Genomic DNA, 66,348 nt, shown 5'->3' with positions numbered 1-66,348 from the left:
CGCCATAGAAGCCGGGGAGGAGTCCACCCATGACTTCTCCGTCTGGTCCGAGGACGACAAGTCCTCGACGGACGGGGAGAGCGACCTCCGCTTCCTTGCCGACGGGGAATCAGAGGAGGAGAGTGATGACGACCGCTTCTCCTGGGACGACTTCACCTCCTCCGAGGAGGCGAAGGAGGAGGAGGACGACGACAGCCCCTCCGACGAGCCGCCGGCCAAGCGCTTCTGCCCCTGGCCGGGGAACCTCAGCGACTTCGACAGCGACGACGACGACGCTGACGAGGAGGACGAGGACAACGAGGGTCCTGCCGGCGGTCGCTACAGCAGCGATGACGAGCCCGCCGGGAGTAGCGCCGACAGCGGCGACGACAGCGACGACGAGGGCAGCGACGGCCCGTAGATAGGACCCTTAGCATAGGATCAGTAGTAGTAGACGGGGCAATGTATCCCCTTAGTACTTCCTTTTGAGAGCAATCAGCTCTTTTATGTAAGAAATCTTGTTCATCAATGAGAAGTTCCCCAACTTGATTTTGCCGATTTCCTTTATGCCAATTTAGCCGATTTCCCTCATACCGATTTTGCCGATCGTCACTTAGCCAATGCTCAATGAACCGATGGCCACGCATCGGTCCCCCATAATCCGCTCTTCATCTCTTTGACGTCGGAGTGATCGTGAATTTGGTCAATGCTCAATATGCCGATGTCAACGTATCAATCCCTCACGATCTATCCTCCATCTTTTCGACCGATGACTTTGAGCTCTGGTGGACAATGAGGCAGACTAACGCCTTCAAGAGAGTCCTAGAACCGCTGCTGAAACAACTTGTCGTTGAAGCCGAGACTTCTGCAGAACAGATATCACCTGCTCTGTTCCTTTACGGCAACCGGATAGCCCGAGCCAACTCTCTATCGGTGATGATGGATCCCTCTTTTGCAAGAACTCGCCGCCTTTGAGAGGAATTGCGTTGCGGGACCAGCTCGATGACTCTCCAATCGGCTTCTAAAAACAGAGCATCTACCGAGCCAGCTGCCCCCGAGCCTCAGTCGAGGTGAAAACAGTGGTGAGGACACGTAACTCAGACAAATAGACCTGAGCTCGATCATGTCTGAGAGAGCTACCATGCAGAGCCAGCCAGAGCCGATCACTTTTCTTCCGTTGAAAGCCGATGTTGCAGATAATCACCAACGGCTTAATGAGCAAAAGGCTGCCTTGTACGCCAAAACTCCTCTGACAGCATTGCCTTGTCGGAGGTCCTTGAAGAAAAGGGTTGGAAGGCCATTCGTGCCTTGAACACGCAGCGGGTAGATCCTGTGTAATTGTGCTAGAGTCGATGGCCGTGCATCGGCTTTGTTCCTTATGATTTTTTTTTTTTACGGGCCGATTTTTCTATCGGCCCCCAATGTTTCACTGCACATGTATCGCACATGTTCATCCGATTAGGTCCCCCGAGCCGATTCTGCCGTGGAACCGCTGAAATCGGCTCGTGGTTAGCCAAGGCGCTATATGTGAACGTCGGCTCGTTAGGACCAGTGTGGATTTCTTCCGACGCATCGGCCGACGCAAACCCATTGCCCATTAGATCGACGTTGAATCCGGCAGAATGAATGGTGAAGATAATTTTGGCCGATTGCTGGAATCGGCCTCCATGTTGCTTGCTCGATGAAGGTTTTGCAATGTTCCTCCCTAGATCCTTGGGGCCGATCACATGGATCGGCATCGCCATGTTTGTCCATCGATGTTGCTTTTGTTACACGGTCAGGCCGGTGGATAAAACCAACCTAACCCCGTCCTTTGTCACGTCGATGCTTTCTCGTGGCTTCTCAAAGATGACCGGCCGTGGGCCGCAGTCACAGCCGTGCCACGAGTGTTTCGTCTACTCCTGGAGCACTAAACTCCGTTGGAAGGATGAACACCATGTTTGTGCCAGCCGATGTCTCATCATCGGCTTTCTTTTGTCCGGGGCGCCACTCCTTCCTTTGTGGCCGACCTTCTTCGTCCGGGGTTCGCTGAATTTTAGCGGCCGGATCGGGCCGCGCCTTCCTCAACGTGTGCGGTATAACCTTTCAGCCTTCCTCCAACCCACGTAGTCGCTGAACCCTTCGCTTTGGGAACGGCTGAGCCCATCAGGGCACCACCTTGGCCGATGATACTTGTCTTCTTCTTCATCATCGTCCTCTAGTTCCTCGAGATCTTCCACCCGAGCGGACTCAGCATGTTTGTTCCGAGGCGGGAGAGGCCCTAGACGTTTGAACACGGACACGTTAGCTGCATCCTTCTTCTTTTGTTTACATTCTGGGCAGTTGCCGATTGTGGGCAATTGGCTCATTCCTGAATCCCAGCAGTGTCTGAAGAAGGGGCAGTCCCAGTGCCTATCCACGTCGTCTTGCTCTCTCGACTTGTCCTTGGCGTGGCGCTCATATCTCTCCTCGTCACGATCATGCCGACGGCGTCTCCTGTCGTCCCTAGCCAGACGATCTTTTTCATCATCGTCGTTGTACCGCCGGCGCTGGTCATATTGACCCACATACTTGTTGAGGAGGTGATCGGAGAGAGGTCGCCGATATCTTACGTTCCTTACTTCTCCTCTCGTGATGTAGCGCTTGCCATCGTGACGGAGCCGATCACGTGGAGCGGCTTCCTCTGTGTCCTTGCTATGAGAGCAGCTGCCCTCATCTCCGTCCTTACCAGAGTGGTGCCCAGGTCCTACCATGTTGATATTGCACGAGAATCCTGGCTGGCACCCTTCGTGGTAAGTGCACTCCACCATGTTAACGGCGGGGAAGGGGTGTGTGTCGACCTTCATGGCGTACTGGCTGAAAATTAGCCGCCCTTGTTCTATCGCCATTTGGATCTGCCGACGCCACACCCTGCAGCCGTTGGTGGCGTGGGTGAACGTGTTATGCCACTTGCAGTATGGCTTTCCGTTCAGCTCCTGCGCCGTGGGGATCTTGTGGCCTTCGGGTACCTTTAGCTGTTTCTCCTTGAGTAAGAGGTCGAAAATCTGCTCAGCTTTGGTCACGTCGAAGTCGAACCCTTTTGGAGGACCTTGCGGCTTAACCCATTTACAGGACACGGGGCTTGCCCCCCGAGTCCATTCAGCCATCGCTACCTCTTGATCTCCCCGCAGCACCTTCATCTTCATCTGCCTCAACCAGGACCACCGCGCGCTTGAATTTATCCCGGTAAACATCCGGGTGGCGCTGTTCATAGGCCGATAGCTTCGCACCATGTGCGCCGGTGAAGGGTAGTCCGCTTGGGAGGCCACGTCCCTGATCGATGATGAGAGACCCACCACCGCCAACTCGACTCGCTTCTTTTCACTTACATGAACCGAATAGCATCGGTTCCTAACGGTCCCGAAGCGCCGGACGTACTCCGCCACCGTTTCCCGCGCTTCGTCGTACTTGTGCTAGATCGGCAATACCAGCCTCGGAAGCCTCCGAGTGATACTCGTATGTGGAACTGCTCTTCCAACTGCTTCCAAGTCCGGATTGAGTTTGGTGGCAGCGATGTGTACCACCCGAAAGCCGATCCCGTGAGGGATCGTGCGAAGAACCTCACTCGCAGCTCGCTCCGATGCCGAGATCGTGCCCAGCTGCGCCAAATATCGGCTCACATGCTCGATGGAGCTGGAACCATCTGATCCATTAAAGTTGGTGAAATCAGGGAGCCGATATTTGGGTGGTAGTGGGATCAATTCGTACTCGTTGGGGTACGGCTTGGAATAGCCGATTGTCCTCCTTTTCGGCATCATGCCGAACTGGTCTTTCGAATTGTACAAATCTGATCCGCGGTGATGGCTGCCGGCGTCGAACTCCGGAGATTCGCCGGGGTGGCATACTTAGCCAACCATGCTTGCTTTTCCGGCTCTGAGCCAACTGCAGGAGCTGAGCTCTGGAGGTTTGTCGGGGTGGCGTACTTATCCAGCCACGTCTGCTTCTCAAGATCTGTTCCCGAAGCTCCTCCTGCTGTTCCAGAAGTCCCTGCTGTTGCAGCCTGGTTTGAGAGCGCCCAGCTACTGCAGTCCGGCACGTATGCGCACGTGTATCCATGCGGGATCTCCTTAGGCGCCTCATGTAAGAATTGGTAGTCGCTAGGGTCACCACCAATCTTGTAGACGACGTATGCCGATGAATTCGGCACTTCTGGTGCTGCCAACGCGAACGGCAGCGGTGGACGGGACTGGAGTGGTATATCTCCTTGGTAAGTCCCCAGAGCTGGTCCTGACGGAGAATACCGATGGCTCATGATTTCCTGGATCACGCGCAGAGCGACACGCTCCAAAGTGTTCACCAGGCTCTCAGAGTGGCGGTGCAGCGAATGAGCCACCATGAAGTTGATCTCCTGACGCAGCGACCTGGTGCGTTCTTCTGACGGGGCGGACAGGTCCACTCCATCGAGCGCGCCTTCAGGTGAGAACCCTTTCCACCTGATGCCATGTGAGCGGGTTCTGTGAAAAGAGCCGATGAGGTCGGCTTCGAGGACCGCTTTGATCTCGTCATGCTTCTTTTTGAGCTATTCGCTCGGATCCTCGTACTTGACCGGAGTGCCTTCCGCCATCTCGGATGTAGATGGCGATGCGGTTGATGTCGAAGATTGTCCCACCGGGCGTGCCGAATGTGTTGCGGTCGAAACCCACCGGCGGGCAGCGACGGGCAACACCGTAGAGCCGGGAATCTCCCGAGACTGCGGCTGGCCCCGGTCCCTCCGAGCGACGGCCCGCAAAGCCTTCGGCACGCACGTCCGATGCTGATGCAGGGGCGTGCCACCTGACCTATACCTGGTCGTGAAGGTGTTGGATGATGCCTCGCTTAGTTTCCCGCATGGCATACACGTAAACGTTAAATACGAGCCTCGATCGGCTCTCAAGTTGTCTCGTGAATCGGCTCAAAGAGCCGATCCACCCATGATGCGTACGAGGTGTACGATCGGATGGTGGTCCTGCTTGATCAAGATAAAGCTAAAGCGACCTACTACGATTTGGGGTTTTCACCGCATAATCGGAACATCCTACTCGTGATCGAGCCTCGCGGCCACGCACGGTGATCGTAAACCGACCCTAAACAAGGCCTAAAAACCAACACGAAGTTGATCCTCGGAACATCCTGTCTAGGGCTAGCAAACTACACCCTACGCGCCGCTGGATCCTTCGACCCGTTTGTAAGGCCTAACAACGCAGATATTAAACTAATCCTTGAAGAACAAGGAGCAATCATAACGGATCGGATCTACTAGATAATGATCAAGCGGGGTGCCGCCCTTACACCCAAGATATGCGTAAGGGCGGCTAGATGCCTAAGGGTTGCACGACGATAGCATATGATACGAAGAACAATGCTAACCCTAAAACATCTATGATAACTACGTTGCTCGCCATCAAAAAGGCTTCGAACACGAGCAACGCATGGAAGACGAATAAACGTGTGCTGCCTAGATCGCAAGATGCGATCTAGGCAGCATGGTGCTTACCCGGAAGAAACCCTCGAGACGGGGGAGTTGGCGATGCGCCGAGATTGGTTTGTGGTGAACGTTGATTATTGTTTATTTCATAAACCCTAGATACATATTTATAGTCCGGGGGACTTTCTAATTCAGGCATGCACCTAACCGTGCACGGGTAAAACTCTAACTTCTAAATTAAGATGCGATCTACTATAATACGTGATACACGGGCAATTTAGCCCAACTTCTTCGTGTCAGGCCGCTTCAGAGATCCTCCACGCGTATATCCTTCAAGCCCATCTCACTTACGGCCCATCTCCTGATTTGGCCAAAATCTGGTGATAACAGTAGTATGTTAGGGCAATATGCTTGTTGTATTATCAGGGGGCCAAAGGCCACAATATATAGTACATGTACAGGTGCAAATATGCAGGAAGCCCCCTAACATATGAGGAAACTACAATATACAGATATATACATCTAACACCCCCCCTCAAACTCATGGTGGATCCACAACACTGAGTTTGGAGAGTAAGAAATCATGTCTGCGCTCGAGTCCGTGCCTTCGTAAAGAAATCCGCCAACCGCAAATCTCAAGGCACATAATGAACCGCAACAACCTCATCCCGCACCTGAGCACGTGTATAAAAAGCATCAACACCAATATGCTTGGTCAGCTCATGCTTGACCGGATCACGTGCAATACCGATAGCACTTGTAGTGTCGGACAAAAGTGGAGTGGGTGTCGTAACGAGACCCCAAAATCTGCAAGCAACCACCGTAACCAGGTCACCTCAGCAATCAACAAAGCCATAGCCCGCAACTCAGCCTCAACACTCGAACGAGAAACCGCTACCTGTTTCTTCGTCTTCCAAGCAACAAGCGAACCACCAAGAAACACACAAGTAAGCGGAAAGTGAACGACGATCTGTAGGATCACTCGCCCATGTAGCATCCGAGTAGCACTGGAGCTGGAGAGAGCTAGAACGAGGAAAGAAAAGGCGACGAGTGATCGTGCCACGAAGGTAACGAAGAACACGGAGGAGATGGCTGTAGTGAACAGTGGTAGGAGCTGAGACAACCGACTCGAATATGAACAGGATAAGAAATATCGGGACAAGTGACAAGCAAGATAAACAAGACTCCCAACAAGATGGCGATAACGTGTGGGATCGGGAAGAGGATCACCATCGGTAGGACGAAGCTTAACATTAAGCTCCATAGGAGTATCAACCGTGCGCTCATCCCCAAGAGCAGCACGAGCAAGAAGATCCTGAATGTACTTCTCCCGAGAGATAGAAAAGCCATCGAAGTGGAGGAAACCTCAATCCCAAGAAAATAGCGAAGAGGACCAAGATCAGTCATGAGAAACCGATCACGAAGACGAGCCTTTACAAAGGCAATATACTCAGGATCATCACCAGTAATGATCATATCATCAACATAGAGAAGGAGAAGGGTGCGTCCACGAGGAGAAGTGTGAACGAAAAGTGCTCGGATCATGAAGACTAGGAGAGAAACCAGCAGCGAGTCACCACAGAGGCAAAGCGCTCAAACCAGGCACGAGGAGCCTGTTTGAGACCATAGAGAGAACGTCGAAGACGACAAACCATCCCATCGGGAACGGAATACCCGGGAGGAGGCTGCATGTAAACCTCCTCACTCAACTCGCCATTAAGAAAAGCATTCGAACATCAAGCCGGGAGACGGACCGGCGGCGAACGAAGGCAACAACAAGAAGGGTACGCACGGTAGTCATATGAGCCACGGGGGCAAAAGTCTCATCATAGTCACGGCCGTGCTCCTGCTGAAAACCACGAGCCACAAGACGCGCTTTATAGCGCTCAAGAGATCCATCGAGCGAGTCTTAATTTTATAGACCCACTTACACGTGATGGGACGAACACCGGAAGGGGGAGAAACAAGATCCCAAGTGCCGATGCGCTCAAGCGCAGCGATCTCCTCAGCCATGGCAAGCTGCCATTCAGGATGACGCTCGGCATCCCGATAAGAAGTCGGCTCGGAAATGACAGAGAGACCATACTGACTAGGAGAGTAACGAACTGGAGCACGACGCTGACGAACAGGACGAGAAGAGGGAAGGTCATCTGCAGAAGACAAGTCATCAGAAGAAGAGGAAGAAGGGACATAATCGGAAGGAGCCGAAGCCGGAGAACGAGGAGTACTAGGTGGACTAGACGAACGAGAGGATGGCGTCAAAGGGGGCGTATCAGAAGTAGGAGGGAGGGGAGGAGGGACAGCGGGAGGTGCATCCGGAAAAAGAAGAAAAGAGATATCATCCACCGGGTAAGTACCCGAGGTGGGGCGAGGATAGAAGGGACGCGTCTCATCAAATGTGACGTCACGAGAGATGCGCATCCGACGACCAACGGGGTCCCAACAGCGATAGCCCTTATGCTCATCACTGTATCCGAGAAAAACACACTCAACGATCGAGCTGTCGGTTTGGTGCGTTCGCGAGGAGGCAGAAGGACATAGCAGACGCAACCAAATGAACGGAGAGTCGAGTAGTCTGGAGAAACACCAGAGAGACGCTCGAGAGGAATGCCACCCTGTAGAACAGCGGAAGGCTGAATGTTAATAAGGTGGGCCGATGTAGCGATAGCCTCAGCCCAGAAATGTGGCGGAAGAGAAGAGGCAATCATCATAGCACGGGTGGTCTCAAGAAGATGACGATGCTTACGCTCGGCGACGCCATTTTGAGCATGCGCGCCGGGACAAGAAAACCGAGCGAGGGTGCCCTCCTCGGCAAGGACACCACAAAGGTGCTGAGAGATATACTCACCAGCGGAATCAGCACGGAACACGCGAATGGGTGAGGAATACCGAGTGCGGACCATGGCCGCAAAACGCCGATAAATAGAGAGCACCTCACTCGCGAGAGTGCATGAAAAACACCCGGTGTACCGTGAAAAATCATCAATGAATAAGATATAGTATCGATGGCCCCCTTTCGAAGCGAAGGGAGCCGGACCCCAAACATCCGAATGGACTAAATCGAACGGTCGCCGAGAGACGGACACACTAGTAGGATATGGAAGCTGAATCTGTTTGCCTAACCTACAACCCCGACGCAGTGTAACGACCCATCTCCGGAGACAGCACCCCGAAGGCCACGATGAACCAAAGACGACAGGCGAGAGTCACAAAGGTGACCAAGACGATGATGCCACTCGCTGAAAAGAGCCGGTGACAGAGGCAACAACCGGAGGAGAACCGCGAGATGAAGTGGCAGCGGAAGGAACACGAAGCCGCCTAACTCCCAAACCCCGGAGATCGACGGCTACGAGGGCCAGCTCCAACCAGGGCTCGTGTGCGACGATCCCGAACCGCACAAGACTCGGCGTCAAGAATGACGCGACAACCAGAATCGGTGAGCCGGCTAGCGAGAGAAAAGGTTCATCCGAAGGCGAGGAACATGAGAAACATCAGGGACGAGAGAAAGAGGGAGTAGAAAGGGTGCCTCGTACTAGAAACAGGAATAGAGGTACCATCAGCCGTGACAACACGGACAGGAGAAATAAGAGACCGAAGAGCGAGACAGGATAGAAGACTCAGAAGTCATATGAAAGGAAGCTCCGAATCCGGATACCACGGGGACGTACTCGACCGTGTAGAAAGTGGTGGTCGCGCGAGTGCCGAAGAGCCGACCACGGAACCGAGCGGCGCCGGCGAGGAAGAATGCTGGAGTAGCGAGCAGACCACGAAGACCCCCGAGAATGTCCCGATCGAGAGTGCAAGCTGCAGAAGATCTCGAAGAGCCGACCTGCTGACGATCCTGGAACTGCTGACGTAAACTGGGATCCCGCGTCCAGCAGGTGGAGGAAGTGTGGCCAACCTTGCCACAGTAGGTGCAATGAGGACGAGGGCGGAGACTCGGACCGCGAGGTTGCTGACGTAAACTGGAATCCCAAGCATCAAGCAGGCGGTGAAGCTGCGCTATCTCATGCGCAGAGAGGGGCGCGACTGGAGAGGTCGACGTACAATCAGGTGCCGACGAGGAGTTATCACCCACACGCACAGAGGCCACCAGTAAAGAATTGGAAGGAGAGCCCGAAAAAAAAAATTCTGGTCGCCCGACCATAGAGACCTCTGTGGTCTAGCGCCACAGTAGATTCCCCCAAAAAAAAAAACCTTCCCATAGGTTGCCCTATCAAGTGGTATCAGATTTCAGGTTGCTCGGTGAGATTTACAGTTTTCCTAGTGTAGATTTGTTTTACCTATAACCCAGAAAAAGCCCCACAAAAAGAGGTTAGATTAGATCATCCGTCCCATAGCCCTCGCCAAGCCTTTGCATGATCTTTTCGAGTTTTTGCTTTTTGAGTCTTCGTCCGCAATCGTCGTGTCGCGTGCTGGTCTTAGCGTCTAGAGTCGTTAGAGTTTCGAGTTCTGGTCATAGTAGTCACGTCGCCGCCGCACCATCTCCGCTTGCAGTCCTCGCCATATCATCGCCACCATACACTTCCGCCACATCTGCCATCAACTCCTTGTTGTGCCTCTTTGGTTCCCATCATAGTAGGTTCTTTCTTGATCTTTGTTTCTGAGTTTTTTCGGGTTTTAGATCCGTTTTCTTGGTCAATTTCGCGTTTTCCGTCGGAATCCTGAAAGCAATCTCGCTGCAAAAAAAAAAAAAAAAATCGAAAAAAAAAAAATTTCTGGGCGCCCGACCATAGAGACCTCTATGGTCTAGCGCCAAAGGGGTAGATTCTGCAAAAAAAAAAAAATCGGGAAAAAAAAAGTTTCTGGGCGCCCGACCATAGAGACCTCTATGGTCTAGCGCCAAGAGTAGATTCCGCAAAAAAAAAAAAACCCGAAAAAAAAAATCTGGGGGCCCTACCATAGAGACCTCTAGGGTCAAGCCCCAAGATTGAGTCAAAAAAAAAAATCTGGGCGCCTTACCATAGGTGCCTCTATCCTCCAGTGCCAGTTTCGCTGCCTCTTGTATCTTGTGCCGCGTCGTGACCTCGTTGGTGATTTAGGCTCGCGTCTCTAATACGATCTAGCCTAGGACCAGCCACAGTACCTTCGTTGAGCGTTTACTCAATTTGCATCGCCGATTTGATTATCGTGCCACCATATCACTATACTTTGCCTTCCCGGAGCTCCACGGATATCTCCACGTGCACCTGTGTCGACCCCCGGTAATCGCTTTGGCAATCTTTGGAGAAGCTGATCTTTGCTGGTTGCCATATCGCCTTCCTCCTGTTTGGTAAGAACTTGTAAGAGCTTTGTATTTTGCTTGACGAATTGCGCGTGAACCACCATATTCCGTAGTTTGTCCAAAACAGCGGTGGCTAAAGAGGGGGGCAACAGCAATTTTTAGGCTTAATTGCGAAAACCATGTAAGAGGGGGGCAACAGCAATTTTTAGGCTTAATTGCGAAAACCATGTAAGAGGGGGGCAACAGCAATTTTTAGGCTTAATTGCGAAAACCATGTGAAAGCCAGGATTTGAACTCAAGACCTGGGGCTCTGATACCATGTTAGGTCAATATGCTTGTTGTATTATCAGGGGGCCAAAGGCCACAATATATAGTACATGTACAGGTGCAAATATGCAGGAAGCCCCCTAACATATGGGGAAACTACAATATACAAATATATACTCTAACAAGTTGGTCATCCAAGAAACAAAACTCCACCGCTTTATCCACCGCCGAAGCCGAATACATATCCGTGGCATCTTGTTGCACTCAATTGTTATGGATGAAGCAAACCTTGAAAGACTATGGTGTGTCTCTTGGTACGGTGCCTCTTGTTTGTGACAATGAAAGTGCAATTAAGATCGCCAATAACCCGGTTCAACATTGTCGCACCAACTTCCTACGTGATCATGTTGCCAATAAGGATATTGATCTCACTCATGTGGGGACAACCTACCAATTGGCGGATATTTTCATTAAGCCTTTGGATGAAGCCCGGTTTGTTAACTTGAGAGGAGAACTTGGTATTCTTGATCCTAAAAACTTGGATTGAATAACTTCTTGCACTATATTCTTGCATTTATCTAACTATCTAGCTTAGAGGCATAGCACATATGGGGATAGTCATCTTAGCATGTCTTGGTATGATGCATACCTATGTGTGCAACATAAATAGACCCAATGTCATTATATGGACCCAAGCATGTCTCTTCGAGGTCTCATGACATTTGCGCTTTCACATAGGGGGAGTAATCCCCCGCCCCTCATTGAGCCTCAATTACAACTTGATTTGACTATATAAGGCTAAATGATTTTATTGCAAAAACTATTTCAAAAATGTTTTATGGTTCTTGATATCCTTCGAATCATGCCCATTGTTGCTATTTATATCTTGTTTGGATTTTCTCTCCAATGGGTATGCCTAGAGAACTTTGTGTTTCCAACCCCATGTCTATGCTCATCTCATCATCATCTATCTATCTATATGTACATGTCATCATCTGAGCATTCACACACATTTACACAAAGAATAGGGGCAAAAACGAGGCAAAACGAGACAAAACTGGGCAGTTAGTCCCTGGCCGGTCTCTGGCCCGGTTGGACCGGCCTCTGGGCCGGACCAGCCGGCGCCAGGTCCGGTCGACCGGGCGCCCGACCGGCCGTGCGGCTCGATATGTGTTGGGAGAGGATACCCCTTGGGGTCTTCTTCCTCATTACCCCCAACTCCCAAACCTCCATGGCCGCCGCCTCCACCACCTCCACCACGTTCTAGGACCTTCCCACCACAAGAATTCTCCCAAACTCCACCAAACCATAGATCGGGCCCCTTGGAACAACTCCACCAAAGGATTTGGTCCCTCTCAAGCTATTTTGGGAAATTTTGGAGTTCTTGGGTTTCAAGCCCTACCTAGTGTTCTTCTTGCTCTCTTGATCAAGGAGGACCATGTCTTCGGGTAATATGCTCTCCCTTTCTCCCTATTTTCTAGTCCTCATCACACATTGTAATTTCTTGATAAGATTTGAGGAAATTTTAGGGTTAGGGTTAGGGTTTGTAAGTCCTCATGCCTTTAGAGTGTCTCACAACACAATGCACATACTCCACTCTATTGCTATAGTCTATATTCAAGTTTATGAGTTTTTGCATGATTTTATGGTAGAAAATCTGGGCAATACCTCACAAGTCGACAGATCCGGTCACCAGCCCGGTCAACCGGCCTATCAACCGGTCGGCCCAGCGAGCCGCTCGGTCGACCGGATTGGCAACCGGCACGTCCGGTCTACCGCCCGGTTGGACCGGCCTGTGCGCCGGATCGCCCAGTTTTCGCACAATCTCATCAATACACTTGGATATATGCTATGCTTTTTGGCTTCCCTCTTATTGATGACATGTACACTTACCCCACTGCTATCCTCGCTCTATTTTCTCATTCACAAATAGTTGGAGTGGTGAAGGACGTGGCGCTCCTCCCAAGAGAGGAAGGCCTACGGTGGATTGTCGTCGTGGTGAACAGACAGATGCCATAGGATGGCTTAGATTGGGGCCGAATGGACGCTAGAGGATTCGGGGGAGGGTTTGCGATTAGATGGGAAGAACTTCCGGATGCTTTCCTCAAGAACACAACCAAAGGTCGGTAAACAAGAAGAGAGACAAGAGGAAGAACTCTTTACTAGATCGCTAGCTTCATTGATCTCAACATGGTTACAAGTTCTATTCACTGATCTCCCTGTGGTCTCGCGCCTGTAAGAGGCAGTACCCCCTCTCCTTATATAGGGGAGAGGGTGGCTTACATTGGAAGAAACCCTAATGGCATCTTTGACTGGAGAAATTACTTTACAAAGCTACTTTAATCATAGGTGACGCCGGAGTCCTCTTTAATCAGAAATGCTGACGTCCTCCGGCTTCTTTCAGCGTCACCTCTCTCTTTGGCGCCAGGGCTCTGATTAAAGTCACTTTGCTTAGCTCATCCTTGTCTTATTGCTCTGAGGAGAATCTTTGACCAGTCCTGCCGACAGGCCCTCCCTTTCGGTATCTTCTTTACCGGGCTCCGGCATACCCCTTTGGGGATACCGGCCTAGCCTCACTTATCCTAAGTTCCTATCTTGCTTCCGGTAAGAACTTTAAACCGGTATCTTGACGGCACAAACCATCCGGTTTGGCATGCCTTTGGCATACCGGGGGTTATCCCCCCAACATTAGTCCCCGAAGCTGGTACGGTCCGGGAGGATTCTATCCTACGGACTATGCCAGGTTTCCGAGTTTTTAGGATACCGGTTTAATCCCTTAGGCTTAAGCTTGGTTCCGGCACCTTTTTCTCTTCTTCATTTTCCTCTCTTCACAAGGCACGTTCCGGCACCTTTTTTCTCCGGTACCATTCGCATTTATCTCTTCCTCGGCGAAGTCGAGAATATTTTGGGCCCCGCGCCTGTCAGTGACATGCGCACTGTGACTGTCGCGCCAGTGTCAGTTGTCACTTCGCTTCGACTCCCGCGCGCTCATTTAATGCACCACTGCGGATCCCACTAGCCGCCTTGGATCCCGTGTGCGCCTCTGTGTGGCCTCCTCTTTTCTCGCGTGTACCTCTTTGCCACGTGGCGGCCCGTGGCGCGAACCGTCGCGGCCCGCGAGGCGAACCGTTGCGGCCCGCGAGGCGAACCGCCGCGGCCCAGCGGTTTTCAGCCCATCCTCTCTCTCCTTTATAAGCACAACTGCTCCTTCTTCTTCCTCTTCTTCACATTCCTCATCCTTCGCGCACAGTGCTCCTCGCCTCTGTGCTTCCGCCGCTCTCCGTCCGCCGTCGCTTGCCTCAGCTCCGGCGCCCGGCGAACTCACGCCGTGCTTCCGCCGGACCTCGCTGTGCGGAAATCTCTAGCAGCAGCTCCACCGCGCCCGCTGCATTCTCGCTCCTTCGCGAGCTTCTCCGCCTCGCCGTCGACGGTGCCCGTCGGCGACCGCAGGTCCGCTCCACCACCGGCGAACACCTTCCTCAGCGACTGCGCCGCTCAAGGTTGGTACCAATCTTGCCTTGCTCGCTATTTGCTTGCTTTTCAGATCTTGGGTCTACGGTGTCCTTATTTCCTCTTTTTCTTTGGTTTTCTTCTTACTCGTAGATCTTCACGCGGGGTCCAAGTGTGGGATTTCTGTTTTTTCGCCTTCCCATCCATTGTCTGACGAGGAATCTTCCTCCGCATCTTCTTCTTCCCTTTCTGTTAGACACCGTGATCAATCTCCCGGTGAATCCACCGCTCTAGATCCGATGGAGACCGATTCCGGCAACCAGCAGGGATCCGGTAGCCGTCAAGAATCCGGTGGCCATCTAGAATCCGGTAGCTTTAGCCAAGCTTCCGGTAGCCAAGAAGCGAGTAGCTCTGGCCGAGCCTCTAGCAGCTCTAGCCAATCTTCCGGCGCAGAGCCTTCCCCAATCACCCGCGGAGCCTGGATGGGCTCCAATGTCACTGAGTATGAGATCGATTGGTTGTACCGGTCCCGCAGGATTCCGGCAGGAGTCACTTGCCGGATTCCTGATGACGAAATTGAACCGGACCCCGAGCCCGACGAATATGTTGTTTTTCTTGCTCACTTTGAGCGTGGCTTCGGCCTTCCTGCCTCCCCTTTTTTCTGGGAGTTTCTAGATTTCTACAAACTCCAACCTCACCATCTTCCTGGCAACGCCATCTTCTACCTTTCTTGTTATGCCACCTTCATGTAGGCCTATATCGGCATTCGTCCCACTCGTGAGACTTTTGCCCGCTTCTTTGCTCTTCGGATTAACTCCGTTCAGGGCTTAGATATCCCCAAACCTAAACCTCCCGTGCAATGCGGGTCTTGCATAATCGGCTCCCGGCAAGGGAGCCCCTTTTTTAAGTTTTCCGGCCTCGAATCTTGCCGGTTGTGGCAAGGGACTTTCTTTTACGTGAAGAACAACGGCGCCGCGGATCTTATTGATCTGCCTCTTTTTGATCCGGCGCCGCCCACGAAGGCCAATTGGGGCTACAATCCGAAGGAGTCTCACAACGAGACTAACCGGATTATACGCTTCATGAAGCAGCGGATGAAGGACACCAACATCTGCTCTGACGATATCGTCCGCACCTTCGTTTCTCGCCGGGTGCTTCCTTTGAAACGCCGTGCGCATAGGATGAGCGAGATGTATGGCCCTGGCGATCCTACCAAGATCACAGGCCATCCCCTTAGCAAGAAAGACGTTGTCCTCAAGGCTAAGCAGATTTGCCAAACTGCTGTGATAACCCGATATTTTAAGTCAGTAAGTTGGAAAATAATTAGCTTCTAATTATTTGGATTTGTGCTAACCTCTATGTTTGAATTAGCTAATAATTCAGGCATGTATCTGTCGATCAGGAAAAATAAAAATGTGTAGTAGCTAATCTAGCTGTTTATTACATGCATACCACACAAGTTTATTGAATAAAATTTTGCATAGTACCAAAGCTACCTCGTACTTGCATGTTGGTGCTTTGAATCAGGAACAATCGTTTTATTAATCAGGAACGATGCATGCATGTATTAGTAGTTCTAGCAGTGTGGGCTGATTGGTCTAGAAGTGGCAACGTGGCTGGATATTAGAGGAGCTTGAGGTGTGTTGGCCAGTTTCAGTCGGCAAGGTTGCTACGTGGGACTGCTGCATGCTGGCCGGGTTGAAGTCCACGTTGTTTTTGCTCACCTCCAGGATGTCGGCCGGCCAATGTTTTGTTTAGAACCAGCGAAGGGTCAGGCGGTAAGCGGCAGGGGCCGGCTCAGATATTTAGCTAGAGTCCACACGATGTTAAGCCCTATAAATAGCCTCAGCTGCCCTGTAGTCACTTTGCGCTAGGCACACCACGTCCTAAATCCATTCGTAGAGATAGAACCACTAGTGAGACGTACTAGCCGATGAGTAGCGAGGTGTTTCTAACCTACTGATGATAGTTTGATAGTCACATCATATTACCATACACTGCTGTTACATTTTGGTGGAGTTCTACATCGACATGAATACTGCTGAGAGGGATCATAATCTTTGTACTGAGGCGAGTAGATGTTCCTCCTGATCTCTCCCTATTTTGGAAGTAGCTCCTTTGCTACATCTATCTTCTATCTTGTTGATATTCCGCTGAGGTGCAGGTACTGATACTTGCACCATATTCTTTATTCATGCTTGATACTAATGTTGTTGAATAATTATACTGTTGATTCTATTATTCACTTGATTAGTTGATCCTACTTAATATTGCCACCATGATCCTTAGTCATGTTTGATCATGTGTTGGAGAGAGACGGGTAGTCATCTCCGGCTCATTGGATTCGAGTAATTTGCGGGAGCTCATGTCGAGCCTTGAGGTTGTTGATCTCAAGATAGTGATTGTATCACTTACCTGCGAATATCCTGATCTTGTCATATTGGTATCACGACGGCAAACATATTGTACCGGTCACAGTTCAGGTATGGGACTGTCTGTGTTCTCCGCTGGGGACGGCCTCTGTTCGGGAACGTGTCGGTGATGGATCCGTAGGAGCGACCGACATCAGTAGGTCAGAGTGTCCGGGTCTTAGCGGGTAAAAGGGCACTGCTTGGCTAGTACGGTGGAGCTAGTCAAGACTGTCGATGTCGGAGTACCCCTCTGCAGAGCGTAAAAGTGTGAATATTCACCCCTGTGACTCCCGGGTTGGGAAGCTTGCTGTCATGTGTGATGCCAATATTTTCCTTGTCCATTTCCGTTAAGTTTCATTGATCTTGTTGTATCTATGATATCTGGTTCGACTGACACTTTGTTATTATCCCTTGATTTTCGCTAATCTTTTGATCCTCTCTTGTTTCCTTGTTGTATCTACTTGCTGAGTATGCCCTCATACTCACCCTTGCCTCTTCCATTTCTTTTGCAGAATTAGGTCTTGTTTGAAGATGACGGCGAGGCGTAGGCTTAGTGTACGGGAAGGGAAAATAAATATGTATTATGACTTGTGTAATAGAAAAGATACGAAATAAAGTGTTGTTTTACCTTTATAATATGTGTTTAATTTGAGCCTTACATGTTTATAATCGCAAGGTTATAAATATGTGGCGTTGTCACGACTAGGCCCGGTTTCGGGGCGTGACAACTGCTATGCCATTTAACTGGGAATGGGGCCTCCTTCCCTTCAGCACTACTAACCCTCCGACCCAAGAAGTAAGGGATTATGCAATTAGGGTTGTTTTTTGCCGGTGACTTTCTGCTTTTGTTAACCTTCTTTTTTCATGTTTTAGGCCAAGGACCGCTTCCCCCTCATTGAAGCAGAGCGGCGAGGAGCTTGCCGGAAGCGCGCCCTTGACTCCTTCGACCCAGATCCCTACGTCTTTTGGAAGGATCTGAAGATGGGCAAGACTCCGGCTGCGCGTCTCGGCCGGTCTCCGCCAAAGCCAACCGGGTCCTCAGATGACCTGACCATGCTTGAGGTAATTTCTTTTCCGGTTTCTTTTACCTTTCCATTATTGCCTTCCTGCGAATTGCTTCTTAGCCACATTCACTTCATAGATCCACGAGCACGTGCCGCCCCTGCGCGCCGAGGCGGGCTCTGAGTTTGTCGACAAACTCATGGCCCAGGGCCAAAAGAACAAACAGCCGGCATCTGATGCCGATTCCAGCCAGGCCCCTCCCTCCAAGCGCTTTCGGACTGAGCCCTTGGGGGAGAAGCAAGTGGGCGTGCGCCGCTACGGGCGCAAGCAGATGCCAACTGCTTCCGGGTAAGTCTTTCATCTTCTGGCTTGCCTCTTTTTGCCAAGCTCTTTTTCCGGTTGCTTTTTTCCAACCATCTTTCTTTCTTTTTCTCAGCCCTGCGCTCAAGCTTGGCTCAAGGCCATCGGGCTCTGAAGGTTCCGCAAGGACTTCAACCCCTCCTCCTCGCTCAAGCCCGACACCATCTGGTGCCGGCAACACCTCTGCCTCCCTTTCGGGGGGCACAACAATTTCGGGGCGTGCGGCCCCTTCATCATCAGATCACCGCACGGAGGAGGATCTTTCCTTCCTCCCAGAGAACCAGGATACCGGCACCAGCAACATCGGTGCCGGAGAAGAAGAAGCTGTCGGGCGGGCGGAGCCTCCGGCTCCTCACGTCCCCGAAAAGACAACAACTTCCGCGCCAGAATCTTCCGCGCCGGAAGGTTCCAATCCGGGTGATGCGCCCAGCGCTCCCCCTTCTCCACGAACTATCCTCATGCCGCCGCCAGGTGCTCCTCGCGCCAAGCCTTCCAGGGCCGCTCCTACCGTGCCGCCGCCCAAGACCTCCAAGCTTATCAAGGGGAAGGCGACGGCCTCCAGCGCCCCTTCTGTCGGCCAGCAGCCTCTGGTGCTGCATGTCTCCAAGGCCGCCAGGGATACGGCCACGAAGGCCACCGGTCTTCTTGGCCGTATTACTGAGTTCCAACGCCAAGGCCGGGACCTGGGGCATCTCCTGCCCTACGCCCAAAAGTGGAACGCCGCGGACATGACTCCGGCGACCCGCGGTCACGGGCAAGGACAGGCTGCCGGCACCCGACCTCGTCGGGGACCAGTCTTCCGAGGAGCACTTCATGCGGCTCCGCAGCGCCGTGAAGGAGCTCGACAGCGCGTGGTACGATGCCACGAACAACCTGATGGTACGTTTTTCTAACTCTTCTCAACCGCTACCGGTTTCCCTGCTTCTGGATTAGTTCTATCTTTTCTTTAGTTTCATGCCGGTTTCTCTCTTGTCTATCTTCCCAGTCCCCGAGTTTTGTGGTGAGAGCGCAGCTTTCAGCGCAAAACTTAACTTAAAAACTTAGCGTGAAACCGGCACTGTCAATCCCCGAGCTTCGTGTTAAGAACCTTGTTCTTAGCGCAAAACTTTATCTTAAAAACGCGCGAAACCGGCACTGCCAGTCCCCGAGTTTCGGGTTACGAACTTTGTTCTTAGCGCAAAACTTATCTTAGAAACGCGCGAAACCGGCACTGCCAGTCCCCGAGTTTCGGGTTACGAACTTTGTTCTTAGCGCAAAACTTATCTTAGAAACGCGCGAAACCGGCACTGCCAGTCCCCGAGTTTCGGGTTAAGAACTTTGTTCTTAGCGCAAAACTTATCTTAGAAACGTGCGAAACCGGCACTGCCAGTCCCCGAGTTTCGGGTTAAGAACTTTGTTCTTAGCGCAAAACTTATCTTAGAAACGCGCGAAACCGGCACTGCCAGTCCCCGAGTTTCGGGTTAAGAACTTTGTTCTTAGCGCAAAACTTATCTTAGAAACGCGCGAAACCGGCACTGCCAGTCCCCGAGTTTCGGGTTAAGAACTTTGGCCCTCCCTTTCGGTATCTTCTTTACCGGGCTCCGGCATACCCCTTTGGGGATACCGGCCTAGCCTCACTTATCCTAAGTTCCTATCTTGCTTCCGGTAAGAACTTTAAACCGGTATCTTGACGGCACAAACCATCCGGTTTGGCATGCCTTTGGCATACCGGGGGTTATCCCCCCAACATGGATCCACCTCGTCGTTCTAGCAGCCGCATGCCTTCTAAAGCACCTCAGACTCATGACACTGGCAGCGCAGCTGGGGGAAGAACCAAGATAGTTGGTGGTAAGAGGAAGGATAAGCATGCCGCCCAAGAGGGTGATGAAATAGTGCCAGATTTCAATATTGCAGATGCAAACCGTGTTGATTGGCAGGAAATGAGGACGGTGAATCCATATCGCTATGAGCAACGGACTTACACTGGTGGGGACAAGTTCTTCTGGACCAAGACACAAGCAGCCCTATGGCATGGTTTATATAATACTCGAGAGTGTGTGAAGAATGGTGCTGTTGTGATGCCCAAGGCCATCAACCCTGACGAGCTTGCCTTGCATGAAGCCACAAAGTACCGCTTTGTGGTTGAAACCTTGAAGGGTTTGGGACTATATGATCTTGTGTGCCTAAAGCCCGATGATGAACAAGCAGAAAGCATCTATTGTCCCCTTCTTGTCCGTCAATTCCATTGCACCGTATTCTTCCATGATGATGAGGATCGCACTATCACTTGGATGACTGGCAAGGAGAAGTACTCATGCACCTACACTCAGTTCTGTGCAGCCATGGGTTGTGGTGGTGACAGTGCTCCAGGGTACAAGATTCATTCTCGGTCTAAGCTTACTAAGGGTGACATCTCCTTTTGCTATCATTCGAACCCTACACCTGGGCCTCCCACTATCTCTGGGATGTACTACTCATATCTTGTCCTTGCCAAGATGTTCCGTGAGAATCTCATCAGCAAGTCTGGCGACACCAGTGAAGTCAGGAACTATCACCTAAATCTGATGTACTATTGCCATCCTGACAGGGTAAGGAAGATTGATGGATGTGATCTTATTCACTGTGAACTGAAGCGTGCAGTTATGGACCGCATGACTCCCAACTATGCTCAGTATGTTCAGCGGCTCATCAACTACATTGTTCCTGCTCCTCTCAACACTCTTGATGAAAGAGTCATCATGGAACCATTCAGGTTCCCTACTCAGGAGGGTCGCCCGGAAGTCCCTTTCATGATGCCCTCCAATGAGCGCCGTTCCAAGGAACACCATGATCCTGCAGCTAGCTCTAGCTACTCTCGGCGCCCCAAGCATGGTGCCGCTCGCTTCTTCTCCAGCATGTGGCAAATGTGCAAGAACACCAATGATGTTGCACATCAGAGTCTTGCTTTGAACCAGGAGACAAGGAGGCGACAAAATGAGTTCATGGCTTCACGGCATGCCCTTGTTCCTCCTTCTGGACCTGAGATGGAGCCCGTGGTTGCACCTCGGTGGGATATGCCTCACCTTACCGATGAGATGATCCGGAACTTCGACTTCTCCATGTATGCTCATGGTGGCCTTCCTCCTAGGACTCGCTCGTGCTCCTACTCCTACTGATGATGATGGTGATGAGGATGAAGGTGATGCGGCTGCGCGCGATGATGGCGAGAGCTCCTACTCCGCCGGGCATGAGTTCTATTGATGGGTGCGATAGCATCTCTCCTTTTTTCTTCGCCTTTTTGGTGTTCCGATGCCAAAGGGGGAGAAGAGAGTAGAGTCTAGGACCACGGGGTTCTTTGATTGTCACAAGCCATGGGTGTTGCTTTATTTGAATCTTATATGACTTGTGCTTATTTGCTTTGATTTCTCAAGAACCATTTGCTACTTCGAATAATTCGTGTATGGACGTGTATGGACGACTATTTGTATGCTTAATCACTCTATTAGGATAATCATGCTTTATGCTTATATATCTTGATATACTTGTCCATACCATGATTGTTACCTAAAGATATTGGGGGAGCTTCTCATATTCCACAAACGGTGCACTTTGCATTCAAACGCAAATTCTCCAAGTGCACACATTATGGGGGAGCTGTTGTAATATCTTATATGGAATCAAGGTTTAGAGCTTATCATAATATCTATATGTGACTCTAGCTCGGTTTGTTATCGTATACCAAAAAGGGGGTGATTGTAAGGGTATTTTACCCTTATCCATTATTTTGGTAACAATGACACCGTGCTAGAGTATTTGGCCTAATACGTTTATAAGGATAATCTCAGGTATTAGGCAAAGAGGCATAAATGGTGTATCAAAGGAACAAGAAGGCTAAAGGAGATCCCCCACTTCAACAACAATCGAAAAGGGGTCTACAGCAGAAATCCGGTTTGCCGCCCGGTCAGCCGGCCCCCCAACCGGCCAGTCCGGCGTGCGGCCCGGTCAACCGGGCGCCAACCGAGCGTCAAAAGAGCGCCTAAGTGGTCCGGTCTGCCGGCCTACAAACCGGCGGGGCCGGCGTACGGTCCGGTCGACCGGGCGCCAACCGGGCGCCAACCGGAGGAGCTCCTGGACGACGAAAGTGTCCCCCGGTCAGGGTCCGGTCTACCGTCCGGTCTGAACCGGCAGGTCCGGTCCCTGGCCCGGTCCGACCGGCCTCTGCACCGGACAATCCGGTCAATGGTCCGGTTGACCGGGTTTGTCGGGAGAAAAGATGAGGTGGCAAGTGACCAACGGCCATATTTCGAAGAACACTATAAATAGGCCTTCTCCTACCTCTGAACGGTTAGGCACTACACTACAAGTTGTTCTTGAGCTCTCTCTCTCTTACTCCATTGCTAGAAACACCAAAAGCCTCAGATCTCCCTCCTCCTTCACCCAAACTCAAATCCCTCCGGGAAATCGTTAGAGGAGGACCCGATCTACCGTTCTACCAAGTCAAATCTCATTCCCCCTTGTATTCATCGAGAAGCTTGCTTCCTAGGGTTCCTTGAAAACCCTAGGTGGGCAAGAGGAGTCCGCAAGCATCCGGGTTGTGGATTTGCTCCGGGCAAGATTGTGAAGGTTTGGAGGCTACCTCAAAGTCTACCACAAGTGAGTGAGCTATTCCTTCGTGGGATAGGCTCCGAAGAATAGGGTGAGCCTTCGTGGCGTGGGGAATCCTTAGTGGGACCTCCACCCCTCCAAACGTGACGTACCTTCTTGCAAAGGAAGGGAACACGGGAATACATCCTCGTCTCCGCGTGCTATTGGTTATCTCTCACCGAACTCCTTACTTGTGATTTAACTCGCTCGTGAGAGCCTTCGTGCTCGAGTTAGTTGTATCCTCATATAGGTTGCTTCACCTAGTTTGCATTAGGCTCACCTTTATATTCCGCAAAGCCTAATATTGCAAAGAAAGAATTAAAATCTATAGAAACCTATTCACCCCCCCATCTAGGTTTACCATCTCTATACTTTCAGCCTCGACAAGCTGGACCCGCATCGACTTGGATTACAAGAAAGAAGACTCCAATACGAATCCTACTAGGACTCTTGTAAACCCTAGCTTGGCTGATATATAAAGCCAGGCACGGGCACCCCTTAGGGCACACAATGAGAAACATAAAACATAGAGGCGATACGCGTAGACATCGCAACCCGCGGATTAGAACTAGACTAGATACAACAACTCCGCCTATGGCGGGCCCCTATACACATATATTCATATAGTGGATTGCTAGCAGGACGTAGCGATCCTTCACCGCGGGGACGTGAACCTGGGTACGTCGTGTACCGTCTCGTTCCCGGAACTTCCATTGTCGCCTTTCTCTAAAACCCAAACCCCTCATGGTGGGCATTGCCGAGGAACCGCCTCGTCAACTGGCGCCGTCTGTGGGAAGTGTGGAGGCTGGATTTTGTTATCCGAGCGGGATCTCTCGTCGACATCAAATCATTATCAAATGGATCCGTCCGTGCCAGCGTCACGTTCAGCATCAAGATCAAAATCAGATTTCCACGAAATCGTGAAGGAAAAATTGTCAGATTCACGGGTACGAGCTGGACATCAAATCACTGGAGGACGCCTTCAGCCGAAGAAAATCTGCATCGTCCTGATGGCAAGGAATCAAGGATCATCCGAATTAATACGAGCTACCAAAGTCGTAGCTTCCACAAATCAACACAGTAGTTTTTGTCTTACCTTAATGGATGAAACTGGGCATTGGGCAGCAATCTATCAGCAAAACGGGGCTTTGATCTACTGCACTGCTGCTCCCTGCTCGTACGGGAAAAGGAATCGCGGGGCACTGTCGGCCAAGCGCACAGCGTACGTCCTGCGCTCAAACTACCGAAGCGGAAAAGACGAAATGTGAAGTCGTGAACCTCCTTTGATCCACGGTGTCTCTCGATCGTCATCAAAACCAGCGAAACGATGTGCTGGGCCTGGGCCACACAATCTGTGTCAACCAACGTAAGAGCAAGTACAATAAGGTACAGTCAGCTGGCTATAAGAAATAAAATATTATAAGTTTGCTTAGTTGGAAGAGAGGGATTAGGAGAGAGAATGGAAGTGAGCTCTTATCTAATAGCTAGCTCTAGCACGTGCTCCTAGGCACTATGTGAGACTAAAAGGTGGGTCATGTATTGTAAAAGTAGTACACTTTTATAGCTTACTATTGTACATGCTAGCTATAAGTTGACTGTAAATGATGTGGCAAATTGTTATTGCCAGCTGCCGGCTACACTATTGTTCTTGCTCTAACAAGTATTTGGGGCACCACGTATTTGGGGGCCCTGTTCGGTCGAGCTCCTCGAAAACATCCATCGACGGGGTGCCACCATCTCCGGAAGCCGACATCATATTTCTACCGAAAGTCGCCGCTCCAACCATCCAAGTGCTTCGCGTGAAACGAACAACTTTGCTCCCATTGAGTTTAAAGGGACCTACATCGTCGTTGATTTTGAAGGAGCCGACATCGTCATCCGACGCAAAAATATCAGGTGCTATACTTCCAATTACTTACTACTCGTAAAATTTATTTAGCCAAATATTTTTTGGCTCGTACTATTATTTGTGCACTACAATATAACTGCAGATCGGAACAAAGTTTCGAGTATTTTGCTCGGACGACCGCGCCCGCTGTCGCGCACTTGCCGTACTCGGGAACTTGCGTGTCACAGGCCCGACATTACGGACTCAATATATTCGGATGCTCACCCGCCGCAGATCGGCCATATCAACTGCGTCCTCGTCATCGGCCACGTCAGCTAGGCGTTGAATGGACTATCTTTGGTGGCGCAACTATTTTGACTGCGCCCGCCGCATGTACTATCTTTGGCCATGCGACTACTTCAACTACGCCCGCTACATCGACTATTTCTAATCGCGCAATTACTACGACTCCGTCCACCATGCAACCTGCTACCACATTGGCCTCGTCGCAGCCGATTTAATGGCTTCATCATCTATGGTTATCAATGGATTTATCTTCTTCGACTCTGGATATATCTTCTCCCGATGCACTCTCGGGTTAGTGGATTCATCGTCTGGAATATTCAATGGATATCATCTTATATAATATTGACCCGATGCACTCCCATCGGGAGCGCTGGAATTACTCGGGGGCTCCTGGAATATCTTCGAACTATTGTGTCTACTCTCATCGGGAGCACTGGAATTCAAGAAAATATGAAGACTCCTTACACTATTACTCCCATCGGGAGCGCCGGTTCGCTGGAATTCAAGAAAATATGAAGACTCCTTACACTATTACTCCCATCGGGAGTGCCGGTTCGCTGGAATTCAAGAAGATATGAAGACTCCTTATCGAAATATACAATTATCCTTTTGCTAAAGCCTCAGAATACAGGAGTGCTGCTAATAGAAAGGGTAAAAATTACTTACAAAAAAGACTCATGCCAGTACTTTAAACTACATAAGTACTAAATAGTGACGGAGTCGACGGCATGCATAGTTCCTTCGATTCGTTCGGGGGTTGTCGCCAAAACATACTTTATCGGTTGAAGAAAAGTTGCAAATACGACAGGTTCATCAAAATATAACATTGGGTTGCTCGACTTGAGTCTACACATGGTTGCAAGCATCCGTGCCTAGACTCGGGGGCTACTCCCATCTGGAGCGCTGGACGCGCACCCGATAAAAATTATCGACTCCTCCGAGACATCATCTGAATCATCGACTCCTTCAGGACATCATCTGAATCATCGACTCCTTCAGGACATCATCAAAATCATCGATTCCACTGTGACATCATCAAAATCATCAACTCCTCTATCTATGATATCGTCAAAATCAGCAATCCCTCTATCTATGACATCATCAAAATCATCGACATCATCAAAAGCATCCAAATGTTCTCGGAACTCGAAGAAGTCTACGGTATTCGACTCAGCATTTTTTACACCCTATACATGACTATTTCATATTCATCTACAGGCTCAGGGGCTACTCCGATCAGGAGCGCTGGTCGCGCACCTGATAAAAAGATGGCAGCTCATCAACAAGGAAGAATAAATCCGAAGATGTCGGCATCAACATCAATATCTTCGACTAGTGCAACTTGAGTCTATTCGCGGCTGCAAGCACCCGCCCATAGACTCGGGGGCTACTCCCATCGGGAACGCTTCGCGCACCCGACAAAAAGCAACTTCGACTCTACATCAAGCACAAGATTCAATATTCAACAGATGATCAAGACATTCGGACGATGACAACTTTAGTACCTGCCCGAAGCTTCACTTCAACCAGACACTCGGGGGCTACTGATGTGGGCATAACCCTTCGGGTACCCAACATTGCTATACCCGGTGCATGCAGATTATGAAGATGGGCCAGCGCAAGGACTCGACAAGCTCGACCCACATCGACTTGGATTACAAGAAAGAAGACTCCAATACAAATCCTACTAGGACACTTGTAAACCCTAGCTTGGCTGATATATAAAGCCAGGCAGGGGCACCCCTTAGGACACACAATGAGAAACATAAAACATAGAGGCGATACGCCTAGACATCGTAACCCGCAGATTAGAACTAGACTATTTACAACAACTCCGCCTATGGTGGCCGCCTGTACACATGTATTCATATAATGGATTGCTAGCAGGACGTAGCGATCCTCCACCGCAGGGACGTGAACCTGGGTGTCGTGTACCGTCTCGTTCCCGAAACTTCCATCGTCGCCTTTCTCTAAAACCCAAGCCCCTCATGGTGGGCATTGCCGAGGAACTGCCTCATCAAACATTATAGTCCAACCATTGAGTAAGAAAAATAATATAAAAGGTTTGGCCTATGTATAAAACATCAAACCGGTAAAACCTCCAAACATGAAAACGCGATAGAAGATGCATGCGGATTTCGTTTTCGATGAACTTGGGCTTGTTGAAAAGCTAGCAACAAGCTCAAAAACCTCACACGAAGAAACACCAAGAAGCAACAAGATTTATGTAATGCAAAGCATGCAAAGGGTTGAGCTCCTTCAGACGATGTGATCAAGTTACCCAACCAAAAGCCCCTCTTGATAGCGCGGCTACCTATCCTATAACCCGGTCTCCCAACAATCACCTTGAGACCGGTAAAAGGAAAACCTAGCAAGGTCATACCTTTGCCTTGCGCATCCCACTTGATCTTGATGATAACTCTTCAAGATCCACTCAAACCGGAATGCCTCACTTGATCATTGTTGCTTCGTGAAGACTCATGATTGCTCCCCCATATACCATGATGGGATAGCTTCATTGGGGCACGTCTTCACATGTCCATTATCACCAAATGGACCGCAAGCTTCAAGCATGATATCTTCGATATGCTCATCTTGAACTTGCCCTTCTCAACCTTGATGACATCCAAAACTTGATGCCATCCTCTCATGTGCTATACGAGATCATACTCCCCTTGATGCATCCCCATGGCAAGATACCTAACCCATATAGACAACACAAATGCACATATATAGTGGGTTAGCTCATGAAGCATAATTGACAAGGCTTGCCGCCCACAAGATCACATGATCCAAAGTGGTACAATCTTTATGCTTCATGTGTTGACCAACTCGAATTCAATCTTCACTCTTAGTCTTGGTCAACCTTGTATATTTTCATGCTCTAACATACTATCTTGAGGTGTATAAAGAAATCTTCATTTGTTTGCATGCTCTAAATCTTAGTCACCCATAGCTCAACTTATGAGACTATCATGACACCGACTTAGAGCCATATCTTGAATTCTTCACTTGAAATCAAGCACTCAAGATTTTGATCATTTATTGCTTAACACATAACGAGTTCCACATTAGAACTCCATGCTCATTCCTTCTCCTTGATCATATCACATATATGTCTTCAAACTGATGATCTTGATTCCAATACTCAAGGCGTATCTTTTATCTTCATGATATCCATACTTGAATCCAACACAAGGACTACAAGTATTACCTATGAAATATTTCTTCATATAAACTCAATGAAAACATTAGTCCATAGGGGTTGTCATTAATTACCAAAATCACACATAGGGACAATGTACACTTACAGTTTACAATTAACAGTTCTAGTTCATAATTATTGGCAAAAAAATCATAATTAACCTTTGTTGGTCAAGGCCACACCTAGGTAACGCTTTAGCACGCTTAGACACTAGTCGATGAACAAACGCCTCGCCAAGGGCATAAGCAGAAGTCTAGGCATATGGCAACTAAAAAAATATCTTTTCCCACAAGAAATCATGTCATATTGCACCGATGAGTTGGATGAGTCATATTCTAGTGGTAGTTGTTGGTGGTTTACTCATTTACATGCTATAAATTAATATTTATTCACATATAATAACCCATATACACACTCTGTGGTAAAAGTATGTTTTCGCCTAGGCATTAGGCGAATGCCAAGCACCTCGCCTACTCTTAGCGCCTTTTCAAACCTTTAACAAAACAAATATTTACAAAACATGATAAGTGCCATACTTGCCAAATATTTAGCCTCATTCCATGATTACCAACATGATTATGGACATTCAAAGTTAGGCAACAATTTGTACATTAATAAAAAAAACATTACAGTTAATTATGAGTATAAAAAAATAGGAGCAAAAAATGTGACAAGTTATTGGTTTTGCTAATTCTTAGACGAGGGAGTTGTAACATGGCTTACAAATGACATCTTTCCAGTTGCAATTACTTACAATTGCAGCCGAGTAAAATGCCTTCGGGCAAATGGATTGCTTCGTGATTCGTGCTAGTTTTGAATTGTAAAATCGGTTGTAACTAAGAAAAATGCCACAAGCCGTTAGACTTTTTGACGTGTATAAGTAGATTGCCTACCTCTTTTCATCAGTTTGGACTTTTGGTTCAAGTGGCTAGTGCATGAAGCTTAATATGGTATCAGAGCCCCAGGTCTCGAGTTTGAATCCTGGCTTTCACAATTTATTCTAAATTCCCCCCGCAGCCTCTTGCCGTGTAGCGTGTGGTCCCGGCGCTGCCTCTTTGCCTCTCTACATGTGTTGATTTGTCTTCTCATCTTCCCGTCACACGTGAGATGGGGTGTTGACGTGTATAAGTAGATTGCCTACCCCTTTCCATCAGTTCGGACTTTTGGTTCAAGTGGCTAGTGCATGAAGCTTAACAAGACTGTTTTGTAATTCCTTCTAGTTATGAGTGTAAAATGTGTTGCAATTGGGATTTGATGATGTCACTAACTAAGAGTTCAGTTAACTCTTGAGAATTAGTCACTCATAAGTTTTTTGGCAATAGAGTATGGATTACTATTATAAGTCTTCTTACAATATGACTATAAAATCACTGGTTTGGCAAGCAATATTGGAAAATCATTGACAGGTATCACACAAATGAGCTAACACATAAACGAAGCCCCCAACCCGAACACGTATTCCATGGCACGGACACACGGCAGCTCATCATATCTCGTCCATGAGCTCTTTGAAGGCATCCATGGCGGACGCCGGCAGGCCGAGCAGGACGTTAATGCTCTTCCTCTCCTTGCCGTGCGCGAGGAATAGTATGACCTCCTTCTCCGGCAGCATCACGGGCCCGGACATGGCCGGCTCTCCCCAGCCGAAGTCGGCGCCGTCGAACGCGAGCCTCGACCACGTCGTGATGAGCAGCGTCGACGCCAGCGACGGCCGCGCGCGCGTCGCCTCGAAGTAGTCCACCGCCGACCGCATGTACTCGTCCGTCACCATCCGCACGGCCTCCTGCACCATCCCCGCGGCGCGCGACACCGGCGACGCCAGCAGGTCACCGGCCGTCGCCAGCGCGTTGGTTAGCACGATGCCGTTCCCGAAGTAGCCCTTCGGGAGCGGCGGCACGAAGCGGCGGCGCCCGTCCACGGCGAACAGCAGCTTCGTCTGCTGCTCCGGGGCGAGCCCCAGCGCGGCAGTGCGCGCGCGCCAGACGAGGCCCGAGAGCGCCTCGAAGGTGGTGCAGCGCTCGAGGTCGCCGCCGGCGAGGGCGAGGGCGCGCACGCGCTCCAGCCTGTCCGGGTCGAAGCAGAAGGAGCGGTAGACCAGCTCCTGCCCGCCGTACAGCGCCGCCATTCCCGAGACGTCGGCGATCTCGTCGAACTCGCGGTGCGGGAAGGAGATGACCGGAGGGTCGCGCGCGCGCAGCAGGGTGCGGTCCATGAATGGTGGCACGGTGAGCTCCGCGGCGCCGCGCGCCATCTCGGCCCAGGAGTTGACGAACTCCATGGCGCCCAGGCCGTCGAACATGCAGTGGTTCATGGCCAGCCCGAGGCTGAAGCCGCCACATTTGAACCTGGTCACCTGCGAGTTAAATTGACCAGGTAAATGAAGTTAGTTATTGCTAGTGCTACTGACTAAAGCAGTCAAGTTCATTAAATTTTCAGCAGATGTGTATCCGTCCAAGTTTGGTTCGACGAGACGATGGGCCATCCTAGGTGTGCAGTCTAGGGTTCCTGTTCAAAGATCGGACATATTTGTCGAACCTGTAGCAGCGCTCTTTGACTAATTTGACGTATAGAGGTTAACAGCTAATTTGGTGCAGAATTGATCTTGATCTGAAATTTGGATCCTAGCTACTGGTACTACATGTTGGATGATTGGATTACTTGGTGAATGACACATGTGGTTAGAAGAAAAAACGGATGGTGATGGTTCGGTTGATTTATAGGTAGAAGTTGTTGGGCTAACTATGAAGGAAGAAAACATATTTTGATTTCTCTAAGAGCTCTTTTGGCAACTATATCATTTTATTTCATCTCAATGAAATGAAATGTCAATTATTATCCTACTGTTGCTAATAGTAGTAGGATTATTATCTTTTAGGTGCCGCATTGAATTCATTTTTCAAACACAGGTCAATTCTCTCTTAACACTACTCTACCCCCAACCAATGCCAAACTCCAATTATTCGACTCACGAACGTTCCATGCTAGTGCAAGTGAAACGCACGGTAACACGAGGGAGTGAATAGTGCAACGTGCATCCACGAAACTTTATCTTCTCCCTTTCACCAAAAGGGAATGGCGCGCTGCACCATGCCGCCATTAAACGCGCAGCTCAGGGCAACCCAACCAGGGATCGGCAAGGCCGCCTCGGGCACCGGAAAGCGCCCCAAAAAGATGCAACGCGCGCAACGTATCATGGAGGGCGACGCTCAGAACGCAGTGAATGCCTGTGGCGCACGTACCTGAGCCGTGATGGGCGGCATCTCCAAGATGTTCTTGGCGCCGGGGACGGAGTAGACGAGCTGGCCCAGGGCGGCGGGGTCCGGGGTGGAGAGGTCGCCGATGTCGGCCAGGTCGCAGGCGGCGTCGGCCTCCACGAAGGGCGCGCCCTCGCCGGTGCACTCCACGGTCAGCTTCATCTCCGGGCTGATGCCGAGGCGGCCGGCCAGCGGGTGGTAGTGCACGAGCACGCGGGCCAGCGCGGCGCGGAGCGCGTCGGCGGCGCCCTCGTGGCCGCGGCCCGACGGGCACTTGAAGCAGTACACCGTCTGCACGATCACCGCGATGTTCTGGTCCAGGTTCGATAGGTAGTACTGCTCCCCCGTAGGCGTCGCCGACGCCGGCGCCACCAGCGTCGGCTCGCCGCGCTTCACCGACATCAGCTGCGCCTTGCTCTCCGCCATGGCCACGCTGATATGCTTCGCCTCCGCACCCTGCACGTACACGCGCACGCATAGCGTGACGCAACAAACAAAATGTCAGTACCATGTAAGTAATCAGCAGGGAGCAATCAGGTTGGCGTTCAGGACACTCACCATGTTGATGATCTCTCTTCTCTTGGCGTATCGATGAGAAGCGAGAGGTTGATGGGTTTAGACGGAGAAAAGCAGGGAGAGGGTAGAGTGGGGTTTGTGTGTTCTGAAGAGATGGGGTTGCGGCGAAGTGTTTATATAGGAAAGGGGAGCTTGCTTCAGGTTGTCAATGTTAGGAGGGGTTGATGCAAGAACAGTTGGGGTTGGAGGGGTTGCCTAACAACCAGTGTTGTTTTGCCTGGGACTTCAGTTAATCAATTGACTTGTAGTGACGGAGAATCTGGACAAAGGCAACACTATTTGTTTTCTTAATCAGCTTGTCCTCCTACCAACATGTGAAAGACGCTTCAGTACACCAGCAGGACTCGTGGATATTATGTCGAGATTCATTCTTAGTGGAAACTAGGCAAGCTCGCGCTTGCTAAGTTCAATAGTTATGTGTAGAAAAATTGGTCATAAGTAGAATCTGGAAAATGGGAACACAACAGCACATCAAGATTCACAGTTACATACTTCAGGCTCCTTGCTATCTCATTTGTGGTGAAAGATCATATAAACCCAGTCTCTATGCTTGTTTCACTTGACGAATCACAATTTTCTTGGGTCTCATCAAGCCTAGTCATTGAAGATATTGTGGGTGTGGTGTGAGGAAACATTATTTGAAGAACCTCCTGTCAGGTTATCTGCTTGAGTTGTCACACCTACCTTTTTATGCTTTCCCTTCGGTTGGAACTATTGACATTTGCTCACTGTGATGAAAGTCTTGCTAAAAGGGTGTTTTTTTACTAGAAAGCATTGGTTTTCTTAATTATACCTGTTTTGTGGATATACAATAGGTCAATCAGAACACAGGACCAAATTGACATAGCCTAAACAAAAAATGAACGATATGAAAAGGCTATATATCTGAAAATAAAAATAGCTCGCTATTTAAGAAAAATAATAATTAACTTATCACATAATCTTGGTCATTTAAATCATTTTTTATTTCTGGTGTAAGCTCAAAATATGATAAGTCATACATCGCTACAGGGTATAGGGGGCTAAGCATTAGACTCCATTTCGGCACGGATTTTCTGACTTTGCAGGCTACAAAGCGAGGTGTTCAAGCCACTAAGTAATAAGTCCACCTATCAGCGACTCAAAGTCACCCAAAAGCCTCCAAATCAGAAAATCTCAATTGGCTACATTTATAGGATAGAGATTTGCGAGCTTTGTGAAACAAAATTACGGTGGGACTTGGCGCTTCTTCGCCTAGATCATCCAATCGAAATATAATGGACAAGGTTGATCCAAATTTTCATATTCAAATAGTCCAAAAAATGAAAAACTTTTAATAAATCATATACTTCCTCCAATCCATAAAATGTATCACCCTAATATTTTTTTTATTGATCGGAGGAAGTACATTTCATTGTGTATTCCAAAAAAGCTTCATTCCATTTTTCTTTGATAAAGAATATTTTATTACTTAAAGTCTTAAGCATAGCATCCGATCTCTGCATAACTAAGATGCACACAGCCGCACACAATCTAATGAAAAGATAAAAAAAGATTTGATACATAAAACATCAAGTTGTTGTATCGGCCCCTAAGGTATCAACAAACCAATCTTAGATCATGTTGGTGTCCATGATGTTGGGTAATAAACTTCTTCACCGCGTCCTTTAACCGTGTAGACACCTTCGTAAACATGTCGCGGTTCTTCATATGCTGAAGAGACAATCAAGAACAGCTTCACCGATAAATAACCTGCATATGAGAATAATTTTTATCATTAAACACTTTATCATTGCTACATAGCCAAAACTATCAAATAACGGCAAGCGCTTCCACGCTGATAAATACCTTAAACCTATAATCTACCTATTAAACTAATTGCTAAAAATATTAGCAACGCTTAGTGATGGATATAAGGTAGAACCTATTTAGACAATTGATCATATGGACCTTGCAAAGCTTTATTCCATTTGGATCCAGGTGATACTAAACTTTCCTTCGTAGAATACACAATGAAATGTATATGATTTAATGAATCTTGTTCAACTTTTCTGAATAATTTAAAATTTGAGTTCAAAATTTGGGTCAACCTTGTGTGCTGTATCTTGATTAGAGTACAGGTCGCGAGGCGAAGTCACTTGTGACTTTCTGAAGCAAAGTTACTGAATGAACATGAACCTCTGTCCCTCACTCCTTTCCCCTTCCCACACAAGCGGCTCCAGAGAGACTCTCATCAAATCAGTCAAGTCTGTAGCGGTGTCGCTCACTCCACCGTCAGATTAATCAGGTTTAGCGAGGATGGTGAAGGTCATGGCGGGGTGCCCGGCGAAGATGGGGTTCCGGATGCCGGCGGAGTGGGAGCCGCACGAGCAGTGCTGGATGGGCTGGCCCGTACGTACTCCTCCCTCCCTCTTCCTCTCCTCGATCTTCTGTTTGCTTGGATCCTCCGTGACCACACGTCCCTACCGCGTTCTTCGCTTTACTCTATCCTAGCTTAACTCTGTTTATTCCGCACGGGAGTTTCTGATTTCGATCGAACCTAGTCAAATGTTTGGTTTGTCCGGCAGCGTCGCTCGCTGCATTCTTTTTTAGATGAACATGGGGCTGAAATCCCCCGGCTCCATTCAGAAATGAAACCAGATCACAGCCAGGAGTTTTGCAGGTAGCAGATTCAGAAAGCAAAGAACACAAAGTCTACGGCCGCAGCCTAACAGGAACTAAAGCCTCGCACAGGAGGGAGAAAATAACTGAACGACATGCCAAAAGTAAAGGAAACACAGCAGATGAATACATCACTCGACAGCAACAACCTCCGGCAGGTGAAATGCAGCTTGATAGCTTCGTCTTCTTAAAAGGAGACGGCTCAGGTGACGCAGGCAGATCAAGGGGAGTTGCTGGACTGAGGAATGCCATCTTCTTGAGCTGCGGTTCAGGCGACCTGACCAGAGTTGTCCATCGGTTGCCTTATGGGGCTTGTTCGGTGTGTCGGTGGCGATCAGTCCTCATCCATTGGCTCCAATGTTCTTTCTTGCCGATGCGGCTGTTGTTTGCGCACCCCGAGATTCATCTCGGCATAAAGTTGCTGATAAACCGATGAACGAAGAAACATTCTAACAAATAAATATCCAGATTAACACACTAAGACTGATGTATTTCCTGTTAGTCACCGACAAGTGGGTCCTGGGCTCGCATGGCAGATCCAAAGGGTGGTAAAGAAATTATTTTTCCATCAGATAACTGTACGATCCATGGTACTCCTAGGTTCATCTGGCAGCAGCCAGCAGGAACAATTGTTAAGTTAGCGTATTCAATATTGGATTCATTGTCAGTTTACTTTATTCCTTGTCGTGTGGAATCTTTGAACCCGGGCAGTACTATATATATGCTTAATTTGGACTAACCTGAGCATCCAAATTTATCAGTTCAACCGCCAACCACATCAATTATATTTCAGTAGGCAAACAATTTCTTCCAAGGAGACGCCATTTTTCTCTTTTAGAATGGGCAGGGAACGGTGGTTATGAGTAAATCATGTATGGTTGCATTTGTACTCAGAACCACAAGTATCACAAATGTTGTGTATAGCTCGATAAATGCAATTTTACTGGCAATACAAAATTCATTCAACTTTAATCTCTACTATGCACTGTATTTTTCTTGTCCCTGAATAGCTCAATCTGTCGATCATGACCACAATTATTTCTCCTGGTTGTCCATGATCTATAGCTATCCATCTGTCTCTGTTGGGGTCATGTAGCACAGCACTTGAAACGTGATCACAATTCATGATATCTAGTTCCATGGTATGCTTTTGTCTATGCCCAATCAATATTGTGTTGACGCAACTTTTCCTTTCCTTCTGACTCTACGTTTGGGAATTTATCACAAAGAACTAGTTAAACAGAGTAGCCAGTCAAGTGCGTCTAGTGCTTCTTAAACTGGAATGACTGTCGAACTATTTAAGATCCCTTATTCCCTTATAACGAGAAACATGGCATACATTTATCATCAATGTGGATGATCTTTCATTCGTTGAAAGCACACTAGATTGTTGTAACAGTTTCTTAGAAGCATTCCGTAGTTTCATTTTGTCATTGTGTATCCTCCTGACCTCCTCAGCATGCCTTGAAAATTTAAAATACATAATCATAATAAACATCGCCACTTGTTTGAATCTTAGGAGCGTCCGGACAACTGGCGGGAGAATGCTGGTCCAGCTCGTATAATATTTGCAAGAACTGCAATTGCCATATCAAAGTTTGAGCCCGTGACCATTTGTGCGAGTGCCGAACAGGTGACACACTTCACATGAACTATGTTATAGACTGATGCATGATCATGTGTGACACAAGTATATTCAGCTCTACATTTCTGTCTCTGGCAGTATCCTCATGTCCACGAACTGATGGAACACCAGCCGAACATCAGGGTGGTCGAGATGAGCATGAATGATTCCTGGTTTCGTGATACTGGTCCCACTGTGTGTAACTTAAATATTCTTGTATCTTTTTTCTTCTATACTCATTTCAAGTCTGGTGTCTAGGGTTGCTAATACTATCCCTGTTTTTTTTTAGTTTATTGTCCGTAAAGGTGGACCAGAACCAGGACTCACAGAGCAAACAGTAGCGGGAATTGATTGGGAATTTAACGCCTGGGGAGGTATGTTGTTTTAGGTTATATCTATATCTATTCAGTACTTTACAAACATTGTAGTTATTAACCCATACCAATTAATGGCTCAGTAGTAATTTTCAAACGGTTCCATAGTTTTAACAAAAGCAATAGAGGACCTGGTTTGCACTAGCAAAGCAATGATTCACTCTACTATCTCTGGAGCATTAGTTTCATGATTGGGAATTTAACGCCTGCGGTGGTATGTTGTTTTATGTTGATGTAGTATGTATATCTATGTCTATTCAGTAATTTACCGCGGAGTTAAAATCAACCCATGCCAGTGTCACAGTAGCAACTTGCAAATGATTCCATATTTTTTTACAAAAGCAATAGAGGACCTGGTTTGCACTATCAAAACATAGAAGCACTTCACTATTTCTAGAGCAAGCATTTCATGACTTCACAAGTCAAGGTGTAATCACCTTCAACGCGTGATAATTCAGCAAGTTCTGATCCTTCTGTCCTGCAGGAGTCGATGATGGTTGCTATGATGATTGGAGTCTTGATAATAATGTTGCCAAGAAAGTAAGGAATGAATCCTATTTCTCTCCGACCCATATTACTTGTCACAGATCTAGTACAAAGTTGTACAAAATCTGAAACAAGTAATAGGGAGTACTAAAATGCAAACTGGTGTCTTTTGTTAATCTCCTTTTGTACTTAAATTCCTATTCTTGCCATTAATTTCCAGATAGTTGAGATAGAGAGGATCCCTAGGTTTCCACACACAATGGTTCTTGAGGGTGGAAGCATTCATGTAGATGGAGAAGGTGCTTTTCATATCATTTTGATCAAATGGTTTCAGTGTTTTTGGTGTTTTGCTGATAATTTTGTCATATTGAAAAGGTACATGCATTACAACAGAAGAATGCTTGTTAAACCCTAACCGAAACCCCAACATGACTAGACAAGATATAGAGAATGAGCTGAAGGATTTTCTTGGAGTCACAAAGATCATTTGGATACCTCAGGGACTGTATGGTAAACAATCTAAAGTATTTTATCGCTTGCAGTTCTAAAAACCGCAAAATTTTATCTCCTCAATTGTAGAACTATTTTACTGCTTAGTAACCTTATGATGGTTTTCCAGGTGATGAGGATACAAATGGGCATGTTGACAGTTTATGCTGTTTTATTAGACCTGGTGTCGTCCTCTTGGCGTGGACTAATGATGAGAATGACCCACAGTATGAAATATCAGTTAGGGCACTATCAACTCTCACTCAGTCCGTCGATGCGAAAGGACGGCAAATAGAGGTGGTAAAGATCCACGTGCCAGGGCCTTTATACGTTACAAAGGAAGAGGGGGATGGTGTTGATGCAACGGTCAGTATCGGTATTGCAGTTAATCTCATGAGTAACTATGGGTCCATCGCAACACTGATTTCTTTGCTTGGACATGTTACCAGGGGCATGCTGTACCGAGGGAACCAGGCAAGAGACTGCCTGCCTCATACGTGAACTTCTACCCAACAAATGGCGGGATCATAGCACCTGCTTTTTGCGATAAGCAGCGGGACGACGAAGCGCGTGAGGTTCTCCAGAAGGCATTTCCTGATCATGAGGTTAGCTCTAATGCTCCTGAAGCTAGCACTGGCTGTTAGTTGTAGAAATGAAAATTCAGTGAGGTTCGATGATCTGAAGGGACTCGTGAATTGTTGGCTGCAGGTTGTGATGGTGGAAGGCGCCAGAGAGATCGTGCTGGGAGGTGGGAACATACACTGCATCACGCAGCAGCAGCCGGCGCGCCCGTCATAGTTGAACGAGGAAGGGCAAGGAGGGGCGACTGGTGTGTGCGTGACGACGATGAGACACAGCAGTCAGCCGGTGCAGGCAGTGAGAGGAAATGGCAGCAAGAGCTGAGGAGATGGCTGGCTGTTCAAAGTTCAAACAAGGCTAGGAGGAGGAGCACGTCTTCGCGCCAGCATATCAGCCGATTAAGTAGGCTTTGAATTCTGGGACATGCTACTGAGTTTCCTTTCTCATGTATACCTCATTCAGGCTACTCGGCTCAAAATGTAAAATTAGTTTGCTGGGCATTGTGAGTAATGATGAAAATGGAGTGAATTCAGTTGAACAGCCATGAGTGGTTTTATCATTTCGAGATGTAAAACGGACAGTGTGTCGATGATTTAAAAGAAAAAAAAATCCGACCTTGTATTTTTAGGCTGCTCCTGATGCTCCATACGTGTGTCTTTTGTTAGTTCACTACATCAGATTTCGTAAATCGCCAAATTTCATATTATGGTCCAATTGGACTTTGGGTAGAACATACTTATAATAAATACCAAGCATATACTTTTCCTCTCTCTCTCTTCCACCAATTTTGTGGCACATTTAGATGTATCTATGCACAAAATGTGTCTAGAGACATTCCAATGTGACATGGGTATGCCATATCGGGTCTTAAGCATTGATATCCCTGGTACAAAGTCTAGAAGGAAATAGCGGAAAGCCCATGAAGAAGTCTGGAAGAACCCTGGAAGAACCCGAAGGAATTCTATTAGGAAAGCTAAGCCTATATCGGGTATATGCACAAATGTGTCTAGAGAGTCATATCGATCTTAAACATTGATATTCTTGGTACAAAGCCCAAGAGGAAATAGAGTAAAGTCCATGAAGAAGTTCAGAAGAATCCGAAAGAATCCTATTAGGAAAGCTAAGCCTATATTGGGTAAATCGACATGTACCGTAGCTCGACCTTGAGGTGGACTATGAGACCCAACCCGCTATATGAAGAGCTGGGAGGAGCCACCGAGAGAGGGGATCGAATCATAGCAAACACCCATATAACTGTAGTTTCACATATTGTAATCTCGATGGTTCGCCCTTGATAGCGATATTCGTCGGCTGCCTAAGTTTGGCTGACTAGTCTGTTGATTCGCTACTATCCTCTTTCCCGAAACTCAAATCTATCATAATGGGCATTGACGAAGTTAACCCTTTGTTAGAATCCGAGACAAGACTTATACTATATCTAGATACGTTTAAATCTGTGACAAGAATTAATTATGAAATGGAGGGAGCACAAAAGTACAACGCAATGAGATTATTGACTCTCAAAATCAACAATTTGTTGGAGAGTGAAAGACGGTGTAAGATAAAAAAGAATGGTTCACGCCCTGTATTTATTCGATTCTTTTTAATATGAAAGGACTTGCACATGTGACTTAGGCTCACAATTCGTTATTGTCGCGCATGTTTTTGCCTATCTACTTTCTTGGCTTTGCATCGAATAGGTTTTCATCCTGTTTTATATAAATAAATAAAACCTCTCAAACTTTTATTTTGGTGATTTTAGAGAACAATACAGGCTTTTTCTAAAATTTTAGAGCATGTCTAACAGGCCCCGTATTTGTCTGCCCCGTATAACGCGAGTATTTGGCTCTGTATAAAAAAATTGCTCACGGAAGAACCATTCCATCCAGCAGACCCCGTATTTCGTCCCGTATTTAAAAAAATTAAAACCCCGGAAATTTATCAATAGTTCATCATCATTGATCATACCACGGATCATACATACATTGCGAGATCCTACATTGCGCGATCCTATCTAATCGTCAAGGATGACGAACGGGATGAACGGCCCCCTGACGGCAGCCTCCCGCGCCTCGAATTCCCTGACGGCGGCGATGACCGCCGCCTCCTCCTCTGCCTCCGCCCGAGCAGCTTCGGCGGCATCCTTCTCGGATGCGGCCACCGCCTGCAGGAACTGCGCCTCTTCCTCTGCCTCCCCCGCTTCCTCCTCGCCGACGCGGATCTCTTCCGCTTTCTCCGCCGCTGGTGTTGCCGATGCGCGCCGCCCATGCCGCCTTCGAAGCGCGCTCTCTCTCCCACTCGGTGCGCCACTTCTCGAAGTCCGCGCCGCTCATCGGCTTGAGCGGCGGATCTTCTTGGTACCACCGCCCGCCCGCGGCGAACTCACGGAGCGACTCCGACAGGTAAAGCGCGTCGGCGTACCGGCACGCCGCACGGCCACTCCCCGCGGCGGAGCGCTTGCATTGGCGCCGCCACGCCTCCTCGAAGCGACCCCGCTCGCCGGACACGCGGAACGGCTCGGCGACCCGACATGGCGACCTGCGGCTGGAATGGGGAGGCGTGCAGTGGGGGATTGCTCGCCGGAGCTTTGCGGGGAGGCGGCGGCGCACGGCGGAGCTAGGACCCCTCACTCGCACCTTCGCCCGGTATATGTAGGGGGCGGCGGTGTCGATTTGCTGGGGCCCGTATTCGGCCGAACGGGCCGGCCCAAATACGAGACCTGCTAGATGGTCCAAATCACGTTCACCCCGTATCCCGCCGAGATTTTACGAGGTGGGCGGGTTTTAGGGGGCCTGTTAAACATGCTCTTAGAGCATATCTGAGAGGCTCTGCTACGGGTAGTTTAAAAACAGCGGTGTGAGCCCAATTCTTAGCAGGCAGCAGACCTCCTGGACTGGCCTGCCCCGCCTCACCACATTTCTCTCCTGTAGCGCCGCCCTGCCCTTTCCCTTCCCTTCCCGCATCATCTCATCAGTACAGCCGACCGTCAGAATAATCCAGTCTTGGCGTCTTGGCGAGAGAGGAGGGGAGGATGGTGAAGGCCATGGCGGGGTGCCCGGCCAAGATGGGGTTCCGGATGCCGGCGGAGTGGGAGCCGCACGAGCAGTGCTGGATGGGCTGGCCCGTACGTACTCCTCCCTTTCCCTCCCCCTCTCGCTCTTACGTTTGTCTCGATCCTTCGCGACTGCAAGTCCCGCCCGCGGCGCCTGTTCATCCGATAGATTCCGGTCGAATTCGCTCCGTTCTGGCTAGAGAAACGCTATGTGCTCGCTCGCGTCTGCATCTCTTGGTTCTTTCTCGCCGGAGCGCCGTCTCTGCCCCGGCAGCTGTTTGCTCATCCACCAGATTCGTCTCGGTTCCAGATCCACACACCAGGATTTACTGCCATAGCCAGTTACTGGCAAGTGTGGGTCAATGGCCCGCATGTAAGCAAGCCAAAGAGTGTTACTATACGTATGGTCGATTTGTTCCAACAAATAAACGTATCAACGCACATGTCAGGTGCGCTTGGTAGCAGGAAGCAGGAACAATTGTCAAGTTTGAGCATTTAATACTGCAATCCATTGTCAGGTTACTCTATTCCTTGTCAAGTGGAATCTCTGAACCGGCCAGACAGACAAACTGTTCCAATCAGACGACTTTTTTCTCTTCTAAATAAATAGGCAGGAGAAGAGATGGTGTATTTTCTTGTGCATTTTTTTTATATTCACACGAACAACTGATTTTACATCCAAAGAATCGCTTGCAAGGTGTGAATGCATTTGTTCTCATACCCACAAGCATATCACCAAAGTTGTGCATTGGATCGAGCAATGTAATCTTGCTGACACGGCACAAATTCAGTTCACCTTTAATCTCTACTACGTGCTGTATTTCCTTCTCCCTGAATAGCTCAATCCGTCAATCAACGTAACAATTGCTTCTCCTCGTTGTCTATGATCTGCAGCTATTTGTCTGTCTGTGTTAACGCTATTAGCACATACACTGTCTAGTTCCTTGTTGTGCTTTGTCTCTGTCTGTCTAATCACTTTCTGTCGACCAACTTTTCGTTCCCTTCTGGCTCTACAGACTACAGCTGAGAATTTATTATTACGATTTTCAAAGGATCAGTAAGGAGTAGGCAGTCAGCATTTAGTGCTTCTTAAACTGGAGTGGCTGTTGTTGCCATGAACTATTTAAGATCCCTTATGAACCACAAACACCACATATATTAGTGTTTCTGATAATATCATACGACCACACCTATTTGGAAATTTGTAACAGTTACTCAGTGTGTGCAACATGTTCTTTCATTCATTTTCTGGTGGACTTCCTCTTTTTTTCTTTTTGTGGGAACCTTCATCATTCTATTTTCCTCACTTTCTATTATGATTGAATAATATATATTTATGTGAAGTGTCCTATCAACGAGGATGATCTGGGAAGCACAATAGATTAATGTGATAGTTTCTTAAAAGACCTATGTAGTTTCCTTCTGTCATCGTGTATCATCCTCAGCATGCCTTGACCAATTTAAAGTGCAGCATTGTAATCAACATTGCCACCTCTTTGAAATCTTAGGAGCGTCCAGACAACTGGCGGGAGAATGCTGGTCCAGCTCGAATAACATTTGCGAGAACTGCAATTGCCATATCAAAGTTTGAGCCCGTCACCATTTGTGCAAGCGCCGAACAGGTGACACACTTCACACGAACTATGTTACAAAATGATGCATGATCATGTGCGACGCAAAGGATATTCAGTTCCACTTTTTTTTTTTTTTGTCTTTGGCAGTATCCTCATGTCCACGAACTGATGCAGCACCAGCCAAACATAAGGGTGGTCGAGATGAGCATGAATGATTCCTGGTTTCGTGATACTGGTCCCACTGTGCGTAACTTACTTTTTTGTATCTTTTTTCTTCTATTCTGATTCCAACTCTGGTGCCTGGGGATGGTAATAGTGTATGCATGTTTTTTAGTTTGTTATCCGTAAAGGCAGATCAGAAATAGGACTCGCAGAGCAAACAATGGCGGGAATTGATTGGGAATTTAACGCATGGGGAGGTATGTTGTTTCAGGTTGAAGTATGTATATCTATATCTATTCAGTACTACCTCCGTTCCAAAAGTTAAGATGTTTTGGTAGGCTAAAACAGCCTACCAAAACATCTTATATTTTGGTACAGTGCTACTCCCCCGGTTCCAAATCAATTGATTCAACTTTGTCTAGATTCGCATGTATCTAGAAACGTTTTAGTGTGTAGATCTACGCATATCTCGACAAATGAGTCAACTAATTTGGAACGGAGGGAGTAAGACTTTATAACGGTGTAGTTATCAACCCATGCCAATGTCTCAGTAGCAACTTGCATGGATCCATGTTTTTTTACAAAGCAATAAAGGACTTGGTTGGCACTAGCAAAGCATTGAAGCACTCTACTATTTCCAGAGCAAGAATTTCATGACTTCAGAAGTCAATATGTAATCACCTTCACTGCATGATAATTCAGTATGTTCTGATCCTACTGCCCTGCAGGACTCGGTGGTGGTTGCTATGATGATTGGAGTCTTGACAGAAACATTGCCACGAAAGTAAAGAATTAATCCTACCTAAGAACAAACTAGGTGTCTTTTGTTAGCCTCTTACTGTACTTAACTTTTTTCCTACTCCTGCCATTAATTTTCAGATACTCGAGATTGAGAGGATCCCTAGGTTTCCACACAAGATGGTTCTTGAGGGTGGAAGCATCCATGTCGATGGAGAAGGTACGTGTTGTATCATTGTTGATCAAACAGTTTCTGTCTTCTGTTATTTTGCTAACAATTGTGTCACATTTACAAAAGGTACATGCATTACAACGGAAGAATGCTTGTTAAACCCAAACAGAAACCCCGACATGACTAGACAAGATATAGAGAATGAACTGAAGGATTTCCTTGGAGTCACAAAGATCATTTGGATACCCAATGGACTTTACGGTAAGAAATGCTGAGTATTTTGTCACTTACAGAAGTTCTAAAACTGCAGGGTTTCATCTCCTTTGCTTCCTTGACCATTTTACTGATAAGTAAAGTTATGATGATTTTCCAGGTGATGAGGATACAAATGGGCATGTTGACAACCTATGTTGTTTCATTAAACCTGGTGTGATCCTCTTGTCATGGACCGATGATGAGAATGATCCACAGTATGAGATATCGGTTAAGGCACTGTCAGTTCTCACTCAGTCCACCGATGCAAAAGGGCGGCACATAGAGGTGGTAAAGATCCACGTACCAGGGCCTCTATACATCACAAAGGAAGAGGGGAATGGTGTTGATGCAACGGTCAGTATTGCAGCTATGGTCGTTTAACTACAGGTCCTTCGTAACGCTGATTTTTAAAACCATTTAAAAGATCCGAAAACGTGTGACTGTTTTCAGGGGCATGCTGTAGCTAGGGAGCCAGGCAAGAGATTGGCTGCCTCGTATGTGAACTTCTACCCTGCCAATGGTGGGATCATAGCACCTGCTTTTGGCGATAACCAGCGGGACGATGAGGCACGTGAGGTCCTCCAGAAGGCATTTCCTGAATATGAGGTTAGCTTTACTTCTTCTGTCAGCTTGAGAGGCTGAAGCAAGCAATGGCTGTTTTTACTAGTTGTGAAAGGAATAATTACTGTGAGGTTAGATGAGCTGAATGGATCTGTGAACTGCAGGTTGTGATGGTTGAAGGCGCAAGAGAGATCGTGCTGGGAGGTGGAAACATACACTGCATCACACAGCAGCAGCCGGCACGCCCGTCTTAGATGAACGGTGAGGAAAGGCGTACCATGATCTGAACTGCAGTTACGATCCGATCATTTATTCTTGCTCCCTGAAGGTGATAGATTGCGTGTGGCGAGGTAGAGAAGGTACATACTGAGACAGTGCTCAGTAGCAGTACCGATATGATCTAAAAAAATTGTAGCAGCATTAATAATTATATGTGTATCAAACGCCTCCCACTTTGAAATTGTGTTGCAGGCCAATATATAGATATCGTTGGAGAATAATCAGATTGTAACTTCCACGTTTAGTGTTTGATACTCAGTGTGCAGTGGCATTGGTCTTTAGGTGATTCTAACATCTAGATTGTGGTGTAAATGGTTTGAGAAAGCCTGAGTTTATTTACGTCAAAGAATAATAGTAGTGTTAAGAAATCGTGCCATAAAAGTAGATCTATCTTTGAGAAAGAAAAAACAAGAGTTACAATTCTGGCTTCTTTGTGGCTTTGATTCATATCTTGCAGTACTATAAGTAGAAAATTTGAAAATATCACATAATTATTTAGACAATTATTTGGATGTTAGCATCACTCGGTCAAAGAGTGGTGTCCAAGGAATAGTTTTCACAACACAAAAATGCAACGCAATAGCAAATCAAATTGACGGCACACGATAACTGAGGTCAAAATTTCTGCATTTATAATGCAATCAAGAGTCCACGCGCATTTATAAAGTGCTCATGAGTGGTTTGGCTGAAGCAGCATTGCGGCGAGGCAGTGAGGGGAAATTTCTGTGTTTGCTCGTTTCAGTTGTGTTGGGCCAGAGAAGATGCAGTGGTACTGAGCTCAACCCGAACCAAATCAGAAATCTACATGGGTAATAGTCTGGCTAAATTATTGCGCCCCGGGCCATGGCCCTGGTTGCGCGGGGCGTAGCTCCACCCCTGACTCATCATACATAAACAAGCTTTCGTTATTTTTGAACTTTTACATAATAGGGCCACCTAGGGCTGCCGGCCAAACGGTTGAAGAATTGTAGTTGACGTCGAAGTAAACACATAACTGAAGTAACAATACCCGTGCGATATGCCTTAGCCCGTAGGAAAGCTACACACACACAAAGATACATCCACGAAAATACATGTTGAGGCATGGTGAAATATCTTAGTTGCTAGGCAACTGAAATCTCTTGTAGCTCACCATGAGTGTCCCTTTAGGTTCTGGCATAAACTTGGTCCAGTCTGGCTTGGGAAAAGAAGAAATGAGCTTGAGTTCAAAATTCCTCAGCGTATGGGTAAATATAATTTTAATTTGCATGTAGGCATAAGCCTCACCACCACATGCATGTCTTCCACCACCGAAAGACGTGTAAGAGAATTTACCACCAGCTTTGTCCTCCTCCCTTCCAGGACTAAATCGATCTGGATCAAACACCTCAGGATCCTTGTAAATGTGTGGCAACATACCGTTCACCATTACAAGGTTTACTAAGATGTTACCTTTGGGGATGGCATATTCATTGCCCTCTTTTCCGCGAATGGTGATATCCTTTTTTACTTGGCGGACTAACGTCGGCAATGCAGGGTGCATACGTGCCGCTTCTTTGATGCAGTTGTGCAGAGTGCCCATCTATGATAATATACGGTAGTCTATCTTGTCATTGTATTTTCCAATTATACACTTTTGCTCCTCTAAAGCAGCATCTAAGAAATTCTCATGGCTTAAAAGGCAAGCTCCAGTCCACGTGCTAGTCGTTGCGCTTGTGTGCTTTCCCGCAAAGATCAAGGCAAGGATCATCCCGCTGACTTCTTCTATGGTTGTGGCCCTGCCATCTTTGTATGTTGAATCAATAAATCTCTAGAGCACATCCTCCTCGACACGCTTGAAGCTCTTGCGTGACCTAACAACCTCAGATAGTATTTCTGTAAGCTTGATTCGTGCTCTGTCACGCGGACGATTTACTGGAATAGTGATGTATGGGAACATGAAACTAGCAAAGTTCACACCTTACTCAATTTCATGAAACAATTTGGAGAACTGGCCAACCATCTTCTCTCTGACCTCTTTTCTGACAAGGCATCGACTTGAAATCAACATAATTAGTTCCTCAAATTCATGTTTCAGATCGACTACCCCTTCTTCTCCCCATTTTGCGAAATATTTCCGTGGAACATAAATACATTAATACATTGTCAGTAAATCGAATCCTTAACAAAGATGCAAGGCAAGTTTCTAACACTAGCATCATTAAGAAAAATTACACATAAGATGCTTTTGCGGGAAGTGTTGTTCTCATTTGCAGTGTGGGTAGACTACATTTTTGTTCGACACGCTGTAATTAACCGCATGCAGTTATTTTCTCATTTCACGCAACAAATAACGTGAAGTTGTCTTGCCATCTAATTTTTGTATTACTGTGATTGTTATTATTATGTCATCCAAAGTATTATTTTTCCTTAGAATATTTATTTTGCAAAAAGTCCATAATTGAAAATTTGAAATACAGTGGCCATCAAATCAAGTCCATAGGGCTATCAGAAAAGCCAACCCAATGAGCAATTCTTTGATGAACCATATAGGACATTGACGGCACGTCATTGTAGACTTATAAGAGCACAAATGTAACCTATAAATGGACATTTAATACTACATTATATTTCTAACTACATAAAAAAGTATATCTAAGTTTTCACATGATTATATAAATGTAGACTAACTAACATGTACGTAGCAAAACGGCAGAATTTTCCCAACGTATGATATATAACCAAATGAATTAATTAATTAATTGGAAGCTTGTGCTTAAAAAGAACATAAAATGCTCGTGGAGATCAAAGGTGTACTTACCTCCACTTCCTGAAGCATGGGATCAACATAGCTTCTTAGTTGCGTTGGCCTCAGAGACTCGACAAAGAAACGAGTTTGCTCCATTCGAGTATTGTAATCTACAACAAAGCCAATCTCTTGGCCAAACATGGGCACGGTAAACTCGTTTATATCTCCTTGGGTAACCTCTGACTCCAACCCTTGGAAGAAAATAACAGATGCCTCTCGTCCAACCAAAAAAGTTATTCTTTTCCAAATAAAACTTACTGTGAAGATACTGCCGAAATTATTATACAGATCATGCATTGTTGCTTCAGGGCCCTTTGTACACAGAGTAGGTAAGAGTCTCAAAAGAGCAATACCCCTCATCTCAGGTGGAGGTGGTAGTGTACACACAGGATCATAGGTAATTCTTTCATTTGCAATTTTGGTGAGTACTGTAGTGATGAAAAAAAGAGCTAATACCATCCACAGGGCGCTAATTGTCAAGTCCATATTGCAGTTCCTATAATTAGCGATACAAGAACACAAATAGCACATTAGTCTTACTTTATGTTTTTGATTATAGATACACTATAAATGTGTACCATTATTGCTCTCTCCGTCTAAAATAGATGTCTCACTTTTGTCTAGATATGGATGTATCTAGATGCATTTTAGTTAGAGATACATCCATATCTAGATAAAGTTGGGACACCTATTTTTACACGGAGGGAGTAGTAAACCTGCAAAACATGACTTGGCTATTTAAAACTGGACTATCAGTATTTCAAGAAAAAAATTAATGTGCGAGACATATTTTTGATGCATTATGCATGTGGAAAATGAACCCTAGCAAGAATAAAATATTCATAACAGAAATTGGCTTAGACCAAAGCATATTAATTTGCATACAACAATATATCATGCATGGATAAACATGCATGTTACCATTTTTACTTCTTTGGACATTTATATTATTGCAGAAACAACAAAATAAGTATTTATTGGATAAAAACCCATATAATGGAGCCTACGGTAACCATGCATAATGTAGCAGAAAGCTAAACTCATCCCTACTTTTTCTGTGAACACATATATTTCACATATTTCGTTCTTCCGTTATTGGAATCAGGGTTAGGCCACAAATTTTACTATATGAAACATGTTGTTGGATATGAATATTTCTAGTTGATATAACGGAATCAGGTTAGGCCATGAACTCTACTATATGAAACCTGTTGTTGGATATGATTCTTTTTAGTTGATATATATTTTTATCTTTCCGGAAGTGTGGCTATCAAATAAAGGTGAGGGTTCACCAAAAGTTCTGCATGAAACCGTGATGACTTTTGTCGTTCTGATATCAGTGCCGTCTGGAATGTGAACCACGTCTCGCGCGCCCCTACAGATATAGAATGCTTAGACGTTCCATATTACAAGCTGTTGAAAGTAGGCCTATCCAAGGCTGCCCAAAAATCGGTCCGGGAAAGGCCCTAGACATTAGCGGAAATTGTTCACCACCACCTTTCGTAGGGTGTTTGCTAGAGATTGTTTTCTTGGCCAAAAGGAGTACTGTGCATTATGATTTCTAGTGTTCGATCACCTTAGAAAAATACACTCGTCGGGAAAATAGAAGTAAACTGCTTCAAGTAGTAACTGATCAGACCATGAAACTAACGTAGCAGATGGCTTAGCTCGTCAGATCTAGAGTAGTGCAGTCCATCTAGTTAGAAAGACGTGGTGTACTCAAATAAGAAACAAAAGCTACAATGTAGTACTCAGTATTCATCTGATACGTACAGTACAACCAACCTTAAGTTGGGATGTAATGCGCCGCGCGCTATAACAAAGCTCAAGTGATTTGTAGAAACGACAGAAGCATATATCTGCCTCAGTACGAGCTTCGACTCCTTCGATCACCAGACGCAAGTGCTTTCTGAGGAAACTTCGCAAGATCTGACTAAATATATAGATGCGCAGCTACTGGTAGATGGAACCGGCTTGTAATGTACAGGAGGAAAGTTAGGCGAAACAATTAAGAGAAGTCAAGGATGATGTAGCAGTAACTAGTAAGTACCTATTATGCACAGTATAAGTCAGTAAACCCGGCGTGATCTTCCTGTCATGGACGGACGATGAGAATGAACCACCGTATGAGATATATATCGGTTAAGGCACTCGGTCCACGGATGCAACAGGGCGGCAGATAGAGGTGGTAAAGATCACTGTCAGCTTGCGAGGCTGAAGCAAGCCATGACTGGCTGTGGAAGGAATAATCACTGTAAGGTTAGGCCTCGTTCGGTCTGCGGGTTTGAAAAACAAAGGAACCCAAACCTGTACAGGAATTGGGTTAGCTGTACAAAGCGAAACTGCGGGTTATCAAAACTGCGGGTTATCAAAACTGCAGGAATAAAAAAGAAGGGACGTGCGGTCGACGGGAAACTTTGCTGCTGCCGTTTCCTTTGGTCTGAGTGGATGTTTCTTTTCCTCTGAAAAGTACGGGAGAGGAAAACTTTCCAATGGAACAGCTCGACCGCATTCCCTCGAAGCGAACAGTCCTATAGGAAAAATTTCCAAAGGAAACTACGCCCGTGAAATTCCTTCAGAATTCCTGTGGATCGAACGGGCCCTTAGATGATTTGAATGGATCCGCGCAAGAGAGATCGTGCTGGGAGGTGGCATACACTGCATCACGTAGCAGCAGCCGGTCGTAGATGAGCGGCGATGAGTAAAGGCATACCATGATCTCAACTGCAGTAACGATCCGATCATTTATTCTTGCTCTCTCAAGGCAATAGTTTGCGTGTGGCGAGGTAGAGAAGAAATACATACTGAGACAGTGCTCGGTAGCAGTACTGATATCATATCATCTCAAAGAAAAATGTAGCAGTACTGATAATTGTATGTGTATCAAAAGTCTTCCACTTTGAAATTGTGTCGCAGCCTCGCAAGCCACTATACATATCGCTAGACAATAATCCGATTGTAACTTCCATGTTAAGTGTTTGAAACTCGGTATGCATTGACACTAGCCTCTAGGTGATTCTAACATCTAGATTGTGGTTTAAATGGTTTGAGAAAGCCTGAGTTTATTTACGTCAACAAATTAGTAATAATTATTTAAGATTGATTTTGAGAAAGCATATGATAAGGTTAAGTGGTCTTTCCTACAACAAACCTTGAGAATGAAAGGTTTTGCTACGGAATGGTGTAGCTTAATTCAGAAATTTGTACAAGGTGGGAGTGTGGGAGTTAAAGTAAATGATGATATTGGTCATTATTTTCAAACAAAAAAAGGTTTGCGGCAAGGGGGTCCTTTGTCCCCAATGTTATTTAACATTGTTGTAGATATGCTTGCCATTTTGATTGAACGTGCAAAAAATGATGGTCAAATCGGAGGGCTAATTCCTCATCTTGTTGAGGGGGGCATCTCTATACTACAATATGCCGATGATACAATCCTTTTTTTGGAACATGACTTACTTAAAGCTGTGAATATGAAGCTAATTTTATGTATTTTTGAAGAACTGTCGGGACTTAAAATTAATTTCCATAAAAGTGAGCTCTTTTGCTTTGGAAAGGCGAAGGATGAAGAGGACGAATATAAACAGATCTTTGGGTGTGATGTTGGATCTCTCCCCTTTCGATATTTAGGTATCCCGATCCATTACAGAAAACTCAGAAATTCTGATTGGTATCCAGTTGAAACAAGGTTTGAAAGCAAACTAGGATGCTGGAAAGAAAAGCTTTTATCTTATGAGGATAGATTGGTTCTTATTAATTTAGTTTTAACCTACCTATGTTCATGTTATCCTTCTTAGAAGTACCTGTCGGGGTAAGGAAAAGATTGGATTTTTATAGATCTAGGTTTTTCTGGCAATCTGATGAAAATAAGAAAAAATATAGGCTTACAAAATAAAATATTGTTTGTCGGCCTAAGGATCAAGGCGGTTTAGGTATTGAAGTACTTGAACTAAAAAATAAATGCTTATTGAGTAAATGGTTGTTTAAGTTGCTTAATGAAGATGGGGTGTGGCAGGAATTATTACATAATAAGTACTTAAGGAATAAGACTTTATCGGCAATACAACCGAGGCCCACAGATTCTTCCTTTTGGAATGGTTTAATGCGAGTAAAAGAGGAGTTTTTAATAGAGGTTTCTTTAAAATTGGTAATGGTATGAGTACTCGTTTTTGGGAAGATACGTGGTTAGGGAAAACCCCTCTGGCCAATCAATATCCGTCATTATATAATATTGTGCGTCACAAAGATGTAACAGTGGCTCATGTGTTAGCCCAAAACCCATTGAATATTAGTTTCAGACGGGCACTGCTGGGGAACAGATGGGATGTATGGTTGCAGTTATGCCAAAAACTAATGACGATAAATTTAAATGCTGAGAGGGATCGTTTTGTTTGGGGATTGACATCCAATGGTAATTTTACGGTTAAATCTATGTATGAAGATCTTATGAGCGATCATACCCTTTATTTGAGAAAATATTTGTGGAAGGTTAAAGTTCCTTTGAAGATTCGGATATTTATGTGGTTCCTTAGTAATAAAGTTTTGTTAACTAAAGACAATTTAGCTAAACGGAATTGGAATGGTCGTATGAAGTGTGTTTTTTTTGTGGTGCACAAGAAACCGTTGAACATCTATTCATTGACTGCCCTTTAGCTAAACTGCTTTGTCGTACAGTTAATTTCACTTTTGATCTTTCACCTCTAACCAATATTACAAATATGTTTGATAATTGGTTAAATGGAGTAGATAGACAATCTAAAGCGTTTATCCGCGTTGGGGTTTCCGCTTTATGTTGATCTATTTGGATGGCAAGAAATGATATTATCTTTAACAAAAAACAATCTTTTCATTATTTGCAGGTTATTCACATGATGGCTCACTGGGTTCAGCTATGGGCTCTCCTTTCGCCGGAGGGATTACGGGATGCCATGGTTTCTGGATGCACACGGCTCCTGACGGTCGCTCAGGATATCTTGTGCCAGACTGGTTGGCGTCATACTAGTAGCTACAATGATGTGTAGTTTTACTATGCTCTTTTTATTCCGATGGTTGATTTTTGTATCAACTATAGGCCATGTTTGAGATACGTGAGATGTAAGACTTAATTATACTTGATATTAATAAAAGGCCGTGTGCATCATCATGATGCAGAAGCCGGGGTCAAACTCCCCATTTCGAAAAAACTAAGAGATCGTGCACAAAAGTAGATCTATCTTTGAGAAATAAAAACAATAGCTACAGTTCCAGCTTCATTGTGGCTTTGATTCATATCTTGCAGTACTATAACTAGAAAATTTGAAAATATCACATAATTATTTAGACAATTATTTGGATGTTAGCATCACTTGGTCAAAGAGGGGTGTCGAAGGAATAGTTTTCACAACACAAAAATGCAACGCAATAGTAAATCAAATCGATGGCTTGAGATAACTGAGATCAAAATTTCTGCATTTACAATGCAATTAGGAGTCACCGCCCATATATGAAGTGCTCACGACTCACGAGTGGTTTGGCTCAATCAGCTTGGGTGGCAGTTCACACAGTGGATGCTTGAACAAATTTAAGGATACATCTAAAAAAACTCACAACTTATATTCTTCGAATTAGCTAACTCATAACTGCCAAAAATTATCTCAAAAATGATTCTAGCAAAAAGAAAATATCAAGAGCAACTTGAACTGTACTTTGCTGGAAGTCTTTGACTGGTAGTTTCCAGGGCACAAGAAACGTGAACCGTACATCTTTTCTAACTGGTAGGAGACATATGAGGAGGAGAAGAAGGAGGGATGCGGTCAAGGAGAGTTCCATATACAGACCGGTTCGGATGATTTAGATCAAACTTTAACTTCCCGAGCATGTGCTGGTGCATGCTAAGACCATCTCCACCGGCGCCCGATCCAGATAGTGTTTTGGGGGTCAGCAGCGAAAATAGGCTCACACCGGTGCGTCCCAAATGGCGCTGGCGGTTTTTCGAGCCCAATAGAACCGCTGGCAACCCTGTGCCGGTCCCTTGGCCAAGGGCGCAAATCGGGTGCGCCGGCGCCTCGTGGAACGACGGTTTTCACGGGTGGGGAGCCTTGTCAACGAGAGGACGCGGCGGTTCGCATCAGAAACGACACGGGGAGGTTGGTCATCGGCGTTAATGGCCTCCTGCGTGGAAACCCAAATGGCGAGGGCGGCGACTGGCCACGCGGCGTCCACCTACCTTACCCATGCGCCTTCAATGCGCGGCCGCCGCCTCCCTTAAAACCCCATCGGCGCGCATTTCTCTCTGTTCCCCGCCATCCAACCGCCGCGCAAACCTCCCACGCACCCCGCCGACGATGGCGCACAACGACCAGGCCGGCGGCAGCGGCGGCGTGCTCCGCTCGCTGCAGCTTAGCCTCGACGAGGCCGACGTACTGTACTGGCACCGCATCCCCGTGCCAGTACAGTACAAATTGCCGCACGGCTGGCACGTCTCCAACGGCGGCTTCGCCGTGCCGCCGCCGCCACCGGCAGGAGCACAGACGCGGGCCCTCGCCAGGGAACGGCGGAGCCTGATGACGCCGGAGGAGAGGAGCTTGCCGGACAATGCTCTCGACAGACCGGCCTGGGCACGGCGTTTCGAAGACGAGCGCGCCGTCGAGCTCACGCAAACGGCCATCCGCTCGAGCTGCCGCTTCAACACCGTCGGCCCCCGTGCCTGGTGGTACGACCGTGACGTTGACAACACGCTCCGCTAGTACGGCATCCATCCGCGCGTCCGCGGCGACAGGCAACGGGACCTGTTGTACTTCCCACAGGCGGTGGGCATGGCGCCGGCGCCGACCCTGCAGAGGGCGTCGGAAAGGACTGCGGCGTCCGGAAGCTCGCGCACCGGGTCGTCATCTGCCATCGCGCGCACGCGCTCGGCCACGCCCGCGCGTCCTTCCGGAGGCGTCGTCATCCGCGACGAGGCGAGGCGCGCGTCCTCTGCTTCGGCCCGTCGGATGACGGGGTCAGGCTGCCGCTCCCGCGTCAAGGAGGAGGACGCCGCGGCCTCACCACCACTTCCACCGGCGAAGAAGAAATGGTGGGAGAAGGAGGCCGAGGCGCAGGCGGCCCTCCGTGGCGACGGCGACGACGAGGAGTTCCGCGCCCTACAGTTCATGGTCAGCCGCTCCATCGACGAAGACTACCGGCATATTTCGCTGAACCCGCGGCAGGCGGCGGTGTGGTCTGCCAGGGACCACGGCGCCAACTACGTCGACCTCACTGGACCATCGGAGCTGCCGACGCCAAAGGAGAAGGCCGATGAGGAGGAGGCCAACGAGGATGACAGCTGGTCCTTCGGGCCATCCAGCGATGACGGCGACGACCAGGACTTCATCGCCTTCGACTCCCAGCGCCGCTAGATGTTTTTGTTTTGTTTTTTAGTTTGAATTCGCGTTAAATTTGTACAAATTTCGTTCGAACTTCGTATGAATAACGTTTTAAAAATTTGAATCTAACTTTCTAAATCTATCGGGGTCGCCGGTGTGGGAGAAACATCCCCAAATAGAGGATGCTCTACTAGCGCTCCCCATACGATAGTGTCAGCGCCCTTGTCGGCGCCTATTTAAGGCCCACCGGTGGAGATGCTCTAAGAGCATTTTGGGCTCCTCCGACTTGTTTGGTTGTCTTATTTATAGCGTGGAAGCCTGCCATGTCGCTGTCCAAAGACTTGTAGTGATCGTATTTTAGGGGGTGTCTTCGTTCCCATTCATATTTTAGTAACCTAAAGTTCGGTAAATATGACAGCCCAAAAGTGTGGCTAAGAAATTTGGCGCTACAAATTATGGTAAAAATTGGCAAGAAAATGAGTCTATGACCCTGTGTATAGTAAACGTCCTCCGTAGGAAGCGGTAATCGCTGACAGCAGGGGTTGATAGGACGTTAAATCGCTATTACCGACCTTCACGTTGTCAGTAAAAAATGCATCGGCCCATTGGGTATACCCGACATAAATGGACTCAGAGGCTCTGTACAACCGATTTGGTATCCGTGGGCCGCTGTAAATGAACGCGCGCGAACATTTTTAGATATATTTTGCGTCGGCGATGAAGATGCCCTTAATCCAATCTATCTGATAGTCAGATTGCGGTGCATAGATGTTGACGGAAGCCAAACGTAAATCAAGATATGGGACGTCATCAATTATTTATTAGCCAAATCCTAAATCAAAGAATTTAGATTGGGGTGCATAGATGTTGACTGAAGCTAAACCTGAATCAAGAGGATTATAATTTTTCTTGTAAGATAGATTGAATTTCTACACGAGGCATAGAAGTCTTGATGAATCTTTATACATATAACTGAGTTGTGATTGTGATGCCTATTATTTATATGAGCAAATCTTATATTAAGCCATCATAAAATATAGTGATACGCTAGTTTACCCTACAACCTTTTGCGATAGTGGATCTATACACTCACGCTTTCTACAAAATCAACCATATGCGAATATAATTGTTAGCGTGTATATAGCGTGTATATCTTATGTAACATATTTATGTAACCCTAACCCTAATTGGCCTTTGAGCCCTATATAAATACCCAGGAACCCCACGTCATTACGTGCGAGGCTTCCCCAAACCTTCCTCTCTCACGATTCCTACATGGTATCAGACTAAAAACGATCTACAAACCCTAGCCGCCGCTCCGCGCCTCCCTCCTTCGCCCCGATGTCGCACCCCACCCACCTCGATGGGATCTCTGGCGCGATCGTTCCAGCCGGCGGCGTTGCTCCCGCCGGTGCTCCACGCCAACTTGGCCGGGTTGTCCTCTCCTTCGAGGCCGCCAACTACACCAAGTGGGCTATCTACATGCGTGCGTTGCTCGGCCGGTCCGGTCTTCTCGGCCACATCGACGGCACCGTCGCCGCCGCCGCCACCGACCTCGCTTGGACCTCCGACGACTACACCGTCCTCAACACCATGCACGCCGCCAGCGACGAGGATGTCGCGGACATGGTGCTCGCCAGTAACCAGACGGCGCGCCAGCTCTGGCTCGCCATCCTCGAGCTGTTCTCCGCCAACAAAGCCAGTAAGGCGATCTACCTCGACAACGATTTTCGTCAACTTGTGCAGGGGGACATGTCGATCACCGCCTACTGCCGCCGTCAGAAGCAGCTCTCCGACGCGCTCGCCGACAACGACTCCCCAGTGAACAACCGGGCCCTCGTCCTCAACACGCTGCGCGGCCTCAGTCCGCGGTTCTCCTCCGCCGCCACGATCATCTCCATGACCGAGCCGCTGCCGATGTTTCTCCACGTCCGCATCATGCTTCTTATGGAGGAGATGCCGCAGGCCAACGCTGCCTCGACCGCCATCGTCGCCCAGGCTCGGGATCCTCCTCCAACATGCACCGGCACCGCCTGCCGTGGTGATTCCTCCACCTCCGGCAAGCCCAAGCCAGCCTACAAGCCCAAGACGAAGACCGGCGGACGAAACGGCGGTGGCCCCTCCCGCGCCGCTGCTCCCGCACCTGCTGGCCCGTGGGTGTGCTTCTCCCTTGGAGGTTCGTAGTGGCGCGCACGTCCGGCCCGGGAATCCTCGGCCCACGCCCCAAGCGGCTTACACCACCACGAGCGCCCCCCTGTACAAGGCTGCTGCGTCGTCGTCGGCCTCGACGTCGTGGGACAACTCCACCCTCATCGCTGCCCTCAACAACGTCATGCAGCAGGGTGGTTGGGTCATGGACTCCGGAGTGTCATCACATATGACCAATGATGATGGTAACATCTCCTTCACAGCACCCCTCTCGTCTCCACACTTTGTCACTGTCGGCAATGACCAGACTGTGCCAATCTCTTCCTCTCGTCACACTAATTTTCATACTCCTTGTGGTCACACCTTTAAACTCAACCATGTTCTTGTTCCGCACTTAATTCGCAATTTTCTTTCTATTCACAAATTCACACGTGATAACAATTGTTCTGTTGAGTTTGACGCCTTTGGTTTCTCTGTGAAGGACCTGAAGACTCGTCGCGTGATTCTTCGTTGCAATAGCGACGAAGATCTCTACACTTTTCCCGGCACACCACGTCGGCAGCCTCCCACCGCAATGCTTTCCACCAACTCCGCTGATTTGTGGCACCAAAGCCTTGGCCACCCCGGACAAGATGCTATGTCGACTCTTCAGCGTTTATCTTTCATAAAATGCAATAAAGCCCGCCGTACATCTGTCTGTCATGCTTGTCAGCTTGGGAAACATGTACGGCTGCCATTTAGTTTGTCTGTGTCAGCGACTAGCGCCATCTTTGATTTGATACATTGTGATTTGTGGACATCACCTATTATCAGTAATTCTGGTTTTCGATACTACCTTGTTATCGTTGATGACTTCTCACACTTCTATTGGTCATTCCCCTTACGCCAGAAATCATGTGCCTCGCGTACACTCGCCACCTTTTTCTCTTATGCTCGCACACAGTTTGGCGCCACCATACGATGTTTGCAAGCAGATAATGGCACTAAGTTCGTTAACTTCGCCGTTGAGTCTCTTCTCGCCACGCATGGTAAGGCCTTGCGCCTATCGTGTCCCTACACATCTCAACAGAATGGCAAAGCAGAGAGGGCCATCCGTACCCTCAATGACACCATGCGCACGCTCCTGTTCCACGCCCATCTTCCGTCCACTTTCTGGGCTGAAGCTCTTGCTACTGCCACCTATTTGATCAATAGGAGACCATGCAAAGCAATAGCATCGGGTGTGCCGTATGAACATCTCCATGGTCGTCCTCCTCCCTACGACACACTTCGCGTGTTCGGCTGCCTTTGTTACCCAAACATTGCCTCCACCGCCAAACACAAACTCAGTCACCGATCAGTTCCTTGTGTGTTTCTTGGCTATCCGTCCAATCATCAAGGGTATCGTTGTTTCAATCGATCGACATGCAAAATACTAATCTCCCGTCATGTTATTTTCAATGAGACTGTATTTCCCTTTCAGCTCGTGGCACAGCAAGGGGTTTCCCCTCCTCGGCGCTTGGACTTCCTCTTCACCGACCCTCCAGTGTCCACGGCTGCAGCTTCGGCGCGCGTCCCGGCCACCAACGGACAGCCGTCTGCTTCTCCTGCGCCACGCGCCTCGGCTGCGTCGCGCCAGCCTGCCGTGGCACCGCGCCAGCCTGCCGTGGCTCTCCGCCCGGCTGCCGTGCCTACCTCCTCTGCCACGGCACCAGACGCTGCTGCGTCAACCAGCTCCACCGGCGCTGCCTCGACACCGCCTGAGCCTCCACGCACAACACGGTCTGGCAGGGTGCTGCGACGCCCTGATCGGCTGAACCTCTCCGCCGTCACCACATCTGTGTCTCCGGTTCCAACCACCTTTCGCCAGGCTCTCAAGGACCCTCTTTGGCGTGCTGCTATGGCGGATGAACACCAGGCTCTTCTTGACAACAATACCTGGTCGCTTGTTCCTTGCCCTCCTAATGCAAATGTGTTCACCGGTAAATGGATCTTTCGGCACAAATTTCACTCGGACGACACTCTTGCTCGACACAAGGCTCGCTGGGTGGTTCATGGATACTCTCAGCATCCCGGACTATGATGAGACATTTAGTCCTGTTGTCAAGCCTGCCACCATTCGTCTCATCCTCACCATTGCGATCTCCAGCTCTTGGCCATCCGCCAGCTCGATGTCAAGAATGCTTTTCTCAATGGCAACCTGGATGAAGTGGTCTACTGTCAGCAACCACCTGGTTTTGTTGATGACTCTCGCCCTGACCATGTCTGTCGCCTCCACAAGTCCCTCTATGGATAGAAGCAGGTTCCTCGCGGATGGTACCAACGTTTTGCTGCTTACTGATACGTCCCAAACGTATCTATAATTTCTTATGTTCCATGCTACTTTTATGATGATACTCACATGTTTTATACACATTATATGTCATATTTATGCATTTTCCGGCACTAACCTATTGACGAGATGCCGAAGAGCCGATTGCTGTTTTTGGTTTCAGAAATCCTAGTAAGGAAATATTCTCGGAATTGGACGAAATCAACGCCCGGGGTCCTATTTTTGCACGAAGCTTCCGGAAGACCGGAGAGGAAACGAAGTGGGGCCACGAGGTGGCGACACACCAGGGCGGCGCGGCCCAAGCCCTGGCCGCGCCGGCCTGTTGTGTGGGCCCCTCGTGACTCTCCCGAACCTGCCCTTCCGCCTACTTAAAGTCTTCGTCGCGAAACCCCCAGTACCAAGAACCACGATACGGAAAACCCTCTAGAGACGCCACCGCCGCCAATCCCATCTCGGGGGATTCAGGAGATCGCCTCCGGCACCCTGCCGGAGAGGGGAATCATCTCCCGGAGGTCTCTTCATCGCCATGATCGCCTCCGGATCGATGTGTGAGTAGTCCACCCCTGGACTATGGGTCCATAGCAGTAGCTAGATGGTTGTCTCCTCCTCATTGTGCTATCATGTTAGATCTTGTGAGCTGCCTATCATGATCAAGATCATCTATCTGTAATTCTTCATGTTGTGTTTGTTGGGATCCGATGAATATTGAATACTATGTCAAGTTGATTATCAATCTATCATATATGTTATTTATGTTCTTGCATGCTCTCCGTTTCTAGTAGAGGCTCTGGCCAAGTTGATACTTGTGACTCCAAGAGGGGGTATTTATGCTCGATAGTGGGTTCATGCCTCCATTAAATCTGGGACAGTGACAGAAAGTTCTAAGGTTGTGGATATGCTGTTGCCACTAGGGATAAAACATCGATGCTTTGTCGAAGGATATTTGTGTTGATTACATTACGCACCATACTTAATGCAATTGTCTGTTGTTTACAACTTAATACTGGAAGGGGTTCGGATGATAATCTGAAAGTGGACTTTTTAGGCATAGATGCATGCTGGATAGCGGTCTATGTACTTTGTCGTAATGCCCTGATTAAATCTCATAGTACTCATCATGATATATGTATGTGCATTGTTATGCCTTCTTTATTTGTCAATTTCCCAACCGTAATTTGTTCACCCAACATCTGCTTATCTTATGGGAGAGACACCACTAGTGAACTGTGGACCCCGGTCCTATTCTTTACATCTGAAATACAATCTACTGCAATTGTTCTTTACTGTTCTTCGCAAACAATCATCATCTTCCACACAATACGTTTAATCCTTTGTTTACAGCAAGCCGGTGAGATTGACAACCTCACTGTTACGTTGGGGCAAACTTCTGTGATTGTGTTGTGCAGGTTCCACGTTGGCGCCGAAATCCCTGGTGTTACGCCGCACTACACTCCGCCACCAACAACCTTCAACATGCTTCTTGGCTCCTACTGGTTCGATAACCTTGGTTTCTTACTGAGGGAAAACTTGCTGCTATGCGCATCACACCTTCCTCTTGGGGTTCCCAACGGACGTGTCATCTACGCGCATCAAGACTGTGTTCTGGCACCGTTGCCGGGGAGATCAAGACACGCTGCAGACGGAGTCTTCCACATCCAATCTCTTTACTTTGTTTTTGTCTTGCTTTATTTTATTTACTACTTTGTTTGCTCTTATATTAAAAACACAAAAAAATTAGTTGCTAGTTTTACTTTATTTACTGCCTTGTTCTCCATATTAAAAACACACAAAAAATTAGTTACTTGCATTTTACTTTTGTTACCATGTCTAGCTCTGCACCTGTTACTTCTTCACCTGAGGAGTTAGTCTTCACTTTTAAACAAGGGGATGAGGAGAGTTTTAAAGATGCTTGGTCTAGAATTTTTGATTCTTATCGTAAAGCTGAACCTCAAATGACTCTAAGTTTGCTCCTTAGTAACTTTTATTTTGGGCTTATGATTCGCTATAGATATGCCTTAGATGCTGTAGTGGGAGGAGATTTCCTTCATTGCGACGGTGATCAAGCTTTTAATGCCATAAAAAAATTGGTTGCATCACATAGTTCAGCTAATAACTTTGATTCAGCTCTTATTAGCATTTATAATAGATTAAACACTCTTGAGACAAGTGCATCTTGCTTGGAAAAAAATTATAGTTATGTTCGTAACCGTCTTGATCAAGTTTTGGTGAACTCTGAACCTTCAACATGGGACCCTACTATTAAAGTTGTTATAGGTGGTGAAACTTTTCATGCCAATTGTGATATTATGTCTGAATTTTGCCTTATGCCTAAGAGTATTTATGAATCTTTGACACTTTGGGGACTCGTTGAAGGGGGAAAAGAATAACCCTTATTGATAACTCTGTTATAATCCCTAAGGGAATAGCCGAGGGTGTGCATACAACCATTCTTGGAAGAACAGTATCCACTGCTTATCTTGTTATTGAATGTGTAGGAACAGGACAAATCACACTCGGAAGATCCCTGCTGAAACTATTGGGAGCAGTCATAGATGTGGGAGAAGGCACCCTAAAATCCACCTCTACACCGGGAGGTAGACATGTATTCCCTAAATCAAAGAGTAAGAAAAAGAATAAGAAAGGTAGGCGTAAAGCTCGAGGAAATGTTGATGCTTCACCTCTTGACAATACTTGATACACACTTTCTGCGCCTAGCTGAAAGGCGTTAAAGAAAAACGCTTATGGGAGACAACCCATTATTTTAGTTCTGCACTTTATTTTATATTTGAGTCTTGGAAGTTGTTACTACTGTAGCAACCTCTCCTTATCTTTATTTGAATGCATTGTTGTGCCAAGTAAAGTCTTTGATAATAAAGCCAATACTAGATTTGGATTACTGCGCAGGAACAGATTTCTTGCTGTCACGAATTTGAGCAGTAGTCTCTGTAGAAAATTTAAAAAAATCTGCCAATTTACGTGAGTGATCCTCAGATATGTACGCAACTTTCATTCAATTTGGGCATTTTCATCTGAGCAAGTCTGGTGCCTCTTTAAAATTCGTCTTTACGGACTGTTCTGTTTTGACAGATTCTGCCTTTTATTTCGCATTGCCTATTTTGCTATGTTTGATGGATTTCTTTGTTCCGTTAACTTTCAGTAGCTTTGTGCAATATCCATAAGTGTTAAGAATGATTATGTCACCTCTGAATATATGAATTATCCACTGACCCTCTAATGAGTTTGTTTTGAGTTTGGTGTGGAGGAAGTTTTCAAGGGTCAAAAGAGGAGGATGATACAATATGATCAAGAAGAGTGAAAAGTCAAAGCTTGGAGATGCCCCCGTGGTTCATCCCTGCATATTTTAAGAAGACTCAAGCGTCTAAGCTTGGGGATGCCCAAGGCATCCCTTCTTCATCGACAACTTATCAGGTTCCTCTAGTGAAACTATATTTTTATTCCGTCACATCTTATGTGCTTTACTTGGAGCGTCTGTTTGTTTTTGTTTTTGTTTTTGTTTGAATAAATCGGATCCTAGCATTCTTTGTTTGGGAGAGAGACACGCTCCGCTGTTTCGTATGAACACATGTGTTCTTAGCTTTATCTTTAATGTTCATTGCGAAAGTTGGACTACTTCATTCATTGCTATATGGTTGGAAACGGAAAATGCCGCTTGTGGTAAATGGTTTAATGTCTTCAATAATTTGATACTTGGCAATTGTTGTGCTCATATAGATCATGTTTAAGCTCTTGCATCATGTACCTTGGGGCAAAGTTCTGTGATTGTGTTGTGCAGGTTCCACGTTGGCGCCGGAATCCCTGGTGTTGCGCCGCACTACACTCCGCCACCAACAACCTTCAACGTGCTTCTTGGCTCCTACTGGTTCGATAACCTTGGTTTCTTACTGAGGGAAAACTTACTGTTGTGCGCATCACACCTTCCTCTTGGGGTTCCCAATGGACGTGTCATCTACGCGCATCACTTACCTTGCCACATTGGGTTTCCATGCATCTGTCACAGATACATCATTGTTTGTTCTCCGCTCTGGAGGCAACACAGCCTACTTACTCCTCTATGTGGATGACATCATTGTCACGGCTTCATCTACGGAGTTTCTACAACAGCTTCTTCACCGGTTGCACAGTGAGTTTGCTATGACTGACCTTGGAGATCTTCACTTCTTTCTTGGGATTGCTGTTCCTCGATCCGCTTCTGGTTTGTTCCTATCTCAGCGCCAGTATGCCCTGGATGTTCTTCAGCCTGCTGGCATGGCTGAGTGCCACTCTGCAGCCACTCCGATTGATACTCAAGTGAAGCTTTCTGACACTGAGGGCGAGCTCCTGTCTGACGCTACTGAGTATCAAAGTCTGGCTGGTGCACTTCAGTATCTCACCCTTACCAGACCTGACATCTCCTATGCTGTGCAGCAGATATGTCTTCACATGCATGCTCCTCGTGCACCGCATCTCACTCTTGTCAAGCGGGTTCTTCGCTATGTCCGTGGGACATTGGAGTATGGTCTGGCTCTTCATGCTTCTTCATCCACCACATTGACAACTTATTCTGATGCGGATTGGGCTGGCTGTCCAGATTCTCGCCGCTCGACATCTGGGTATTGTGTCTACTACGGCGACAGTCTCATCTCCTGGTCATCCAAACGACAGACTATAGTCTCGCGCTCGAGTGCGGAAGTTGAGTATCGTGTTGTAGCTCATGCTGTCGCGGAATGTTGTTTGCTGCGGCAACTTCTGCAGGAGCTCATCGTCCTCTTCACTCCGCCACACTTGTCTAGTGTGACAATGTGTCTGCCATCTACATGTCGTCCAATCCTGTGCAACACCGGCGCACGAAGCACATTGAGATTGACATTCACTTCTTCCGTGAGCGAGTCTCCCTTGGTGAAGTTCGGGTTCTACATGTTCCTTCCTCACTTCAGTTTGCTGATGTAATGACCAAGGGCTTGCCGACTCAGATCTTCCTAGACTTTCGATCCAGTCTTTGCGTCCGGAAACCTCCCGCTGCGACTGCGGGGGGGGTGTTACCGTGTATATCTTATGTAACATATTGATGTAACCCTAACCCTAATTGGCCTTTGAGCCCTATATAAATACCCAGGAACCCCACGTCATTACGTGCGAGGCTTCCCCCAAACCTTCCTCTCTCACGTTCCTACAATAATGTTACGTTCTAGAAAGCATTTTCATGTGCATTGTACCCGTGGAGGGGGCTACCAGGACCTCTAGTAGGTACCCCCTCAACTTTGAGCATCAATGCAGTTACTTCCTCCATTTTTATTTAGTTCGCATTATAGATTTAGTTAAAGTTAAACTTTTCAAATTTTAAGCTGAACTGCCTAGCAAGAGGAGCCCCCGTTGTCGGTCAACGCGCAACCATGGAAGACCTCCGCCACCATCCGCGTTACACATGAACCGCCCCGTTGACAGCCCGCCTTGCGCATAGGAGACCATCGGAGCTCGCCTCCCCTCACCACCCATCTTTGACAGGCTAGATGTGGCCGCCACCGCCGATGATGATGGTGGCAACGGCCGTGGGTTGTAGATCAAGGAGCGGGTCGCTATGGTGGGGGAGAGGCCTCTAGAGTGGCCCCGCGCGAGGCAACCCAGGAGGGAGGGGAAAGAAGAGAGGGAGGAAGACGGCGCCGGTGGCGCTAAGATCGCCTAATTCAACTCAACTGTTAACTGTCCAACAAAGTACACGATAGATGAAAAAATCTAAAAATACTAGTATTGGGATACAAAATTCAAAATATATATAGTAAACCAATGGTCGACATTTTCTGATTGACTAGGCGTTGCCATTAAAGGATAAATAAGTTCTCTTCATCTTCAGTCCTAAAACATGAGGCCGGTATTTTTTTTTGGTATCAGTGTATCGGTACTATTCCAGTTAGTCCGCATACATAAATCAATTTAATTGAAGTAAATGTGATGAACATAGATCACCTGGCTTGGAAGGAGCCCGAACCAAGAAACACTGGGGTCTTGCTAAGAGACCGTCTCTAGGGGGAGGCGCATAGCCACGGAGCAGGCACGCATCATCAAACACTTGAGCAATGGCACTGCATCAGCTTGTGAGAGCAGGCTGAGGGCCAGCGGCACCGGCCAATGTCTGTGCGGAGGAGGGCAGGAGGAAGCCAGAGAGGGCTGGCCAGCGGCAACAACACATGAGCATCCAAGCAGCATCATGGCGAGCCAGTGAGCGGAAGGTTCTGGGTTTTCTCGCTTTAGTCATGTTGGGCCAGAGAAGCGCAATTGTACTGAGCTCAACCCGAACAAAATCAGAAATCTACATGGGTAATAGTCTCGTTTAATTGTTGCCGAAATAATATGGTCAAGGGTGACTCAATGATCTTTCCTCGTGCCAATCATACATATATATAAGAGAGTGCATCTTGTGTTACAAGTTTACAAGTTGACTTAGGAGCTAAGCCTAACTCCTAACCACCGCTGGCGCCTGGGCTAATGGGCCAGGCTGGTCGGTTGCCTAACGCGCCCCACAGTCTGAACTAGGAGAGATGTCGACGTGAAGACTGGACCGAAACTCCTGAAACAATATTGTGGGTAGGCCCTTGGTAAAAATGTCAGCGTATTGAGAGCTAGAAGATACATGAAGAACACGAACAACTCCAAGGGCCACCTTCTCGCGAACAAAATGGATGTCGAGCTCGATGTGCTTTGTCCTCATGTGCTGAACCGGGTTGGCCGAGAGGTATACAGCGCTGACGTTGTCACAATAAACAATAGTGGCGGTGTTCACGGGACGCCGCAACTCCTGCAAAAGACTGCGTAGCCAACAAGTCTCAGCAACCACAGTGGCCACTCCACGGTACTCGGCCTCAGCTGACATAGGCATCCCAAATGGGCATGCCGAAGATAGTACCCGGGGTTTACTG

General features: G+C 47.6%; 3 protein-coding genes and 1 pseudogene across 3 annotated transcripts; 2 read left to right on the top strand and 2 right to left on the bottom strand.

The window, feature by feature from the left end:
• Window positions 1–29,382: 29,382 nt before the first annotated feature.
• Window positions 29,383–31,961, bottom strand: LOC124679281 (omega-hydroxypalmitate O-feruloyl transferase-like). Its single transcript, XM_047215069.1, has 3 exons — window positions 31,869–31,961; window positions 31,296–31,766; window positions 29,383–30,409 (listed from the first exon to the last, which is right to left on the bottom strand). The coding sequence occupies exons 1-3, from the start codon at window positions 31,869–31,871 to the stop codon at window positions 29,543–29,545; spliced, it is 1,341 nt and encodes a 446-aa protein (XP_047071025.1). The 5' UTR covers window positions 31,872–31,961; the 3' UTR covers window positions 29,383–29,542.
• Window positions 31,962–34,163: 2,202 nt separating this feature from the next.
• LOC124673864 (agmatine deiminase-like) lies at window positions 34,164–38,703 on the top strand. Its single transcript, XM_047209907.1, has 10 exons — window positions 34,164–34,256; window positions 36,046–36,159; window positions 36,250–36,345; window positions 36,440–36,524; window positions 37,009–37,064; window positions 37,231–37,309; window positions 37,386–37,520; window positions 37,630–37,865; window positions 37,949–38,104; window positions 38,208–38,703. Exons 1-10 carry the CDS (start codon window positions 34,164–34,166, stop codon window positions 38,295–38,297), a joined length of 1,140 nt encoding a protein of 379 aa, XP_047065863.1. The 3' UTR covers window positions 38,298–38,703.
• Window positions 38,704–40,994: 2,291 nt separating this feature from the next.
• LOC124673863 (agmatine deiminase-like) lies at window positions 40,995–45,169 on the top strand. Its single transcript, XM_047209906.1, has 10 exons — window positions 40,995–41,202; window positions 42,639–42,752; window positions 42,852–42,947; window positions 43,039–43,123; window positions 43,595–43,650; window positions 43,746–43,824; window positions 43,903–44,037; window positions 44,150–44,385; window positions 44,482–44,637; window positions 44,757–45,169. Exons 1-10 carry the CDS (start codon window positions 41,110–41,112, stop codon window positions 44,844–44,846), a joined length of 1,140 nt encoding a protein of 379 aa, XP_047065862.1. The 5' UTR covers window positions 40,995–41,109; the 3' UTR covers window positions 44,847–45,169.
• Window positions 45,170–45,967: 798 nt separating this feature from the next.
• Window positions 45,968–48,124, bottom strand: LOC124674209 (annotated as a pseudogene).
• Window positions 48,125–66,348: the final 18,224 nt, after the last annotated feature.

The sequence above is a fragment of the Lolium rigidum genome, chromosome 7, assembly GCF_022539505.1.
Source record: "Lolium rigidum isolate FL_2022 chromosome 7, APGP_CSIRO_Lrig_0.1, whole genome shotgun sequence".
NCBI lineage: Eukaryota > Viridiplantae > Streptophyta > Magnoliopsida > Poales > Poaceae > Lolium > Lolium rigidum.
Note: the sequence above shows the minus strand (reverse complement) of the source record. Positions and strands in the feature narration are given on the sequence as shown.

What these genes read in the sequence shown, in the direction of transcription:
- LOC124679281 (XM_047215069.1), bottom strand. An exon ending in TGCCGCCCATCACGGCTCAG is followed by an intron (nt 30,410 to 31,295) that starts GTACGTGCGCCA and finishes TTTAACTCGCAG; the next exon opens with GTGACCAGGTTCAAATGTGG.
- LOC124673864 (XM_047209907.1), top strand. Translation starts at nt 34,164, where the DNA reads ATGGTGAAGGTCATGGCGGGGTGCCCGGCGAAGATGGGGTTCCGGATG. An exon ending in GGAATTTAACGCCTGGGGAG is followed by an intron (nt 36,525 to 37,008) that starts GTATGTTGTTTT and finishes TCTGTCCTGCAG; the next exon opens with GAGTCGATGATGGTTGCTAT. An exon ending in GGGATGGTGTTGATGCAACG is followed by an intron (nt 37,866 to 37,948) that starts GTCAGTATCGGT and finishes ACATGTTACCAG; the next exon opens with GGGCATGCTGTACCGAGGGA.
- LOC124673863 (XM_047209906.1), top strand. Translation starts at nt 41,110, where the DNA reads ATGGTGAAGGCCATGGCGGGGTGCCCGGCCAAGATGGGGTTCCGGATG. An exon ending in CATCCATGTCGATGGAGAAG is followed by an intron (nt 43,825 to 43,902) that starts GTACGTGTTGTA and finishes CATTTACAAAAG; the next exon opens with GTACATGCATTACAACGGAA. An exon ending in GGAATGGTGTTGATGCAACG is followed by an intron (nt 44,386 to 44,481) that starts GTCAGTATTGCA and finishes GACTGTTTTCAG; the next exon opens with GGGCATGCTGTAGCTAGGGA.